We start from the raw sequence: 72,089 nt of genomic DNA, 5'->3' as shown, positions 1-72,089 counted from the left end.
AGGCTATGTATATTTCATGTTCTATGTTCTGCTTAATTAACACACCTACCTTGAGGTAAGGAGAGCCGCTTGTCCTGAATGGTTAACAAGGTGAAAGGAGACTGGGAGTAGAGGAAAGGGGCCATTCTAGGATAACTGAGGGAGAGATACATGTGCAGAACTTTAGTTTCAAACTCACATAAACAAGGAAATGACAAATATGAAAATGAGCATTTGGAGGGGAAGTTCATTAAATTATGTGGAATTCTTTAAATTAGGCAAGTTGTGGAGTAAAATGGCTGTACTTCAGAGAAAAAATATCACAATGAAATCCAAGTGAGAATAGAAACTTATTTACCCAGGTACAAGAGAAAAAAAAAAGTGCTCCATAATTAGCCACTTATTTTCTGTATGTGTAACTTTATTTATTGAAAATTTTCGGATGTAAGTTAAATTTTAGATTTTTTAAAATGTTATGAGGAATGTAATATGCTGGGGCAAAAATAACTCACTGATGATTTTATAATTGTTTTCTTTAAGTCTCATAGTGATAGAAAAATTTTACTTCAGGAAAATGTAGAGTAAAAGTTTGGTTAACTTGTCCTTATCAACCTCTCTTTCACTGAAGATGTCAGTCCTAAGCCTTAGATGTTACCAAATATTATGAGTTCTCTTTCTCTCTCTTCTCCTTAAATTGATGATTTGTTTTGGCGTTGAAGTAATAAGAATGTCTTTGCTCAACAACTATATTTTTTAAGGCACGATGTAAATATTTTTTATATGGTAACAGAAAAAGAATCCAGGCACCAGCCCATAAAAATGTTATATTCTTCTGTTATGAGTAATAATGTGCTCAGTCCTATGGAAAATGAGACGCTATGATTGTTAAGGACTCCAGTAATAGGGTAGAATGCATATTCGGCTCCACATCACCACTATCAGCAAAGAGGGAGAGCCATCTATAACTGGCCACTGGGGCATGCTTGCTTGGGTCACACAGGCCCACACTAGCACATGCTGAACACTGAGGAACAAGGCAGCCAGCTCCTGATAACTGGAGAGCAGTAAGGTCACATAGATACATCCTTACCCACCTAACTATTCTGGCATTTTAAAACCTATTTAATTCACCTGTCAAGGTTCTATTTATATAAGGTGATGTTTGGCATAATTTGTTCTCATAAATGATTTTTTTATAATAATGACTATTTCTCCTTTTATTCTCTTTTTCCCCTTCTGCTGATGTCTGCTGCTGGAAATACTGTCAGGCTTTGGGCTTGACTGACAATACAAACTTAATTTTGCTGTTCACCTAAAAGTCTCTGACAGTAGTAGACAGTAAGCGCATCAAGATGCTTTCAGGAACTGGCAACAGGAGCCCTAATCAAACTAAAGGGACTTTATTGCATCTCATATCTAGAAGGCCAGATGAAAAACACATTGCAGGAACAGTCCAATTAGGGATTCTGTTCCATTTCTCTGCAGTGCTATCAACTCTGCACTTTTCAAAGTGTCAGGCTTTTCTCTAGCTTGACTCCTTGAAAAGGTAAAATAGCTGCCACCAACAATTAGGGTGATGTGCTTCCTCATTCCCATTCTCCTTCAGAGGCTGACTTTCCATTGCCCTCCATTAAGCGTAAGGAAAACTTCCCAGAAACTCCTAGAAAATATACCCTTGTGTCTCCTTAACCAGAATATGAGGCTCATTCCCATGCTTAACAAGTCCCTGGTATAGGAAATAAACCCAGATCAATCAGTTCTACCTTTGAGCTGAGGTCAGTTATGTAAACCCTACTCTTCCTTAAGAACGGAGGGTAGTGAAATCATCGTCCTTGTCATCACTATCACCACTTAGGAGGGGCTTAGTTAATTAGCATGTTGGCCTTCATTTGTGAACATCCTTCTTCTGAGAGACATCCACTCCTTGCACTCCAATGATTTGTTTCTGCAGTATGGATCCTCAAGTAGACTTTTCTAAACTTCTTACATCCTACTATTTCCTTCTCATGTCCTCCTCCAGGCCTCTCCAAACCAAGGGCATTCCCTCTCCTTGGAGTCTGCTAAATAAAGATAAATAAATATCATGTATGTTGCTAATTTCTGTTGGTTGATATACACTGTAGATACCTTTGTGATGATTAATATACAGACATAATTCACAGCGTTAATTATAATAATTATCATTTTTGATTAATAATTTGTGGTGTCCATCTCTTCAGGAGTGTAATTCTCTTATGAAAACCATGTTTCTAGGGGAAAATAAGTTTATATTTCATCATTTCCACTGCCATCAATTCAATAATTATCTAAATTAGTAAATTGCTATTTGTTAAAATATCACTTTTTTTCTAAGTAATGTGTCCATTCTCTCAGTGGAAATGGTCTTGGGTAATATTATCCTGAAGGTAGAAAAATGGGCATCTCTGCTTTTGCAAAATGAAAGCTACATACAATTTTGTACATTCTGTAGATAGATTCAACAAACATTGTAATTGAAGGCACTCAGGACCTTTACATTTGTTGTTTGTTTTATCCTTACAACATTTTTTCAAGATAGATTTATAATCTCTATTTGATGGATACAGAAAAGGCTCAGAGAGGTGATTGCAAAGGTCACCCAGCTAGTAAAATGCCAAAGTTGTGATAAAACAGAGCCCAGTAATTCTGACTCCAGTTTCATTTCACTTATGAAATTTACAAGGTAAAACAACATATGAGTTTAAATAGCCATAATAACTAGATTCCAGCTAGAAAAAAAAGTCAAGGCAGCAGTGAATTTAATTTCAGAAACCATTTCTTAAAAATAATATATTTTGTCACATGTGGAACATATACCAACTACAGTGTAAGCCAGTAGACAGATGCATTGTGACCAGAAAAGTCTCAAAGAGGAAAAAAACTCACTACAGATTAATAGACAAACAGGGTTGCTATTCTCTGTTCTACAGTATTTATAGAATGTTAAAGTAATATCTCTACCACACAGACAATAATTTTCCAAAAATTCCCTAACATAGAAGCAGTAAGAAGCATAAAATTAAAATTCCAATTATAAATATGAACTTATTTAATAATGTGCATGCTTTAAAAAGTTGTCTGTAATTCTAACAATTTTAAACAGTTTAATTAAACCTTTTGATAATTTTAAATCAATATCATACAAAATAAATACTTGAATATTAGTATGTTGAACACCTCTGCAGAATCACAAAATGCTTATACCACCTTTGAAACACTTCAGAGGGAAGGGTAGCCAAATGGAAGAATATCTTGTAGAGCAGGAGGCTGCAAATCCACAAGGGGAGAAGGTGAGAGCACCCCACTTGGTGATGACTGAGTTGGAGACCAAAAGAATGAATTCACATCAGGTTAACATAGACAGAGATGGCTACATCTAGAAACGCTCATGGCCATGTGCATATGCACAGGTGAAACCACACACACTCTTTTCCTTGCTCTGACAGCTGACAGGGCCCAGAAGCAGCAATGTTCCAGTAGCCACCCAGACCTTGGATTCTTCCATACTCCAGTAAAAGGAAACAGGAATGGCTGATGAGACAATTGACACATAAGATGAGCCCAGAACATTTGTAGTGTTGCTCCTAAACTCCAAAGAAGTGGTTTGATTCACTGAATTGTCATACAGACAACATTTATGAAATGCTTACTCTCTGAAATCATGTTCTACTATAATAGGCTAAAGAGAGTCACAGGATTTTTTTTTAAACAAACTTTTAAATTTTAGAATAGTTTTAGATTTGCAGAAAAATTGAGGTCATAAAGAGAGCTTCTATATTCCCCATGCCTTACATCAAGTTTCCCCTATTTTAACATCTTATAATTAATGAATTAATATTGATACCTTGTTACTAATAAATGTTTCAATTCAGTTGTCCTTAGTTTTAACTTAATGTCCTTTCTGTTCTAGGATCCTATCCAGGATCTCATATTACATTTGGTTTTCATGTTTTGTTTTTACTGACCTTGAAGATTACCAGAAGTGCTGGTCAGGTAATTTGTAGAAAGTTCTCAATTGGAATTTGTCTGCTGTTTTTTCTCATGGCAAGTCTGGGGTCATCTATGGATTGTTGCCTTGTACTTTTTAAGACCAGTGTCAATAAAGTTCAAAACAAAACAAAAAGCATGTTGGAAATCTGTATTTCTGTTTTACTCTTCTCATATATAAAACTTTTCCCTATTTCCTGAAAAAGCTGACTGATTTTACCACCAATTTTATTTTATCTAAATGTCTTTTTATGTTTCACATAGCACACAATTAGATTATAATAATTTCAAATAGTGGGTTTTTTAAAATTTAAATAGATTGTACTGGCAAGGAACTAGAAAAATCATATTTTGATGATGATTAAAGACATTGACTATTAATAGAATTCTTTTTAAATTTTAATGGTTAAAATTAAAATTAAATCATTATCTGACTAACGACCAAGTTATAGAAGTAGGTGTGATGATGATATTATAAATGAATTAGTTAATGTTATTTTCCTACTGGGTTTCTATGATAATACCAAAACAGAATGCTTTTTTTTTGTTTTCTAAACTCAGTCTAAGAAAAATGTGTTCATTATATTATTGCTTTTTTGGCATAAGCTGTACCATAAATATTTTTAGCTTGTTTGTATGAGTATATGATACCTGACCTGAATATCTCAGCTCTTAATATATTATTAGATTTCAGTTTCCATTATGTTATAAAAATTTGTAAAATCTTATCTATTGAAAATGGCATTGGCTCAGCCATCCACAATAAGTAACAGTATATTCAAGAAATAACACAAAAGACAGTGGAATTAGATGGACATCATTACCATAAGTACATGTATGAAAGACACAAATGGATTGACTCTACTTTGTGTACAACCAGAGACATGAAAAATTGTGCTGTATATGTGTAATGTGAATTGAATTGCATTCTGCTATCATATATAGTAAATTAGAATAAATAAAGAAGAAAGAAAGAACACAAAGGCCAGGCATACTGGCACATACCTGTAAGCTCAGCAACTCTGGGGCTGAGGCAGGAGGATCACAAGTTTGAAGACAGCCTCAGCAACTTAGTAAGAACCTGTATCAAAATTTAAAAAAATAATAATAAAAGGGCTGGAGATTTAAGCTCAGTGGTAGAGCACCCCTGAGTTCAATCCCCAGTACCAAATACATAAATAAAATTAAAGAAAGAAAAGCTATGGTAAAAAATATTGCAAATGAAATACCTGACTAGTGCCATTCCCAAGTTGGCAGAACTGTGTCAGCATAACTATTTTGTGACCCATCTTCCACTGCCATGAGTTTTGTGCTCTAACGAATAACGCTCATTGAAATCAGTGTCATCTCGTGGCTATTCTTATTTCAGCGCTAATTCACAAACTAATAGAAAAAGGAAAAAAAAAAAAAAACCCAACTATATCAATCTTAAGAAATCTATCTTGTGCATCACGTTAGGAGACCCTAAGGAGACCCTAAAATGAGCGATCCCTTGAGTATCTATCTGTAGAGACCTATTTTTGAAATTTTTCTTGCATATTAAGAATTAAAAGTTAACCTGTAAGGAATTTAAATTTCAGTTCTAATTGCAGTCAGTTTAATTTCAATTTTGAAAGTAAAGACAGGGGCATTTAATTTCAGACAATCTTGGCCACTCTTTCTCCCACCATTTTCCTGAACACTAGGTCCAAGTTCTTGAGAGTATGCTAAAGATATTTAAAGAGAAGGAGAGTGTTAAATTACTGTGTCTGAAAGTTTTTTTTGTTTTGTTTTGTTTCCAAAGATCCATGCAGCTAACCACTGAAATGGTTATTTCCAGCCCCATAGGCCTCTTGAAACCTAATGGCTTTCTTATTTTCTACCAAAATTGGAGTTAGGGAAATCATTCTATTTCTGAATATTCTCATCACTTCTCATTTATCTCTCCTTCTCTAAGCCAAAGACATTCTCTAGACAGAAGTCCCATTGCTCTTGACATCTGCTTTTCTCTAATTAGACCCTACCTCCCAATAGTGTCACAGGCTGGAGACCAAGCCTTTAGTATATGGTATTTGGGGGACATATTAGATCCAAACCATATCAGATGAGTTTGGGAAGACACTGAAGACATATAGAAAATTTGGTGAATACACATTTATTTGGAGTTCTGGAAGACCTAGAGAAAAGTTTGGGAGTCAGGAAAAATTATGCCATGAAAATGAAGAAATAGAATATAATAATAGCCATGGTTCAGAATCCTGGGGTGTTAAAAATTTAAGTTCTAGATCTTACACTATAGTTTCTTATTCAATAGATCTGGGTGGCACCTAAAAAATCTACAGGTTAAGAGTTGCACAAATGATTTTTATGCACTCTGGACTTGAAATCCATTTGTTTTTCTTGGGAGGCAGGGGACTAATGATAATGCCTTTATTCACTAACTTGATGGAGGAGGAAGTGGCATCATTTTTCACAAGGTCAGATTTGTTGACTGAGAAACTCATTCACATTTTAAACCCTTCACCATATGGTTGAAATGTGCCATAGTACACAGATGGTCATCACAAAGATATGCGCCTATCTCTAGAAGGATTAGAACCAAAAAGTTTACATAGATTATGTATCAGTTACCTTATAACAGGAAGCCAGTATTCTGAATAAGAAAAGCACTGAAAGAAGTTCATAAAATAAAATTCATAGACATGTTTCATTCTGCATTTTAACTTTGACTTAATTTGCTGAAGATTTTCCCAAAATCTCTTTAAAACTAGAGATTCACTACTAAATTTCTTTCTTTCTTTTCTTTTCTTTCTTTTTTTTTTTTTTTTACCAGTATGATATCCACAGAAACCTTAAAGGAAGATCATCTGGAATGTGGTTCACACTTGGCTTTTACTGTACACGTTAAAAAGTCACTTATAAATTTACTAAATTTCAGAGATTTCCATCTGGGTTCAGCTGATTTCTTACTCTTGGGCTTATGGTGAGGCAGAACTTGGTGGCCAAGGAGCATGTGGTGGAGTAAAGCTGCTTATCTAATGTGGTTGTACATAAAGAGAAACAGGATGGGGCTGGAGGTCCAGTATCCCCTTCAAAGACATGCCTTCAGTGAACTAATTTCTTTCCTCTAAGCCTCACCTCCTAAAGATTCTCCCAATGCTTAATAAGTACCTGTATTCTCCACTGGTTTTCCCATCCTTTATGTGATATTTGTCATTGGTATTCATCTACATGAACCATAAACCCACAAACAACATTATAAAATTTACTTTAAACAGTTATATTCATTTTTAAATTAAGGGAAACAAAATAATTTTGCATATTTTCCCAAATATGTACCATTTCAAAAAATGAAAATTTTTTCTGGAAGATACAAATTGCCATCTGGTATTATTTTCCTTTGGTCTAAAGAAATAACTTTTAGCATTTATTCTAGACAGGGCTCCTGGCTATGAATTTGTTTTTCTCCAACAGCCTTTATTTGACCTTCATGCTTAGAAAATATTTTTGCTACATACAGAATTCTGACTTGACATTTGTTTATTTAGCATTTTCATTTTCTTCTAGACTTCACAGTTTTGATAAATCAAATATATTTCAAACTTTATATTTTTAGCTCTGTGGTATAATTTGAAATTGTTGTTCTCTCATGTGGCCTATATACGTATATTAATTTATTGACATAATTGTTACCTGGTATCTAATACATTTTGATAAGTATTTCATGGAAATTTGAAAAGAAACCTTTGGAAACTAGATTATATTTCCTGCCTCCTCAGTTCTTTCTTTCACATACATATAGATCATGTAAATATATTAAAATTATATTTATAATATTAGTTTTCTAAATTTTTTTTCTGAAATTTTTCTTTATTTTATTTTTAATGAAATATTTCATGCCTGAAAATTTTGAAGGATTTCAACTTTAATTGCTAAATATTAGTTTAATGTTTTCTCTTTTTATTCTATTTTGTAAGAAAATAATACCATGACTTGGATTTTTGTCATTATGGTTAGCAATATTTGATATATATGAAAATTAATCTCACTTTCAGTTTTTCAAATTTACTTATTGTAATGGTAATACAGTTATACAGCAATATTTTTTCCATTTTCCCAACCTTAAAAAAACATTTTACTTTGATTTTTTAAAAATTTAATTTAAAGACCCCACATTTTCTTCCCACAGTTGCAAAGTTTCTGATCTAATTCCTGGGTCTTTAATTAATTTTGAGTCAATATTTGTGCAGGATAAGAGGTATGGATCTTATTTCATTCATCTACATATGCATATCCAGTTTTCTCAGCAACATTGGTTAAAAAAATATATCTGCTCCAACATGTTTGGACACCTTTGTTAAGAATCAGATAATTGCATCTGTTAGTTTGTCACTTTGTCTTCTATTATATTTAATTGGTCTTTCTGTCTGTTTTTATGGCAGTACCATTACTGTGCTCGTTACTATAACTCTGTAGCATAATTTTCAGGTATTGTGATACCTCCAGCTTTGCTCTTATTGCTCAGAATTGCTTAGGCTATTCTGGGTCCTTTATTCTTCCATATAAATTATAGGACTAATTTTTCTAGTTCTGTGAAGAATGTCATTGTATTTTGATTGGAGGTGCATTGAATCTGTGTATTGCTTTTGGTAGTATGGCCATTTTGACAATATTAATTTTTACTTTTCAGAAGCAATAGAGGTCTTCCCATCTTCTAATGTCCTCTTCAAATTCTTTTTTTACCTATAGTTTTTATTGCAGAGGTCTTTCAGCTCCTTGGTTTTATTCATTCCCAGATATTTCTTTTTCTTTTCTTTTCTTTTTTTTTTGAGGTTATTATGAATGGAATTGTTTTACCAATTTCTTTTTCATTATTATACAGAAAATACATTGATTTTTATATGTTGATTTTGTATCCTGATACCTTGCTGAATTTGTTTATCAACTCTAGAAGTCTTCTGGTGAAATTTTTTGGGTCTTCTGTGAATAGGATCATATCATCTGCAAGTACAGATAATTTGACTTATTTTCCTATCTGAATCTGTTTAATTTCCATCTCTTGCCTAATTGCTCTAGCTAAAATTTCAAGAACTATATTGAGTAGGACTGGTGAAAGTAGACATCTTACTTCTTGTTTGAAGTAAGCTTTCATTATTTTCTCCATTCATCATGATGCTGGCTTTAGGTTTGTCATAATAACTTTTATGATTTTGAGATAAATTCCTTCTATTTTTAATTTTTTCAATGTTTTGACATGAATGGCTGCTGAATTTTGTTGAAGGGTGTTTTTTTGCATCTTTTGAGATGATCATGTGATTTTTTTCTTAATACTATTTATGTGATGAATTACATTTATTGTTTTGCATATGTTGAATCAGCCTTGCATGCCTTGGAATACAGCCAAATATATGTGCAGACTGACTTCCTTAATAAAACACCTAAAGCTCAAGAAATAAAACCAAGAATCAATGAGAGGGATAGCATCAAGATAAGAATGTTTCTGCACAGCAAAGTAAACAAGAGCATAAAAAAGAAACCTACAGAATGAGAGATAATCTTTGCCAGCTACTCACAGAGGATTGATATCCAGAATATATAAAGAACATGAAAAACCGAATACCAACACAACAAATAACCCAATTGATAAATGAGTAAATGAACTAAACAAACACTTCTCAAAAGAAGAAATGCAAATGACCAACAATGAAAAATATTCATCATTGCTAGCAATCAGGGAAATGAAAATCAAAACTACACTGAGATTCTTCTCACCCTGATTAGATAAATGATAAGTGCTGTTAAAAATGTGGGGAGAAATGAACACATACATTGTTAGTAGGACTGTAAATTAGCACAACTACTTTGGAAAACAGTATAGAGATTCCTCAAAATGTTAAAGCATAAAATCACCATATGACCCATTTATTTCACTCCTTGTTGTATATCCAAAATAACTAAAATAAGTATACCATGATGATACCTGCATTCCAACATTTATACCAATTCAAGTCACAACTGTCAAGTTATAGAACCAGCCAAGGTATTCCTCAATGGATGAATGGATAAAAAAATGTGGTGTATATATACACAATAGAGTTCTACTCAGCCAGAGAGAAAAAGGAAATTATATCATTTGCTGGTAAATGATAGATCCACAGGACATCACACTCAGTGAAATAAGCCAGATTCAGAAGGTCAAGAATCAAATGTTTTCTCTCATATGAGAAAACTAGAGAAAGATTAAGGATTAAAAAAAAAAGTGGGGGATCTCACAAAAATATAGGGGAGAACAATAGAGTAGAGGAAGGGGATCAATGGGAAGGGAAAGTGTTGGGAAAGGGGAAGAATTGAGGAATGAAATTAACTAACTTATACTATGTGCATGTTTAAATATATCAAAATAAACTCCACTATTATATATAACTATAATGTATGAATTTTAAAAAGCAATAAATAAATAGAAGGAAGACCAGTAAAGTAGAGGATGGAAATATGGGCAGGGGTGGAATGAAGGGCAAGGGATTAGATGAACTCTAGATAAGGCAAAGGGGAGGGAAGGGAAGGGAGAGGGCACAGGCATAGGAAAGATGGTGGAATGAGATGGAAATCTTTACCCTAAGTACATGTATGAAGACATGAATGATGTGACTCTACTTGTACAACCAAATATATGAAAAATTGTGCTCTGTATGTGTAATATAAATTGTAATGAATTCTGCTGTCATGTATAACGAATTAAAATTTGAAAATTAAATTTAAAAAAATGATGAAGATATTATAAAGCATCAGGGTGATGTTATAATTATATATGTAATTATATAATATGCTGTTACTTTAAGTTTATTTGGCTATTAAAAGTTTTAATCTGAAAAAAATGCTACAAAGGTATACGGTATAACAACTAAGCTCCTCTTTCATTTCCCACCATCTTCCCTCTATTTTAACAGCACCACACTTTTCCCAGCGTCAAAAATACAACTTTTCTCACTGGAACTGATCATTGTTTTTAGTGTAATATTTTTCAGACACTCTTGTATTTATACACATATGTACGCACAAAACAATTCAGTTTTGTATAACTTTTATATAAACTTATTGTACTGTACGCATTGTTCAGCAGTATTCACTTTTTTTTTTTAAATACACAACAGCAGTGGAAAGCATTACAATTCTTATTACACATATAGGACACAATTTTTCATATTTCTGTATATAAAGTATGTTCACGCCAATTTATGCCTTTATACATGTACTTTGTTGGGGTTTTTTTGCATTACAATTCTTAATACACATATACACCACAATTTTTTCATATCTCTGTTTGTATATAAAGTATGTTTACACCCAATTAAAGTCTTCATACATGTACTTTGGATAATGATGTCCATCACATTCCACCATCCTTGCTAATCCCCTGCCTCTTCCCTTGCCCTCCCATGCCTTTTCCCTATCCAAAATTCATCTATTCCCCCCATGCTCTCCCTCCCTACCCCCATTATGAGTCAGCCTCCTTATATCAGAGAAAACATTTGGCATTTGTTTTTTTGGGGAATTGGTTGACTTCATTTAGCAATATCTATAGGATTTTAGGCAAATGTATATGCAAATGTGTATGAGGTTTGGAGGTATTACATATTGTCTACAAGTAGAATGCCATGTGAGTAGTATATGCATATATATTTTAATAAATACTGCCATATTACTCTCCCTAGTAGCTACACTAATTTTTACTTAACTAGATTTATTGTAGAGTTATGAATTCCCCAGATCCAAGCTAACCAAACTGATTATTAATGTGTATAATTATTTCCTCATGGAAAAAAGTTGATTTTGTTAGTTAATTTTTATTTTATTTACCAGTGAAGCTGAATATATTTTTGTAGCATTTGTCACATTTGCAAGTCCAGATTTTATGTGGTTCAGTCTGTAGAACTGATTTTGCTCATCAGTGTATCCCTAGTACTTGTCATGTTATAGACATGCATATATAGAACACATCTATCTATCTATAAAATACCTATCTTTATGGGGGTATATTAAGTGGGCAAAATGAATTTTTAATTTTTGTATTATTATATTGCCTATTTTCATATTTTTCCATGAAATTATTTTGCCTTACTTTTTTTTTTTTTTTGTATTGGGGATTGAACCTAGAGGTACTTTACCATTGATGTACATCCTCATGATGTACCTGTATTAAAAATTTTGAGGCCAGTTCTCTCTAAAATGCCCAATGGCCTCAAACTTGCAATCCTCTTATCTCAGCCTCCCCCTAGTAGCTGGGATTATAGGCATATGCCACAGCACGAACCTTTAAGAGTTCTTTATATATTAAAAATGTGATAACTATTTCCCCTGGTATCTAGTTGTGTTTTTTTTTTTTTTATCTTCTTCTTTTTTTTTTTTTTTTGGTGGGTTTTTTTTTTTTTTTTTTTTTGTCTTTTTTGGAACTGGGGGTCGAACCCAGGGCTTTCCGAATGCAAGGCAGACGCTTTGCCACTGAGCTACATCCCAGCCCTCTAGTTGTTTTTCATCAGTCTACCTATTTGGAAACTTTAATCTTTATTTTCTTTTAAAAACTTTTAATTTCACTTTTGTTGTTTTATTTTACAACTCATGTTGTTTGCTAATAGAAGTTTTCAATAAACAGAGAAAAGGAAATGAAAGTCATGGCCTCAATTTACTGTAATTAAGTATCCTGATAATTACACACAGCCCCAAGTTGGTCATTATGTGTGTTTATTATGTGGTTGTGGTTGGCATTTCTTTTGCCTTTGAAGTTATTTTCAGCTGCCTGTTTTGATGCTTTATTCTCTCTCCCTTCCTCCACTTCCTCATTTGTATTTTTTATTTTCCAGTGATTTCACACAATGTTTCATTCAATTATGACAGACTCCCTGCTATACCTCTCACATACTCCTAATATACATTTTTAAAATGTACGGTTCTTTTCAAAACATTTTGCCTTTAATTGTAATGGATTTGGAAGAAGTAGTGGTAAAGGGTTGATATGTGCATGTCCAGTTTACAATCATGAACCAAGTTTTTAAAGATCTAGAAATAAATAGAAATACAGTAGCTCATTACTAATAACTAAAGAACACCTAGAAACTAAAAAAAAACCAAAAGACAAAACAACTTCTTATGGAATAGGTCAAATCACTAATACGAAAATCAAATTATCAACTTATACCTTTACTTAATATATTTTAAGAAATGAGTATATTCTAATTTGTATTATGGGAATATGGGTATATTATTGGCACATAGGAATAGTTAGATTTCCTGTATGTTTAAATTTTATTTTATTTATTATTATTATTATTATTATTATTATTATTATTATTTTAGTTGTAGTAGGACACAATGTCTTTATTTATTTTCAAGTGGTACTGAAGATCGAACCCAGTGCCTCAAACATGCGAGGCAGGCGCTCTACCACTGAGCTACAGCCCCAGCCCATGTTTAAATTTTATTTATGATAGTGTTTGTAGCTCCACATTTAAGATTCCTAATTTTGGTAAAATTAATTGTATTTTCCAATATTTCTTCATTCTAAAGTTGTACATTCTACTTATATGCTACTTGTAGTTAAAATTTGCATTTAAAACTTTTAAATGTTATAACATGCTTCCCAAGCAAAGATAAAAATGAACTCCCTACAACTTTGGTTCCAAACAAAGTAAGGCTTTAAGCATGTAGGAAACAATGTGAAGTAAGGAAAACTTTTCTTTTGGTTGTACAGGGAGCTAGTATTTGGGATACAGGGGGTTTTGCTAGGTATTATTGCATTTCTCAGTCCAGCTCCACAATGCCCTTTGTCTTTGTGCCAATGCATTTGTAGCTATAACAAAAACTTAATGCTGTGTACTTGTAAATAATTTTATTTAGCTCAATCTGATGACTGTAATGCCAAGATTAGGAGGCTCCACCTATTTAGCCTCTAATGAGGACTGCATCACAACATGGCAAAGTGGTGGGAAGGGAAAGGGTTTTATGCAGAAGCCAAGAGCATGGGGTGAGCTCTTTCAACAACCAGCTATTGCAAGAACTAACCCCATGACAATTACATTAATCCCTTCTGAGGAAGGTCCCCCCCACTGACCACCTCCACACTGCCCCACTAGGAACCAACCTCCTAGCAAGCAAACTTCTGAAGGACAAATCAAACCACAACTGCACTCATTACACTGCACTTTCGATGGACTTTCCATTTAATTACTAGCAAACCTGCTCAGACTTGCAGCCCTTTCTGTCTATGATCTTGTTGATACCCCCAGGGTTCTATTCTGGTCTCTTCTTTCCCTGTATTATTAGTAGTTCCTAAAGCTCTGTTGGAATTTATTGTTAAATTGATTCCATTTATGTACTTTCAGAAAAAATTCTAAATGTTTAGGCTTACCAGTGTTAGAAATATCGAGGTGTGGCAAGAAATCAAACTTGTGCTTGAAAGTGGGTGGGCAAGGCACTCCTTTACTTCTGGCAAAAGGTCGGGCTATGGGAACTGTGTTAGAAAGTCTGCCTGGGCTGGCAGTCCACCAGCTTGTATCTCTAACCTAAGGTAGAGTGCCCTTCACCCTGATTGGAGGACACAGGGGTACAATTTATGAGATTGGCTAATTTTAAAATTAGGGTGGGCCGAGCTACAATTGGATCCAGTTAAGACTGTATACCATATTCTGAAAATGGACCACCAGACTTTATATTTCTCATATCAGCTTTCCTGATCTGTTGTTTTGTATTTTTACTTTTCTTCTATAATGTTCATGGATTTTAAGATAAAAGAGACATGAGTTTCCTTTAACTTAAAGTTTACAATTAATACTAAAACAAAGACTCAAAACACATATTAATGAAGATGGTTTTATTGAGCAATAGGATAGGACACATAAAAATAAAATATTTGAATAAAATTTAAACATTTATTAAAAACTAGAAATTTCACATTACAAAATACTTTTCAATGATTGTCTAAATGATTAGCTGCTTGTTTATTATTTAAAATATTTAATATTGTGACAATTATTTAGTTATACATTGAATCCCCAAATAGGTAAAAATCAGCTAAAGTTAATTAAAGTAAAACAAAACTTACTAAATTAAATTACCTTGCATATTAAGGAAACAAAGCATGTGCTTAATGTTAGTTCCTTTTAACCAGAAAGATTCACATATACACAGTTTCCAGCCAATGTTTGATAGGTTAAATGTATTAAATGTATTTTTATTTATTTCCAATTTATGATGGATTTATCAGAACAAATTCCCATTGTAAGTCAAGAAGCATCTGTACTCTCCTCTCGGTCTTCCTAGGAAAGCACATGAAAATCCCATGCATACAAAAGCTTAAAGTTTTATCTCCCCTAATATTATCTGATCATAAAGTTCTTTGGTCAAAGGAACATAAGATTTTTTCAAGTTATCCATAAAGTAAAGTGGATCAGAAATTTTCATAGGATTAAATCCTTCTTCTACCAACTGAAACTTCTGTAGTTTGAATGTCCCCGTGGTTTCCATTTTTTCCTATAAAATAATTGTCAGGATGAGTGGGAATATTTATTACTATTTATAATAGGTATTATAGGCAAAAAATATTTATCACCATAGACTACAATATTTAATTATAACATTTTATATCTAATATCTTCTGTATATTTACTACTAATTTAATGTTAAAATTCTTAAATGCTTTAATATTTAAAACTTTAGTTTCATATACATGTAAACTTTATTCAATTGTTAACTCATTCAATATATAAAAATCATGAACATAACCAATAAGCTTTTCACAAGTATGTTTAAAAACACATAGCTTAGAATTTAATTCAATGCCAGTACAATATTATGTACAAAGAAGACTTTCAGAAGAGAAAATTTAAAAGCAATTTCTGATACAAATACACAAAATATGTTACAGGAGGCAGAATACTGTAAGAACCAGCCTGATCCTGTCTAGTCCAATCTAAGTTTAAAGAGTTGTGTAGTGCCCAACTTACATCTTAATGAGTAATTGTGGTTTTTTGGAAATAATGTGAAAGGGTTTTTTTTTTTTTCCTGTTTAATTTAATGTGCATTATGTTTTAAATGACTACAAATTTGTTAAACCTAAATACTTGTAAGTTTATTTTGACCTAATTAGTCAATAAATGAGTGTTTAGGCATCTTTTCTTTTTTTCTTTTTTGACCCAAGAATGCCTAATAAAATTATACTGAGACATCCCAGGTGCCACGAATGTAGAAAGTTTTAAGAATCTCTCCTTAAAAGTTCTAAAGGATATGAGTGCATCCTTTATGGAGAGTTGCCAATATGGAAAACAACCCTGCTTAAATGAGATGATCTGTCAAGATTCATATAACCCATGCAGTATTCTATGAGCAATTTGGTCATTTTATCCATCCATAAGGACTAACTCAAGAGTCAACTGCACTTCAAGCCTTCTTCTTGCATCCCTCTCTCTGCCCCTGACCAAAAACTATCTTCCCAGAATTAGATGCATCTATAGAAACACATGTCATTTTTTCTTTTTTTTTTTTTAAATAGAACATCATCATAATTATACAATTAAGGATTCTGCCTTGCAAAAATATTTAATATTATACAAGTTATATTTTCCTAGGCTATATAATTTTCTTCAAATTAATACTTTAAAAATTGGCTTTTAAGACACTGTAATAGGGAAGAATGATTTGAACAATACTGCAAAAGCAGAGGAAACAAAAGCAAAAATAGACAAATAGGATTACATTGAAAAAAGTTCCCGAGAAACCAAGGATACAACCAACAGAGAGAAGAGACTTGGCTGTGAGTATTTCTTGGCAAATGTTTAAAATGAATATGAGCTGGGTGTGGTGGCTCACTCCTATAATCCCAGCAGCTCAGGAGGCTGAGGCAAGAGGATCGTGAGTTCAAGGCCCCATCTCGGCAACTTAGTGAGATCCTAAGCAACTTAGCAAAACCGTGTCTCTAAATAAAATATAAAAAAGGGCTGGGAATATGTTTCAGTGGTTAAGCACCCTGTGTTCAATATCAATACAACAAAATAAAAAAGAAAGAAAGAAAAGCAGAATATAATATACCCACTTCTCTGTTATTCACTAATATGGATGTAATATAGATATAATAAATATAGTTAAAAAAGTCTGTGTGACTGCATGTACTAACTTTGGGAAATTGTATTTGAGGTATAATATTAAATAAATAAATGCTTGAGTTAATGATAAGTGAAGTTACCTGTAGCCTGGTAAATTACTTTTCTTTATACTGGTAGCCCAATAAAAAACACACTCATCCTAAAACAAATGAACTCAGAATTCTCCAAAAGACAAGGGAGTTGGGGTTCTGAACAGAATAATAGAACTAAAAGCAGGATTGCGTCAAGCCAATTTCCTTCAGGTTCTGTGCACATTCTGCCGACACTTTGATGTCAGCTTGGTGAAAACTAATTCTAGGTAAATGACACTGAATGCATTCATAAGATATATTCAAGGTGTGGTTTCTGCTTGTCACCTTTGCTGGGACCTTCACTTGGCTCTCAGGTCCCAACTGAAGAGGAAGAGAACAATTCTATAATCAGGATAAAGACATATACATCCTAGCATTTCACCATGTTTCCTTCTTTCTCAGGCTTCAAATATCACATTGATTAGCATCAATTCTGTATCCCTAAGCTTTTCATTGAAACTTTGTAATATAAAAGTGCACATATTATCTAAAGGCTACAATATGATTTTTGCTCTTCAACTATCTCTTGGTTTCCTGGTCTCAAATTTGATAGTAAATTTAGCTTGTAAAATTACCTGAATTCTTAAAAATCGTGGGCAGGCGTAAGCTGGTAGAGATGTTACAACTTGTTCATAAATTTTTTCTAAGTCTAAAGAATTATTTGGTTTTAAAATAATAGAAGACATTCCAGCTTTTCCTTCATAACCTGAAAAAAAGTTTGAACTATAATCAATTATATAAATATTAGATGAATTGTTAAAAATAGACCTGTTATATATTCATCCATATGAAGAGACATTAAATCTATTGTAGAGATAACAATGCAATAGTAGCATGAATGAGGCTATGTCCTTCTCTGAGAGTAGGCTCAATCTCTAGAAATAAATGAAGAATAGGAAAGTCTAGAATTCATCCTGAATTATCCACACTACAGGAATAAAATAGATGGAATATGAGTGGCGAATGCCTGTAATCTCAGAGGCTGGGGGTGGGGGGCGCGGCTGAGGCAGGAGGATCTTGAGTTCAAAGACAGCTTCAGCATCAGCGAGACACTAAGCAACTCAGGGAGACCCTGTCTCTAAATAAAATACAAAAAAGGGCTGGAGATGTGGCTTGGTGGTTAATCGGCCCTGGATTCAATCCCTGGTATCCCCCTCCTCCCAAAAAAGAAAGAATGGAAAATACCATAAAATATCTATAATTTGCATCCTACCAACAATAACACAAATATTAAGAAAGAATTTTCCTTTGTACACATATGAATACACCACAGTGAATCTCCACATCACATACATCCACAAGACTAGGAACCTAATTATAATAAGATGTACTCCATGTTGGTATAAATTGTGAAAATTGACTATGCTGTCATGTATCACTAACACACACCCACTAACCAGTTTGTCATAGGTGGCCCCATTTGGCACTGTATGGTTTTATGTCATCTTTGTTGATGTGACATTTCCAGTCAACTCAAAAATATATTTATACCTTTTTTTCAAAAAAAGAAAAAGAAAGACTCATTTGAAGGTGAAAGTATTCTGGCAGAAATATACATTTTAAGTATTAACTCAAAAAAACTAAGGGCACATTTTTAACTTAAGAAAACAGAAACTGGTATTTTTATAATTAATTCTATATACCGTATACTGCTTATCAAACCATCTACAGATCTTTATAAGGGGTCAAAATGTGCCACAGCCTTTCTTCAATACCCAATGGCCATTTATTAAATAAACACTCCCCTCCACTGCTCCGCCAGCCAAACACTCCCACTCCTGGTATCCTCTCTACCACAAGTGTTATCCAGAAGTCATTGTCATTTATAAGAAAAAAGAATTAAAAGACTGAAGGTGGATGTTTGTTCTATGACTCCAAATCCTGTCATTTTTCTGTGCCATTTTCACCACCATAAAAAGATCCTCATACACATACTTATAAAGACAATGAGGCCACACAAATTTTAAAATAATTCTTACAGAGGCCCTCCTTAAATACAAGTCATAGTAAGCATTTCACTAGAACATTTCTGTTCAGTGGTATGTACAATTCACAATCATTAAGAGAAAAATAAGACTATTGAGAAGCTTCAATTATATTCAAGCAGGGAGTCACTAACCAGAACATTCAAACTCTGTTTAAAAATGCACACAGACATCAAAATTCACTTGGTAACTTTCCCCTGATGTGTCAGTGGAATTTGTTAGCTTAATCAAGGGTATCACTTGCTAGGACAAAGGATATTTATTTTAGCATATGAAAATCAGATTAGTAAAATAATTTCAAAACTAAAGAACAGTTGTACACACTATTGAAGGTCCTTCCAAACTTGACATACTCATACCTGACACAGTCACACCATAGACATTTGTTTCCTGTATGAAATCCAACATCCCAATAACATCAGCAACCTCTGTGGTTGCAACATTTTCTCCTTTCCATCTAAATGAAACACAAATTTCAATTAGTGCATCATATTTGAAAAACTAGGTGCCCAGTTTTAATTTTAATGCCTTGTATTTGGCTCCATGCAAGCACCTAGGAACCAAAATTGCTGTACTTTTCAAAACTAAAAGCACTTCTGAGGAAGCACTTTGATCATAATTCAACAAAGTCAGCATCTGTGTGTTGGTTAAAGTTACTTTAGGTCTTTTTGGTATAAGTTGATCAATATTCAATGTTTTATAATATGTCATCAAAACAAAAAACATAATAACAAAGATTATCAATACAAAAATCTTATTTGGTAAAATAACAAGCATAAAATCTTCCCTATCTCTAACGTCAATTATAAAAAGAATTGACAGAAAAGTTATAGCTGTCTTTAGTATACTAACTTTAATTTCTAAGTACTAACTCCTTAATTTCCTTTAATTCATATAAATAAATATTTTATTTTAATGCAACTAATTTTATGTAAAGTGAGTTCATAACATGGCACATGAAGGTAAGGAAATAATATTAAATATAACTATATTTGTTAAATACTCACTATATGCCTTCACTATTCAAGCATTTGTTAAATACTCACTATATGCCTTCACTATTCTATAGTCATTGTTTAATAAAGCAAACTAATGTTATAGGCCTAAAATGATTTTAGGGAATTAAAAAAAGGAAAACAAAATAGAAGAAATGGAAATTTCTCTTTCAATATTTTATCATCAGATCAGAGTTAGACCATATTTGACTAAATTGGTTTTCTGTTTTAATCCTGCCACTTAGATATCACATCTGTCAGTTTTCTATTCCAAAAGAGAGCTCATGGATTTGGACTTAACGGATTCATTAAAATAATTACAAAATTTTATATCAAAATTGAACTTACAGTTTAGTCTAGAAACAGATAACTCATAAAGTTTTAAATGGGAAGGCATTATGCATTATGAAAATGAAAGGGCTCTGTCTTCCCTGAAAGCTGCAAGCATGTGGTCTCTGATATTTCCAAAGAAGCATGCTTCACAATTATAGAACAAGCAGGGCATCTAAAGGTAGTTCATACCTGAAAGTGTCTCCAATACGGTCCCAAAAATAAAGGAAATTCTCCTGATCTTGGACCATTAAGTCTCCTGTGTTAAAGTAAACATCTCCCCTCTTAAAAACATCAAAGAGTAATTTGTTTTTTGTATGCCTGTAAGACCCAGCATAACCAAAGAAGGGATTCTTTGTATTCACAGGAGAAATTAGAAGTCCAGGTTCTCCTGCAAGAGAAAAGGGCAATTTTGCAGCCATCTAATTAAAACTATTGTTACATACACTATGCACATATCTAAATCACATCTGGCTAACACAATCAGTGTTGCACATCTGGCTTTCCTTTGAACTGTATTCTACTTGATATCACTCTCTTGGCATCTGCATCTTATACATCCTTTCAGATTACCACAAACACGCCACTTTAGAAAAAACAATGAAAAGGGAATTAAATACAAAGGAAAGATGCTTAAAACTTCTTTACATTCTGGGTTGACAGAAGACTATTGTTTGGATTACATAGCTTTCAATACAGATAATATTAACAATATAAATAAAACTCTACTAATCATCTTAATAAAATGATGATAGCAATATTTATTGTACTCTTACCATGACCTTTTTGCAATGGTCAACTAATGTATTTTTTACAGAAACCTTTTGAAATAATGTCATAATTTCTATTTCAGATGGAAGGCACTAGAGCCCAGAGGAATGAGGTTATCAAAATCAAAGAAAGAAATAGATCTAGAACTCAAACTAAAGTTTTTGTGTAAATTGCTGTCTCTAATCTTAATACTATGCTATTATAAATTTAAGAGAATGGCTTATTCCTCTGGGATGTTATTATGGAAATCCTTGGTAGAAAAGAAATGAAAGATCAAAAATATTTTCCATCCCATGACATGTTTAGTTCTACTTGTATTTAGACACATTATTTGAAATAATTTTTCAAATAAAAATTATTTAAATGAATCAAGATTTTGCTCAGCAATCTACAAGGTAAAAGCCACTTCTAAAAGAGTTTGGTAAGAAGATAAGATGCAAGTATCAATCACTGCCCAGAAGTCTTCAAGGATATTGCCCCCTTGCTCTGCCTGCTATAAATCAATGCAGGGTCACCTGATATTAGAAAGGGTTATCTTCTGGCAAAGTTTAGAGAAATTTCTTGCATTATATCACTTTCATTGCTGTTACCCCTCTACTCTGCTCCAATAGCAGCTGTTTCATTCTCATTCACAACTTCATTGTTAACCCTAACATCATCAAATTAAAATCATTACCATGGTTATACCTACTGAGCACACTCTGAGTACCAGCTACCATTCTGATAGTGTTACATACCCCATTTAATCCTCATCATAAACTTGCAAGAAAGGCCTTCATTTTAAAGGTGAATAAACTGAGGCAAAAAAGGTAAATTGCCTGAAGTCATACAGCTTTCAAATGTAGGCATTGGAGGATTTTTGTTTGCTTTTAAAACCAGGTCCCTCATACTGTAAAGCTTCATCTCCATCCTCTATTCTGTTAGTCTCTGTGCCCTATATTTCTGGCTTTTACAAGACTCTTATATTTACCTTAAAACTTATGTCCTTTTTTTTGTCTTCTTTAGGACACAGGTGTCAGTTTCTTCTCTGAAAAACTAATTATTGCATGTTCTTACATAGATTACAGTGTATTTATATCTTCCCTGTTTAGGAATGATTTGCATTGTGAAGACATACTGCCTTAATGAAAAATATATCAAGCACCTCTTCATGAGAATTCCAAAAGAGTGAAGTAGACATTTGGGGCCAATTGGCTTTTTAAGTTCCAATGCCTGATATTGTACTAATTGTAATAAAACATAATAAAGAAAGCTATTTAAGTTCTTCATAATCTCTTCAGAAATTCAATTTTTTTTTTCTAAAATGGACTATGTCTATAAGAGTTAAATTAGAGAAACTTACTGATAAATACCCCTCAGGCTTGAAATTTATAGATTTTCCAGGTTTTGTTTTTAATAAGTAAATCTTATTTTTTCAATCTGTCAATTAACAGAAATATGGGGAGGGAGATAAATAGGGGAGGTTTGTTACCTTTCTCTCCACATTTGAAGTGAACATTTAGAAAGTTATCTCTGAAATGTAGTTTGAGGCAGAAAATAGTAATATTGGACTGAGTTATTTAGATCACTAAACAATTCTGAGTATACATTTATACATTATTTTCTAGCTTGATTCTGTTCAGTTAATTGGGGCATTTGCTTTCATTAAAATTTCTAACCTAAAATTATAAGAAACTCTATCTTGGGAGAGGAGGGAAGCAAGAGAGGAGAGAAAAGAAGGGGAAGGGGAGATGAGGAGAAGAGAGAAGGAGAGGAGAGGGAAAGGGAGGGAAAAGGCAGAAGGTAACAACCACAGGGATTTACACTTCCATCTCATTTAGTTGACAAAAAACAGCTTCATGCAATAGACATTGCTACCTGTAGTTCACATAGGAAGAAACAGACTCAGCTTTATTAACCTGCCCACAGTTACAGTTTCCAAGTGTAAGAATCCAATTTTGAATCCAAGCCGGTCTGACTTTTCAGTATGTCCAGAAAGATAAATCCGTCAATTTTTATATTATTGGGTGGTTTAGGACATTAGACATATGCCAATATTACAAACTAGAGGTGACAGATTAAGAAAAATATGATCCAAATAGTAGCCAAATAGTAACCACTTTTCAATTTTAACAATTTTTCATCTGAGTGACCCAGTGAGGGCTCTTAATATCTAATCACTGAACCATTCCACCTGTCTTGAATTTGCAAATAAGTAAAACTACTCATTAGAACTAATGATTTTTCCCTAACTTCAATAATCATTACACAGAATGTTAAAAGCTCTCCTTCATGAGACTTCTTCAAATGAGTTTTACCTTTTTTCACTTGGCTACACCAGTCCTTTTCATTTCTCAAAGGTTCATCTTTCTGAAAATCATACTTTATCAAGTGGAAATTGAAAAAAAGCTGCAAAAACAAAATTAAGCAAACAGAAAATATTTATTCACTGGTAGTAGATCTCATCCTCAGTTGAAATAAATAATTAGAATGTGAATTTATCAAATAGACCATTTTATTGATGAAAATTAAATTAATATTTGAACATCACAACTGGAGGTATTAGTAAATAGCATGTCTTCGCTGGCTTGGACTTTCATTTCCTTTGAGTTTCACTTTGCCTTAGAAACTACTACTATATTTTAAGTATGAATTGGTGATGTCAAGAGACAGAAGCAGTCCGTGCATTTAATTACATACTCTTATGCAGGCGAAGGGATCATTTGTGTGATTATTTGAAATACCTTTTGAAATTTAAAAAAAAGATTCAACAGCACTCAAATATGAACTATGTGTATTCCAGGATTTTGTTGCTTGTTTTTTCTTCATAGTCTCTAGACAGGTGACCAAATGCCTAAAATGTATAGCCACTTGATAATTGCATTGGACTTTCCCAAAGGCCTTCCACACTACTACCCCTAAACTAACATTGGGTACATAGGTATACCATTTGGGTCTGAGATGACCAATTTGTTAGAACATAGTCATCACACTGGTGTCTCCCCTCATTTCCAATATTTCTACCTACTCTGATCCTGCAATGTCCGTTACCATGCTATACAGACACACACATCCACTAAATATGACCTGGGAGAGAACTACAGGTTGGTTCAGTTCAATCCCTCATTTTATATATAAGAACTGAGGTTTCACTCACCAGTAAAGCAAGTAATTTTTTATACTGAATTAGCTAATAGTCAACTAACATAGAAGAAATAAAATGAAGTAAGAGAAAGTAGTAAGAAAAAATAGATAGGAATAGCGGGGAGGTAGGAGGAGAAGAGAAACTAATAAATAGAAAATGAGTGTGAAAAGATGAATAATAATATTACAGAGATAAATGTAACAGTATCATTTAGTATTAATGATAAAACACATCATCTCTGGTTTTTAAGCTTGGTAAAATCAGGGTGTGACAAGAATCATAATTTGCTATTTGAATTAAAATATAAGACAGAGCAACTAATATCAATTGATCAAAACACTATGCTAAGAGCTGTATTTAATTCATGTATCAAAATACTCTATGAGGTAGAAATTAGTCTTATACTTTTCTAAGATTAGAGCCAATGGAAGAGGCAACAGAGCAAATATTACAGTTGTTCTTGACATAAAGATGATTAAAATGCGAGTTTGCATCTTGTTGGTCTTTCTCTGTAATTGGGATAATAGGATATTGGCCACTTGCCTAATTGCTAGTAGAAAGACTGCAGAAGTTCTGGAACTGCCATTATCATCTTGGTCAAATAAGAATAGAGCTCTGTTCATTACTCATTCTTTTCTCTCCTGTTTCAGCATGCTTTATATTTTGGATCATTTCCCTAACACCTTGTGATGTCAGCTTTAGTGTTATTTCTTTTAGATTCACTTGGCAATAATGTGCATGGGTGAGATTCACTCTACAACAAATCACTGTTCAATGAGACTGCTATCAGATATAGAGAACTTGATGGTTAAACACTGGGTTATTTTATAATTCAAGTGAAATTAAACATATTACAGCATCTTCTAGAGGTGGCCTAGGCCCATCATTAATGTTCAGCTAGAAGCATCTCCATTTTTTTTTTGTCTTGCCTTCAACAGGTCACCATGAGATTACAATGACTATATTATTATAACAGAAATAATCGTCTGTACACGTCCAGATACAGTGGCAGGGACTCCTGTTCATAGCAGCTCTGTAAATGGCTCCCCCAGAACCACTGAGTCCACACACACATATCTACAATGGCCCTGGGAGTTCTCCCACATCCCTATATGTCTGGACATATTCAGATTTGTAAATGTATAAATTGGAAAAGGTAAACAAAAATCATTTCGTTTATGAATACACAAGGAGACTCTGAGCCCAGAGAAAAGTAACTTGTTAAAGTCACAAAGTCAAATAGGTGACGCAGAGCTGAGATAGAACTGGGATATGGGCTTCTGTGTAGGAAAGAACCCTAAAAGGGGTCTGGCCTTCCCTCTCAGCTTCTGGAAGGTAATCTCTAAGTCCTTGCAATGGTATTTTTGATAGAAAAGTTTTCATTTGTCTAAGACACTTAAGCCAACTAGATAGTAACAAAATGGTTTATGATGGGGTCTCTAAGCCACACCAACAAGATAATGTGGAGCTGGGACTTTGCATGGTTCAGCTTCAACTCCTGAGAAGCAGGAAATGGAGGACAGTTATGTGAACAGTGAACCAGATGAATATGATCAAGCCCCCAGAGGATCTGGACACCAGGCTCAGGTGAGCTTCCTAGTTGACAGTGCTCCGGGCACACTGTCACACATCACTTCCAGGAGGGAAATGTGATTCCATCTCCATGAGACAGGACTTCTACAAGCTTTGCCCTTAGGGCTCTCCAGGGTCTGCTCTACGAACTTCCTCCTTGGCTGATTTTAATCTGTATCTTTTAGTTATAATAAGCTATAACCATGAGATACTAACCTTCGGTGAGTTTTACAAGTCCTTTAGCAAATTATCAAATCTAGGTATGGTTTTAGGGAGTCCAGAATTGCAGTTGATATCAAAGTGAAAGTGGTCTTGAGTGAAATGTTCCCTAATTTTACAGTGGGTTAAGGTTCCTTGTCCCTAAAGGATATCTATTTTCATTTTCTGCATGTGTATATGCATAGTATAGGGCCTAGTGCATTCTAAACAAGTACTTTTCCTGGCCTTTTTTAAATTTTATTTTTTCTGAGATAGTCTCACTAAGTTTTTCAGACGGACCTAACTAAGCAAATTGGTTACCCTTCTGCATCAGGCTTCTAAGCCGCTTTTAAGATGCCTACTTTTAAGACAACAAAAAAGCTTAATGAAAATACGAAGGAAATGAGCCTTTTCATAATTCCCATATTTTATCTTTATATTGTGTCTATGGAGTTAGCACTATAAAAGATGAGAAAATTGCCACTATGCTTCCTACTCTCATCTCGCCTAACCTAATGTCAGCATTAGAATTATTTTATATTGTCAGGTTTTACATATTTCCATTCCATTGGTAGACATAATTTGGAGCTGTTCAATTCTTTGAATATAAAGAATTGAATATAAATAGATAAAAAGCTGACTATCCAACCATTTAATGGAAGGTAATTCTTTCTAAGTTCACTTTTCTATTCTGGTTGACCAGAATGTTTTTCATTCAATGAATTCCCACAGAAGTATTGCATTTCTGCAAACACATGAGTATTGCATTCTTTGATTTCTTAAAACTTTGCAAAAACCTCTGCTACCTTTACACTTAAAGAACAACTTGGCAGTACTACAACCCTTAGGTGAAGACATGACTTTTTATCGGGCTTTGAGGACTTCGCTCTTGTTTTCACGTGAGACACCTGAGCTAAAACTGTTAACACTTTGTACAGCCTTATTTTTTGTACTTCAGCATCTCCCTCTGTTTAATTTTTGTTCAATAATTTTACTGAGATATCCTTGTCTGATAATCATTCTGTACCATGTTTATTTCCCTATACATGCAAGTCTTTAAGAAAGTTTTCTTATGACTCAATTATTTTCCCTTTGATCTTTTCTGCAAGAACATTAACTAAGCACATGTCAGACTCTTGTTTATGTTTATAAAATCTTTCTTTTTGCTTTATGTTATTTGCTTCCTTTTTATTATTTATGTGTGTGGCCAACTCTAATCCAATCCATCTTGCTTCCTAACATTGTTTACAGTCCATATTGTTTTTAATGCTTTTAATGTGGTGTTCACTTTTGTAATATTTTCAGTTTCTTCTATTTTTTCTTTGAACTGAGTATATTTGCTTTTCTGCCTCTTTTGTTGATTTCTGTTTTCCATAAAACTTCCTCTCTTTGGAGCTTTTATTTTTTAAGGAGAATGTTATTGTTATTTTTTTGAGCCTATGGAAAAAATGTTTTCCTAAATATTTCTTGGCCATTTTGAATTACTTGCTATTTTGATGTGCATTCATATTTTTCAGTTGCCTTTTATTTAGATTTATTCTCTCCATCTTTTCAAGATTAGACCCTGTATGGATTTTATATTTATCCCTTTCTGATTATTATTGGTTGTTAGGAATGTAAATAAATAATAAACATTTATTATTTCCTATTTCATAAATTTCTGTTATTTATTATTTCTTTCCTTTTATATTCTTTCAGTTTATTTTGTTTTTTATTAACATAGAGATAGATATTTAGCTCCCTCCAACTAATTTTCAACTGTTCTTAAATGAGTCTGTGAGTTTTTAAATTGATATTTTCATTATAATTTGTTTCATAACATTTTATATTTTCTATGATATTTTCTTCGACCCAAGGCAATTTAGAACCATTGTATTTCCAAATACCTAGATTATTTAGTTGTCCCATTAAAAGTTTATTTCTAACTTAAGCTGTTGCCAGAGTACTTTTTGAGATTTGTTGGGATTTCCTAGGTGGCCCTATAATTTTTATTAAAGTCTCATAAGTGCTTGAAAACAAGGGGTATTTTATAGTTTTTAGATTCCTGGTCCTTCATATGTTGCTTTCCAGTAGTTTGCTTATTGTATTATCCAAATATTCTACATGATTGAAGATTTATTTATTTCCCCTTGAGGTCTTACCAATTTTGGTGTTATGAATTTTGATACTGATTTCTTTATTTTTACCTTTATTCTTAAAAAATACTATTATTGAGTATAAATTCTAGTTTAGTTTGATAGTTATTTTCTCCAGGCCAGTTGAAACTATGCCACTATCTTGTGTTTCATTATTGATATTGAGCAATCATCATTGACATTGATTGCCTTTAAGTTTTAGTGGCATCTTAATATAAATTTTTATTTTTGTATATTAAAAGGCTACACATAATTTTTAAGAAGCATAAGCAATTAAAGATAAGTAGAACTGGTAGAATAAAAATACTTAAGGAAAACGTAAAGAGTAAAATTAGTTATTTCACAACCTATGTTTACTACTTAGACATTATATCATTAAACTTAAAAGTGAACAAAAAATTTGCTAGCATTAACCTCATATTATAGGGTGAAAATACAGGCTATGACTGAGGTTTCCATAATCTGGAACATCATAGTTCACCTACAGCCACCATTTATTTACAGAATCTCCCAACTTAAAAGAGATGATAATATTTACCATAATTTACAAGCACAGACTCTAGAAAAGAACAGACTTCAATATATCTCTTTTATAAAGAAAATGCTGTACTTACTTTGTAAAAGAAATTTGTTCTTCCAACAGATCCAATTTTCCCAGTGTGGTTCATAAAACAAATGTTCCCTTCAGTTGCTCCATAAAGTTCACACATCTTAATATTGCCAAACCTGTCTAAAAATTGTCTCCATACATCACTCCGTATACCATTTCCAACTGCCAGACGCACCTGATGATCCTTTTCTCCTTCTCTCTGTTAGAAGAAAAGGTTTTACTTATAGTCAATTCCAGTTACCAAATTTTCTTTCATTATCATTATTAGGTAAATGGCAAATATTCCAGCAATAAGCTGTATCTGAGCAACAGTGGAAGAGAAGTGAAAATAAAATCATGTAAGTCTCTTGCAGAATGGTGTCCAACAGCTAAAGAAAACAACATTGGCAAAGAGTAATATAGCTTGTATTTCCCCATAGCTGGGAAAAGCTCTTTCTAATTTCCAGGTTGCTGAAGGCTATTTTTTCTTTTGATAAGTATCTGATAAGAAAGCAAGGATGTTTCAGAAAAAAAGCATTTCTTTTACAATATTATAAACATATGAAATATACTTGAGTTTATTCTCCCAGTTGTACATTTATCAGCTGCATAATATTGAATAAGACATTGACTCCTATTCTGATTCTCATATTTATGTGTAAAACAAAATAAATAGTAATACCTTTCTTACTCATATACTGCAGCCTAGAATGGAGTAAATAATAAATCGAGGCCACAGAATCAATGTAATATTTGGCTTGCAAATATTATGGCAACTACATGCAATTATTACTTTAGAATGTTCAATAGTCTCAAATTGTATATTTAGTTCCTATTTTAGAAATAAAGGGGAAAAATAGACTATATTTTGTCCTGATTCAATAAATCCTGTTGATTACCATGAATTATACACTGTCCTAAAATTAAAGTACTAATATCTTATCATGGTAGCCATAGTAAATCCACAGTTTGCTCAGAGCCACTCCATCATCACCAAAAGTAATACAACATAATCAGAAGTAATGATAATCAGCATCTATAGTAAAATAGAGAAATCATGTTCCTGGTGTTTATAATTTAAAATGATAAATTAATCACATTATTTGTCTCAATTTATTTTTTGACCACACTAACCCTACTTTAAAAGAAAGATTTTAATCTATGAACTCTCAAGAACAAATAAGCAAGTAAGAGGTAATTTGCAGGAATAAAAAGTGAACAGATAAAAGGCACATAACTAAGCAGAATGCATTCTGCTATAAGATTGACATATAAATCTAGAGGTGAGTCATCAACAAGTGATCCTGAAAAATGTTAAGCAAACATCAGAAAAGAATGAGGAAAGCAAACAGCCTGGAATTTGTTTCAGAACCACAAGGCATCCTAATTCAGACAAAGCATCTGAGTCTGCATGTGAGTATTCGCCAAATACTAAAGAATTAATCTCTGGAGAAAAGCAATCAGACACACACCAGTTCCTGCTGAGGGACCTTCAGAAAACAGAAGAGTAAAAAGAAGTCTGCACCAAAGGATTAGATAACTAAAGGTTTTTTTTTTTTTTTTTTCCTGCTCTGACCTCAGAACTCTTGTACTCAGAATTATAAACCAGAGCAGGAAACTGATGAGCTGTTATCACAAACCAATCATTCCAAGAAAGTGACTCGTGGGAAGTACCTTAGTACAATGGTTTGATGTTACCTCAGTCATCTCAGAACCTAACCCTTCTGTCAACAAATAGCATTCAGGAGCAGTCAGGTTCCAAGGCATAGATTTTTTTTTTTTAAAGGGTAAAAATCCATAAAAGGACTTAAAAGATATGTGCATAACAATAAAATTTTAAAAATCCATACAAGTAGAGTCTTAAAAAACAGTAAGAAAGATGAAGAAAAAAAATCTCAAAATATTTTTACATAATTTTTCAAAATGATGATAAAACATCAAGCTATAATTTCAAGATCTAAAACCTCAGATAGAATAAATGCCAGGAGAATACACTTGGACATTTTCTGATAAAATTTCTAAGAAGAAAAAAAATGCAAAAATGAGAGAAAGAGGGAGGTCAGAGGATTTTAAAAGCAGGTAGAGATTTTTCAATTTCAAAGGGGACATCCTGATGATTTAGGTTGACCTTTCAACAATAACTACAAAACCTAGAAGAAAATAAGATAGTGTCTTTAAGATACTGAAGGAAATAATTGTCAAGCTAGCATTTTATAGTCAGTGAAAGTATCATTCAAAACTAAAGACAAAGACATGTTTTCATATAAATAAAAACTAAAATTTAGGATAGAGATATAGCTTAGTTGTAGAGTGCTTACCTAGCATATCTGAGGCTCTAAAAATTAGGTTAGGTATGTAGCTCATTAGTAGTATCACCAACTAACCACCAAAACACAGCACTAAAAATTACGTTTTTTAGTAGAGGGGTACTAGATGGAATGCTAACATAAATTTTTAGCACAAAAGAAAATTAAATAATATTATACAGAATCAAGCAAACAAACATGCTTTTAAAAAGTGGGAAGGCATGAGGAAGATCAGAAAAGGCAAATATGGTACATGTGAATGAATGTTGATATTTTAATGTTAATATTACTCCTGCAATTTTGAATATGTAGAAATAGAATAGGTGGTAACCAAAAAAAATTTAAAGATTAAAGGTAAGTAAATGAAATTAAAGTGTTATAAAATCTTTGCAATGTCAAATAAATAGAGAAATGCTATTTTAAGATAGAATGTAATAAGCAAATGCTGTATGTACCCTTTAAAGTAATAAAAGTACTCAAGGAGAAATAAAGAAATAAAAGAAAAATGTAAGAACATGTATCTAAAGAGTTGATGAGAAAAATTTAACAATAAAAATATAGTTTTAAAAGGAAATAAGAAAAGTGTGAGCAAGGACAAATGATGGATAAAAACAAGTAGAAAGACATGATAGAAGATTTAAGCTGATATATATCAGTAAATAGATAAACATAATTGGGCTAAATACTGTATATAAAAGATGTTCCAAATACGTAAAAATATAAAACTTACCTATTTGCTACTTATAAGAAACACATCTTAAGTATCAGATGTTAGAAAAATTAAGAATAAATGGATGGAAAAAAACATTTAGTACCTTCAGAACCCAAGAGCAAGCTATTATGACTATACTAATGCCAAACATGGTAGACTACAAATAAGACAAATTTCTGCAGATAAAGAAGGATATTTAATAATGATAAAAGGTCCAATTCATCAGAAAGATAACAACTCTGTATTTCTAGTCACCTAACAGTCAAAATATAGAAAGCAAGGTTTAAGCACTAAAAGGAGAAATAGATAAATCTGTTTTTAACTTATCTCTTTAAGTACCAATAAAATAAACAGGAAAAGAATCATAAGAAAAGAGAAATGTGAAGAAAATTCATCAGCTTCATCTAATTTATGTGGACAGATAGTATGATAAACCACTAAAGAATACACATTCTTTTCAGGTGCCCAAAAAACATTTAGTAAAATAGATCAATCATATGTTGGTTCCTATCATGAATCTTAACCAAATTAAAAGCTCTAATATTTATTCAGAGTAGTTATGTATTTATGTACTCTGACAACAAAATGAAGTAAGAAATCAATTACAAAAAGACAACTAGAAAATCTCCAAATGTTTGGATGATAATCCACATTATTTTAAACAACCTATGGCTAAAGAAAATGTTGCTCTTTAGATACACGTTCTTACATTTTTCTTTTATTTCTCTATTTCTCCTTGAGTACTTTCACTATGTTAAAGGGTACAGTATTTGCATATATATATATATATATGCAATATATATATATTATATATATATATACTAATATATATATATATTATATATATACTAATATATATATATATTAGTACTGGAGATTGAACACAGGGGTGCTTAAACACTTAGCTTCATTCCCAGTCCTTTTTAGTTTTTATAAGTCAGGGTCGCTATACATTGCTAAGGGTTTTGCTAAGTTGCTGAAGCTGGACTGGACTTTGCAAACCTCCTACTCCATAGTACCAAGTTGCTGGTATTACAGGAGTGTGTGACCAAACCTGGCAGAAATTAGGAAAATACGACAATAAAAATAAAAGGAAAATGTATTGTGTTAAAAAATAAATATTTGAAAAAATATGACTGGGCTTCCTCCCTCTCCTGTCTCTCTCTCTCTCCCCTGATGCACACATTTCTCAAATTAAATTAAAAAAAAAACATAAATACCACACAGAAAAATAAATGAAATTCTACTGAGACAATCCCTCATGACATATATAAATAAATGTATGTGTGTGTATGTGTATGTGAGTGTTTATGATCTGATATATAGCCTGAAATTTATAGACTATCTTTTCAAGGACATTTATAGAGCAAATAGCATATATGATACTAAAAATCACAGTACACATATAAACAATCAAATATAGGTTTCTATGTTCATATATAAATGCATATTTTATTATAAGTACATTAAATTATTAATATTATATTTATAATTATTTATATGTGCATATACATATCTGTATATGTGCACACACACACCAGATTATCATTTCAAGAATGCTTGAATAACAAATAGCCTGGAAGTTGCATAGCTTTTGGGTCACAGTGAAACTTTTTTTATATTTTATGATAATAATGTTTCCCTTCTCTTCTGGAAGTAGGAAGTAAAAGAAGGGCAGGGGTCACCAGAACTCCCTTAGGTGACTGGAACATTCATAAGGGTTGTATTTCTTAGCTGAGGCATAGATCTATGCCACAAACATTGCATGCACCTGGATGCACCTCTGCATTGTTCCCATGGGACTTGGCGGGGGGTGGGAGACTGTGGCAGATATGAGATGTGAAGAGAAGCTTCTAATACCTTCTGAGCTATAAGTAGTTAACTGCATAAATTCATCTGGGCTCACTGTTTCCTTACAGTCAGTTTTACCAAAGTGTGATGAGCAGTGCTGCTGCTACAGCTTGATAAAATATTGAGCACCCATTCTTCAAAGAAAATATTCAAGTATCCAGTAAGTATGTGAAAAAAGTCATTAGTCATCAGAGAAATATAAATCAAAATGTCATATGATGGCAATAAACACAAAAAAATGGCCTTTTCTTTTTCAGCATTATAAATCTTCCAACAAGTTGGCAAGGATTCGGAGAAATTGGAACTCTCACAGAGGGTAAAGACTGTATATTATTAGTACCCCTACTTTGATAAAATGTTTGGCAATAGCTACTAACACTGAACATATACATATAATATAATTTACAAACTCTATTCTTGATTAATTATCATGAGAAACATGTACATATATTTGCCAAAAGACATATATAAGAATATACGCAGCATCATTAATCATATAAGGCCTCAAATGGAAATAATCCAAATCCATCAATAGTAAAATAGATTTTTAAAATGTTGCTTTATAGCAATAGAATATGCTTGCATTAGTTTTCTATTGCTGCCATATAAGTTGCTACCTCAAATTTAGCAACTTAAAACAGCAAATGTATGGGCTGGGTTTGTGGCTCAGTGGTAGAACACTTGCCTTGCATGTGTGAGGCACTGAGTTTGATTCTCAGCACCACATATACATAAATAAATAAAGGTCCATCAACAAGTAAAGAAATATTTATAAAACCTGCAAATTTATTATCTCACAATTCTTGTAGGTTAGAAGTCCACGATGCTCAACTGATGTATGTAATCCTGTACTCAACAAAGCTGAAATGAAAGTGTGAACTGGATGGGCTCTTATCAGGACCTCTTGAACTCTACATTTCCCAACTAATTCAGGTTCTCAACAGTCTAGTTTCTTGAGGTTGTAGGACTCTTTTTTTTTTTTGCTAGCTGTGGGTTGGAGGATGCCTTGAGCTAGGACATCATTATACTCCTTTTATATGTTCCTCTATATATAAGAACCAGAAAGACACAATGCCTCAAAACTTATGCTTCGGAAATTTTGACCTTCTTCTATTTTACATATCCGTTGGTTACAGTCAAAGAAAATTCTGTTTTAAAAGCTAATGAGATTAGATTACATCCAACAGGTTAATCCGCATATTTTAAGGTCCAGAACTATAATAACATCTCCAAAGTCCCCTTTGCAACTGTCCCTAATGCCCACATATTCACATGTTCCAGGAATTAAGGGATGAGCATCTTCAGGGAGACCCTTTTTCTGTCTCCTACAACTCTAAAACACCAAGAGAGAATGAACTATTACTGTACACAAAAACAAAGACAAAGCTCACAGATAGTGTTGAGTGAAAGAAGCAAGAACAGCAAAAGCATATGAAGGATTCTATTTCTATTTAGATTTAGTTTTGTAAAGGCAGGCAAAACAAATTTATGGTGATAGAAATCAGAATATTGTTCACACTTAAGATGCAATGACTGATAACAACTCTGGGGGTTGTGCTGAAGAAAAAGCAAAATAAAATTTACTAAAAATACTTAGTGTTGTGAAATTTCATTGAGAAATTTCAACTATAATAGAGAGTTTGAGATGAATTAGTGACAGGCATGAAAAATCTAAATTAAAAAAATAAAAACATGCTAATTATTACTTACAAAGAAATAACAAGTTGAAAAAACAAATTGTAATAATATTAAAAATTATCTTAGCTACAAACAAAATTTATATATTTGTATATTGATAATGTTTTAAAAGTGGTTATCAACGTATTTAAAAATTATTGTAATTGTATTGGTACCATAGAGAGGAAAGACATGTGTATGTGAGTATAAAGTCAGGTAGAAGAAAGTTAAAACTGAAACATCAGTGTGCTATTATACAATACGGTAACTGCAGGTAACAATAGTGCAACGTACATCTCAAAAACCTAGAAGAAAGAATTTTGTAAATTTTCTCCATAAATAAATAGTATTTTCTTTTTTTACTGTGCTAGGGATTGAGCCTGGGTCCTTGCATATACCAAGCAAATACTCTACTACTGAGCTATACCCTCAACCCTAGAAATAGCAAATGTTTGAAGAGAGAAATACATTTAATCTGATGTAAGCATTATGCAATGTATACCTATCAAAACATTACATAGTAGCCCACTAATGTGTACAATTTTATGTTTTTATGTATCTATTAAAAGGACTTTTTTAAAAACCTGAAAAGTCAAGAAATAGTAGCATACATATTTTATTGAGGAATAGAGGGATAAATAATAACCAAAAATACTCTAAAAGAATTAAAGGTGGGGCTGGGGATGTGGCTCAAGCGGTAGTGCGCTTGCCCGGCATGCGTGCGGCCCAGGTTCGATCCTCAGCACCACATACAAACAAAGATGTTGTGTCCGCTGAAAACTAAAAAATAAATATTAAAAATTCCCTCTCTCTCTCTCTCTCTCTCTCTCTCCCCCCTCTCTTTTTTTTTTTAAAAAAAGAATTAAAGGTGCTTTCTTCTAGAGATCAAGTGTTGATAGTGTAGAATATTCCTGAGACTACTGTTTTTTAGTGCATAAAAGTACACTTTGATATAAATAAATTCAATTAAAAAAATAAGAACCAAGATGGTAGAATCGTCTGAAATAACACTTCCACCTGTTAATGTATTTGAGTCAGTGACAAAGGGGTTGAAGGAAAACTATCATGAGGATAGAGAAACTCACTCACTATGAGAGCGGCTCCTCCCAAGACAGACTTGGTTGTTTTCTACTACCAAACAGCACACAGTAGTGCTGTCCTGGATCCCAACTGTATGTTCGGTATAGTTTATCTGACATGGAATTAGCTCTTGGGTTATATATTGCTATTTTTCCACAAAAAGAACTGTTGTGTTGCAATTCTTGTGATTTATTTTGATTGAACAGAAAACAATCTTTTATGTGGCATAACTTTTAGATGCTTTTCAGGTCAGAGATGAGTTTTGGCAAGTTTTATTGATGAAAAGTATCGGTGTGTTCCACAGACCAATATGAAGTCTTCATAAACCAAATTGCACTGCTTTAAGTTGTGTGGGCTGCAGCTATACCAGTTTACTAAGTAACAATAAATAATTGCCCTAAACTATTCCATTGATCTAGAAAATCAAATGATCAAAATAAAATCAAGGCTTCTGTCCAAAACTATCAAATTAATTTCTATCTCAAAATGTCTTTATTCTATTTTCTTCTTTTAAATAAAGATCAAGATTTAAAAGATACTTTGAGGAATGTGAGGAAAGATCAATCAACACATTATATAGTGTTGAGGGGGTAAAGAAAATGTATATTTCTTTTGATAGTCAATTATGCACAAATCAGAGAAAACATAATAAAGAAAAATAAAATATCTATATCACTATAACAGTATTGTGAATATTTTACATATTCATATATGTATATATGTTAAAAGTTAAAATCATACTGAATATTGTTAGTCTACTTTATAAATATGTTCTGAAGATTCTTAAACTATTAGATATTATTCTTCAAAAGTATAATTTCCATGGTTTAATTATTATCATATAATTTTACCGACATTTATTTCCTCATCTATTTTTGGATTTCAACATGGTTTTCAAATGTCCACCACTATGAATAATACTGAATTAACATCTTGTCTATGAATCTTTATATCACATTAGGATAGATTCCTGGAAGAAGTTAATAGTTGTAAATATTTTTATTACTTAGTTACCTAACATCTAAAGATTCCTGTTTATATATAACTGAGAGGGTGAGGTAGCTACCTCTTTAATGAACTAACACTAAGGGATTTTCAATTAATTTAAAACATCAGTTTAATAAGAAATACAGTTTTTCTTATTTAAATAACTTTGTTTTTAACTAATAGAATGCTTGTCATTTAATAATATATTCAGAAGATTAAACTTTGTTTAATAATTTACAAATATTTTCTGCTCTGTAATTTATTTTAGTATTATATTCAGTGTTTATTTCTATAGTTAAATATATGTTAATCTGATGCTAATATTTCTACTTAATTTGTGATTAAAAATATACTTTCCCATCCCATAAGCAAAAATAGCAAGAATAATAACCTAAAAATTATTTTCTTCTTTTCTTCTTTATATTTAACTATTATTTTCATCTAGAATAAACTTTATGAAAAAGATGAACTTCTTACATTTCACATGAGGATTCACCTCATTTATGGTCAATTTATATTCCATGAAAGTTTTACTTTACTTCTAATTTGTTCAAGTACATTTATCCAAAGACTTGCAAATAGAAGGTCATCAATTAATTAAAGTCTAAATGTTCACAAGCATCTCTATGTTGACTCATTAGGCACACAAACACAAAGTACTTTTAACCAATTCTCTAAAATCTTTCTTTGAAATGTCACTGAGAATCCAAACACAAGCACTTCAAAGTGTTAAGCATAGTAAATTAATCTGCATAAATGATTAAATTATAATTATTGTACAAATTATTGTACAAATATTATTACAAATTATCGAGAAAATTATCAAATGTTGCCAGTAACAGTATTCAGATATTTGTTTCCTCGAGTCAAGGATGAACATGGAAAGATATATAAATGAAGATACTATTATTCATTTACTTACAATAATAATATAGAAATCAGGGCTGGGGTTGTAGCTCAGTGGTAGAGTGCTTGCCTAGCACATGTGACAGACTGGGTTTGATTCTCAGCACCACAAAAAAAATAAATAAAATAAAGGTCCATTGACAAAAATTAAATTTAAAATAATAATGATAACATAGAAATCATATAAAGCCCTATAGCAAGCCCAGAGGGTATCCTTATTTGGGGCATATGTATATACACATATATGTTCTCACACATGCATATGTGGAGGAAGGGAAAAATAGAAGAAGCAGTTTTAAGAAACTAGTTTACACAGGAATAGAAATTTTATTTTAAGGAATGTATAATATTCATATGTTGTCTAAATTAAGACTTGACAAACCATGGCCTACGACAGTCAAATCTGACTTACCCCTATTTTAATAAATAAAGTCTCCTTAAAGCACAGCTATGCCCAATTATTTGCAGATCATCTGTTGCTGCTTTTGAAACACACAGACAGAAAAAAGCACATGTGAGAGACACTATGACCTACAAAGCCCAAAATTTTTAATAATCTAGTGCTTTGCAGAAAAAGCTTACTGACACCTATTCTAATATAAATCCCAATAGTGAAAGCTTATTATTATTATTAGAACACATTAAATGTTATCTGGTCAATTGGACCACACACTGATGCTATAAATTTTGGCTCTCTTAATTTTCTCATCCATAGTCCTATGTATCTTTATTTTATGTCTCCTCTGCACAAAGTGTTTTATTGCCTTGGAAATTACTGGGAGTTGGCTTTATTTTTAAAATGGGATGAATAGCCTGATTGTAGTATTCAGTGACTTAGATTCCTATGCACATTGGACAAACTATTAGGTGTGCAAAGCACTAATCAGATGAGTCTTTAAAAGAATGACCCAGTTATTTATGTTGTGAACCTCTACTGATGGCTCCTGGAAGACAACTGGAAGTCAGGGGAGCTATCAAGTAAAGACTGATGCAATAAAATTAACCTGGCATCAAGTGGATAATGGATTGGGAGGTTGGTGGGGTCAAAGGTCAGTAGGTGATATGGCTTAGAGAATAGACACAGAGGGTAAAAACACAGGTATGGTCACAGAAATGCAAAAAGCAGGGTCAGAGGAATGACAAATATGAGGAAGAAAAAAAAGTCATCAGAATGGACAAAGGGAGCCTTAAGTGTGAGCCCAGAATATCCAGATATTGAGGGAAGAGTCTATTGTTGCTATTTAGATTTGGTTTATATGTGTCAGTTTTGAGACACTATGAAACTAATGATGTTACCTAAAATGCAACTAAATCTTGGTAACATCCATCTATAATTTTTAAAAAATATCTACTTTATTCATAAGTCCTTTCTTCATAAGTCTCTTCTTAAGGCTTCTTTAAAATAAATTCCTATTCCTTTTTATCCTTCCTGAATATGAGGGTGCTACTAAATATTGCTGAGTATCTAAACTATGCTGGGAATGGAATGAAGTGAGTATGCATAATCATAATGAATATAATTAAATGAATAACATATATACATACACAAGTGAAAAGCTTGGGTGAGAGAGAAAGCATGAGAGACAGAGACAGCAGAAAATACAGAGTAAGAGTGAAAGAAAATGAGAGAAGAAAGGAAGGAAGAAAGGAAGGGAGGGAGGGAGGAAGAAGGAAAACAAAAAAGTGAGAGGGGGCAGATTGAGAGTGAGCTAGGGAAAGAGAAAAGGAGAGAGTATGAAGGAGAAAGAAAGGGATAGGGAGATGTAGAGGGAGGGGGATAGAGAGAAAAAAGGTAGAGAGAAAGAGAAATGAACAAAGAAGAAATAGTGAAATAGATAGACACAGAAATATAGACACAGAATTACATACACAGTTAGACCCATAGGGAGAGATACAGACACACACAAGCATATGCAGGTACAAAATAAGACACCTTCACACAGGTACAGAGCCACACAGAGGGATAAAGACAGAGATGCATGCACAGAGAAATTCTCTGTCATATTCATGGACACACACACACACACACACACACACACACAAAGTGAGACATAGACACAGAGAAAACAAAAAAGGGACAAACTAGACCCAGAAACATACACAAAGAAGATATAGAGGTGCACACACACAGGGACACACAAATAAGGAGACACTTAAGAGTTGCACACAGAAGCAAAAGTACGAGATACACAGAAAAGACACATGCAGAGAGACATGAGAGAGAGAGAGAGAGAGAGAGATAGAGAGAGAGAGAGAGAGAGAGAGAGAGAGAGGGCGCGCACAGGGCAGGAACAAAAGCTGTTTGCAGCATATTAGGAAAAGCAAAGGTGGCAGACATGTATGAGCCCCCAAATCCAGGTTATTGTGTTAGTTCATTTCAATCATCAGAGTCACTGTATAAAATAACGTTATTTCCATTTGGCAAATTGGGATAATGAAGTTCAGGTTCAAGGGCACATATCATAAAGAGAGAGAATTTGAACTACATAAGCATACACTCTATGAGGGCAGGGATGGATGCCTGTTCTGTGCTTGGCTGCACTGCAGTGCCTATGATAGTGCCCACCGTAATGTCTGCAATAGGGCCTGGTGCAAGAGGGGTTCACAGCACATACGTGGAAAAAAGGAAAGGAGGGAAAAAGGAAGGAAACTAATTCTAAAATGCTTCAAAACCCATGTTCTATTTTTCTAACCCTGTCCTCATGGTTTCAGTAATAGAAAGCCATCAATACTAGTAGTATTGCCCTTAGTGAATCTCAAAAAGCAAATTGAATCTTTCAGCAGTTTTAATGTTGAATACAGTTTGCACATCCACGTATTGTAAGCCACTCCCAAAAAACAGATAATAGTCATTTCACCTTCACCCATTTACAATTCCTTTTAAAATGTAAAAAAGAATTTCCTGAAAGGGTCAGAGCATTTAATACAGAGAAATTCTAAGGTCTTGGATTTCAATAGACATTTGTTTCCTTCTGGCTTTCAGTACCATGTCTCAGCTTGATATGATGATACCAGCAAAGGAGTCACATATACCAAACCAAGGCCTGCTTTCTTCAAAAGACTCTTTGGGAGATTTTTACTCTCAGAAGTACAAGCAGAACTGCAATGCAATGAGACAGGGACTGAATAGAAGTTTCTTCCTACCAGATCAACATCTCCATCCTAGAAACAAAGCCTCTTTCTTCCAACACATGGGCTGGATTCCTGAGAATCCCAAATACACACAGGCTGAATAGCCTCTTTTGATGCCCAAGAAAAGTGACCTTCCAAGTAGTACACACCTGTGTTCCCAGAGACCTAGGTAGCTGAGGCAGCAGAATCACAAGTTCAAGGGCAGCCTCAGCAACTTAGCCAGACCTTCAGTAATTTAGCAAGACACTAACTCAAAATTTTTTTAAAAAAAGATTGTAGCTGAATCACCTGTACAGACACAAAAACAAAACAAAATAGGTTTAAATAAAGGCAATTTTGTATCAACCTTAAGTTTTTAGAATGTTTGAGAAGAGAATACTAACAGATGCAGGGATGGAAAAGAAACACAAATTCATCATGAAAGCAAAAAGGTAAATTATTAGACCATCTCTGCATAACCAAGAAGAATCGGTTCCTTTGGCTTTTTGTACACCTACTGCTGCTGCAAACCATTGTAAAGAGGCATCTAATGTTAATACTGAAGGAACTTTGGTAACTGCAATTTTGAATTAAAAAAAAAAAATGGGGGTAGATAAAGGCTGCCTGTCAGGGAAAGCCAGTCTTAAGAAGCTTTAATGGAAATCCATGTAAACACTCAATTCAGACTGAGACTTTTGACTGCAGGTAAATCTCTTTTAGAATCTACTATTTATGTGGATATTGTCAACAAAACTGGATTTATTTTGAAAAACCCTGGTGCTGCTTTCTTTTATTTAAAGATTCCTTTGAAATAAGTGCATGTGAGGTTTCAAACAATGGCTTATGAGATGCTTAGTTTTAGTTCTCTGAGGTGAGTCCCTACCTAGTTATTCACTCTGGCCCTACCAGAATACACTGCTGAGCTGGCTACACAGTAGATACTCCCTTCACCTCGAGAAATGCTCATTGAAAGGAACAGTGGACAGCAAAAAAGCAAGATCTCCTTGAATGGATGTGTCAGAACAAATGACTTTCTCCTTTTTCTAATCTTTAATGCCAAGAACTGCCTGTACTTGTTTTTGTGTGGAATCAACAAAAGCAGTTTAGGTAATGCAAAGCTTCTTTCCTTAAAAAAAAAAAAAATGATCAAGTTTTCCTTTGGGCAAAGCTATATTTATCTCCATTTTCTCCTCTTTCATGAAAATTATCTTTTATGCAAAAAAAGATTTACTAAGAATTAAAATTAGAAATTAAAATAAAATCGATTAAAGACAACCAGGAATTCTTTTTCAGTTCTTAATTCCCTTAAATTATCTGCAGCTGAAATATTTTCCTAAAACTAGTGCAATACAAATTCAGAGAGATTAAAAAGATGTATCATTTCATTAAAAATTCAAAGGAAAGCACCCTGAGAAAAGATTTTTAGCCAATATGACACACTATTAATACCTTTATTATGTAAAGTGAAACTTCAAACAGATATAAAACATTCTGTGCCCAAAAGATAAGTGGGTAAAAGACTCAGAAGAGACTTTTAGTAAAGATAACAGAGATAGAAAGCCATCTGCTTTGTAAGTTAAACAGAGAAAAATAATACATTCTTCTTTTTAGTCTAAAAAACATAAATGACATTAATTAATCATTTTCCCAATTAAAACAAAACTTAAATGTCCTTTGAGAAGCCTGAAGAAACTGGGTTTCATCTACAATATTTGAAAGTGTCGGCATGGAGATTGGCCTGCTTGCGCTCCTCTGCTCTGCTTTTCAGAGACATTTCAGGGGGCTTCAGGGACTTCTAGTTCTCCATGAAGCACAAGAGAAAGCCCACTGATTTTAATAGCACCCAGTACTCACAAAGAACTGTGTAATAGGCGTACTCCCATGTGGTGAATGGGATTCTAAATCACTTTGCCCACCTTGAACAGAAATCTTGGAATACTCCAGAAAAATCAGAAAAATTATCCATACCCTTTAACTATTTACTTTCATTCCTGAGGCTCTGTACTGGCTAAATTGCACAATGACACTACCTACAGCAATAGGTTGGTAAAATTTTAGAAAAAAATTAAATTTATTAATTATTTATTAATACTTAGCTCAACAAATTACTTTAGAAGAGCTGATGTTGCTATTAAGAGGTTAGAGAGGCAATCAGAATGGCTGGGTGATGATTAAGAAAGAAGATAAAAGAGTGTCATCAGTTAGAACTTATGTCATGTACTATTTATAGTAATGAAACACCATTGAAAGTGGCTTTAATCTTACTGGAAGGCATTGATATCCTAAAGTAACCTAGCAGATTTCACATTACCAAAGAATACACTGAAAACTAGGAGGGAAAATACATGAAGCTAGGGTATTATTGCTCTAGTGGTTGGGACACTTCGGGTAAGAACACATCCTTATCTAAAGCAAAGTCTTCTTGAAGAGAGAAAAGTTCAAAAACCACAAAAATTTTCTCTGGAACTTCATGACGTAGCTATGGATATGTGGTGTCTATAGTAATTTATAAAATTTCTAACCAAGATAAAGAAAGAAAGAAGAAGATAGAAAAGAAAGAAGAAGATGGCTTCTCCTGCCCCAAAGAGGAGGTCAGGAGATAGACTGGAGGTCTCTTCGTGGGAAACTGCAAGCTCAAAATGAAAAGCATTTTCTTAAATCAGATTAACTAGCCAATTTCATGGTCTTCTCGGTATTTGTCTCCTCTGAGTAACCCCATATCTTTAATAAAGCCTTGCTTAAATGCCTCCAATATAATCTCAGCTATGTTGTGAATAATTAGTGAAAGAATTATGTGTCCATATTTTAACCAGAGGAAATGAGAAAAGATATCCCAGTCCACCAACTCTGCAGGAAGCAGGTGTGATGGTGGCAAAGATGGTGACAGCCCCAACCTAGAAAGGTATATCTCAAAGGCCAAGATCCTGCTGTCCTGCCCCACCTATGGAATGGTGGGGGGCATCCTCCACTGCCATTCTTGAAGACAATAACGTCAATTTGATAAAGGAGGACAGTTGGTTGTAGCCTTGGGAATGTTTAGAAAAACAGAAAGTTAAAAAGTAAGTATTTGGAAAGATAAATGAGACTAGAAAAAGGAAAATATCTTCCTAGGGCAAAAAAAGCAAACAAACCAATAAAGACAAACTTCAAGCTCTTGCAGCACTCTGTGTGTGTCTATTTTTCAGGTGGTGGTGATTGATCAAAAGAATATGGAAATGACTGCCTTAGGTGGAGAAAAAAGCAAGAATCAGAGCAAAATTTATCTGTAAAGTAAAGCAAAACTAAAATATATTCTAATATAATCATGTAGTCTAAAGAAAAAAGTAGAAAAAGCAAACATAATCAGTGCCATTAGTTTTTTTTTTTTTTAAGAACAACATTTAAAAGATTTATCTATTTTATACTTGGAATAGCTGATTTCTGTAAACATATCATGCATCTAATTTTATAATAGAAACTTGAACTAGCCTAAATTCCAGTGCACTGAATTATGGATGTGTTCTGTTTTGCTATAATATAGGCACATTAGTATTTTTCTGGATATATCTCTTATTACTTTCTCTATTTTATATTTATTTTATCTTGGTATATTGCACGCATTTTTCTATTTCAGCTAAACTACCTCTGGAAGAATGTGGAGTATAAACAAAAAATACAAATTACCTTTTCTATATATATACTTGTTCTTTCTGAAATAACTTAAGTTCTCTAATAATAAGTTGTCTTACCTTAGGTTGTTTGCAAAGATAGCGACATAGTTCTCCAATATATTGAAACACAGTCACATTATACTTCTTGCAATCATTCCAAAATTGACTTGCTGAGAATTTCTTCTTTAACACACAAGTGGCACCTATGAGAAAAGGTAAAAATAGGCACTGGGGAAAAACTTCTAGGATATAATTAATATAAAAACAAATGGCATTTCTCTGTCTAAAAACATGTTTGTTCACTTCTGAGGCTTTTACAATTCATCTCTAATCATTTATATCAGGCTCATTTTAAAAACATTGATTTTATAGTTCAGTGACTCTTTTTAATATATCCATACTGTGGTTATATATTTGATGGCAAATATGCTTTTATATTTATATATGATATATATATATATCTTTTGAAAATCATATTTATATACATATACATATTGAAAGATATATATATATATATATATATACACATATATACATCCTACCTACCTACCTACCTACACACACACACACACACACACACACACACACACACACACGATGAAAGCAACAGTCAAAATAAGTAGAACAGCTACAAGAATTAAAGCATAATTGTATGTATGTCTTTTTTTTTTTTTTAAAGAGAGAGAGAGAGAGAATTTTTAATATTTCTTTTTTGTTTTTAGTTTTCGGCAGACACAACATCTTTGTATGAGGTGCTGAGGATCGAATCTGGGCCACACGCATGCCAGGCGAGCGCGCTACCGCTTGAGCCACATCCCCAGCCCAAGTATATATGTCTTTATAGAAACAGAGAATATTCACTTATGTTTGGCCTTGATTACATACCAACTTTTATTTTTAAAAACTTAATGCAGATTCAATGTATCTTGAGGTCACGATGTAATAAGGTAGAGTGAATAAAATGGCACCAACAAAAAAGTTCACTAATCAATAAAGAACCCAATATTAACAGCCTGATTTTTAACAAAAAGCCTTAATTTTTAAATTGGGATATAATTCACATTCCATATAATTCACATTTGAAAGTGTATAATTCAGGTTTTCTTTTTTTTTTTTTAGTATGGTCAGAAAGTTGTAACCATCACCACTAATTCCAAAACACCTTCATCACTCCCCCAAATATTTCACACCCATTAGTAGTCATTCCGTTGTCCCAATTTCCCTCACTCTAGACAACAATTTATATATTTTATGACTCTAATTTTGGACATTTCAGATATGTGAAATAATATAAAATTTGACATTTTGTGTCAAATTCCTTTTTTCTGAACATAATATTTTTGAGGTTTATCTATATTGTAGCATGTTTCAGTACTTTATTTTTTCTTTATGTCTGCCTTTAATTCTCTGAGAGTTCTCTCATACTGATTACTGATAGTAATTTGGGAAGTTTCTGGCACCTCATTTTGATTGCTATGTGAAGTCATGTTGTTTTTTTTTTTCAATTTTTTTTAGTTGTAGATGGACACAATACCTTTATTTTATTTGTTTATTTTTATGTGGTACCAGGAATCAAACCCAGTGCCTCACACAAGCTAGGCAAGTGCTCTACCACTGAGCCACAACCCCAGCCCGAAGTTGTTGGGCTTTAGTTATTTGTTCCATTCTTCCTAATTTGGCTTTATATGTAACCATCCAAACTCTAAGCAGGCTACTTATTTTCTCTAAATTTTTTACTTCTGTTATTTCAGCATATCTAGGCTTATCAAAAATCTGCTATTGGTGTGTTGTCACTATTACAGCACTAAAGGGTGATCCAAGCCCAAGTTTGTTCCAAATCCACACATGATACATTTTTCAGAAAAAAAAAAAAAAATAGGGGGTACCTAGAAGGTGAGGTAAATCCCAACAAGCCTGTTTCTGGGGCCAGAATAGGCCCAGTCACATGTGGTCAGGCAGTGTAGAATTCTGCTCATCTCGGGGCAGATAAAACCATGGATGGACTAGCCCCATGTTCCTATGCCATGCATGTGGCTACAAAGGCCACCAAGATTTGTCACATTCTGAGCCCACAGTCCAAGACCAGCACTTCAAGAAGAAAGGGCCATGGTCCATACTGCTATGGGATGTCTGTTGCTGGAGTGAACTCACAGACCAAGACCTCAGTGATCAGTCACAGATGACTCTGAGTGGAATCCAGTAAACCAGAGCAGCATGACTGGCATGTATACTGTTCCAGGAGCTCTATCCACAGGCAGGCCATGGGTGGAGACTGTTAGAATCTGCCCATACTGTTAGGTTTCATCAGTCTGTTACGCATCTTTTTCTTTTTGTTATATTAAAAACTGGCACTATGATCTGTCAATGGGTTTCCTTAGCTCTTGTGAAGATAGGTTGTTGTGTGTTTAGCTGTTCAATTTGGTGTGTCTGTGGGGAAACAATCACCAGAGAATTTTACTCAGCTGCTATCTTGTTCTAGCTCCAACAACCCAGTTTTGACCACAATGCATGTCACACATAAATATTCATACATATACAGAAAAATTTAATGTATTTAATCTTTATTTATGGAAAGTATTGATTATATTCTAAATATTCTATTTTAAATGATTATTTTTATAGTATTTTAGACATATGCAAGTAGTAATGAATGATCAGTACGTATTATTTTAGGGCTAGTAAAGAACACATAATCTTGTATGTTTATGAATGGGAGCTACTCAGTCTCAAGCTCGACTGGCTGACTTCCTGGGTGTTTAGTATGGAGTGTTTGCAAAAATGATCTCAACAATTCCTTCTTCACCCTTACCTTTGTAATGTGAATTTGTTTTTTTATCCTTGAAGAGGTGGGCTCTATCTTTCCTACACCTTGAATATTGAATTGGGGCTTTCTTTGATCAATAGAATGTGAATAAAATAATCTCTTTGACTCCTACATCCCCCACCCCTTGAAATACTAGCACCACCATTTAAGGAATCTGGGGGAAGACCATTAGGGAACGAGCAATCATAATGAGAAAGAAGCCCAATCAAGAGCTAGCTCCAACCACATGGACAAATCCCCCAGGACTTTGATTTTTCTACTTCAGGAATTACTCTATGTCATAATACATGTTATGTATTATAATAAATATTATGTTATAAAAATATTATGGTTATTTAATTATATTTTTATAATTATATAACAGACATGTAATGACTCTGAATTCTATTGAGAACTTTAAATTTTAGTGAACACAAGTTCTAACTATTAGATATTTTGAAAACTTATTTTAAAAAATAAAAAAACTTACCCAACTCAACACATCCACAAATTCCCAGGAGAGATCCTGAGCTATGATACAAAGGAAGGGTTATATAAACAATGTCATCAGCTGTACAACCGAAAGCCCACAATCCAGCAGAACCCTTTAAAGCCTGCAAGTGACTAATCACAGCTGCTTTTGGTAGACCTAGAAGACAAGAAAAAAAAGGATATGTATATAATTTGCTTTCTTTTTCTACAAGTTAACCGACTCTGGACTTTGGACATAAATAGAATCATATAATATTTGACTATCTTAGTTCATTTGGGCTACTATAATAAAATAACATAAACTGTGGAACTTATAAACAACAGACATTCATATCTGGTATACACACACACACACACACACACACACACACACACACATTGTGAAGCTGAAGCACTCTAAAGAAGCCACTTCTACATTAAAGATAATGCAGACTGCTGGACCTCTGCTAAGTAAAATATCATGGTTATATAGAGATGCAATATTGAAGATAGATAGCCAAAATCATCTTAGGCTCTTTAGAAAAATAGCCATTGATGTTTAGTGTTTACTTGTGACTTAACATTATCATGTCTATTAGGTAAAATCTTGGGATATCATGTTAAATTTAACTGATCTCCAGCCTTCACTAACCCTATAGCTAAGAATGTTATGAGATAACATCTGAAACCTACAGAAGAGATTTTCACACCTTGTAGTAGCCTGCCTACGTAATGCCTCCTCCAATGTATCTGTTGAATGCATTTATTTATAATTTTTATCCATAAATGTTCATGTAACCTTTGAACTCAGGGACACTTAACCACTGAGCCACATCCTTAGCCCTTTTTTAGTATTTTATTTGGAGACCGGGTCTTGCTGATTTGCTTAGGGCCTCACTGAGTTGCTTAGGACCTCACTAAGTTGTTGAGGCTGGCTTTAAACCTATGATCCTCCTGCCTCAGCTTCCCAAGCTGCTGGGATTACAGACATGCATCACCACATCCAGCCACGTAATCTTCTTTATGGCAGAATTTGTCACGTAGGGTAACTTGAATCTGTGTTCCCAGGCCATGGTCACCATATTTGACTCAGAATAAAGTGTTTTTTATTCCTTATTAAAGCTGAGTTGTTATTTAATGTCATATGCACACACATATTAATGTAATATATACACATACATAACTGACATAAAATAACAACTCTGATATATACCTATATGTGAAAGAATATATATGTATTTGTGTGTATATATGAAAGAATATGTGTGTGTATATATATGTGTATATATATATATATATATGTGTAGTGTGTGTGTATATATATATGTGTGTAGTGTGTGTGTGTGTGTGTGTGTGTGTGTGTGTGTATATATATATATGAAAGAAGTCCTATGCCATGAAAGAAGTCCTATGCCATGAAAGAAGTCCTATGCCAGTGTGAACTATATAAAAAATTGAGACAAAATACATCAAAGTGTTCTATAAGTTTTATAAAAGGGGCCAGGAAAGTGTGAGTTATTCCATAATTAATTTCTAGAATCTTATAGAATCTTATATCTTATATAGTTTGAGATACTGTAATTTTCAAGGACCCATATCTGCTATAAAAACTAAAAAAAAAAAAAAAACTCGAAAGATGAGGCAAATCACAATACAAATCTAAATTATACATGAGGTAGAAGTTTTCTAGAGAACAATTCAGCTCCAAGTAGGAGTCTTTCATTCTGTCACATTTAACCCATCCTACAACGTGATCATCATAGCATATCAGATTCCATTGTAAACAATGGTGAAGCTTTTCCATACATTCATTAACCAAACATAGCTTTCCTTTCCTCTCTAGTTTTCTTCCCTGGATCCCATGGCAACTCAACTTTTAAAATAATAACTTTTCACTTGGAAGCAGGTCAAGAAAAGAAGGACGTTCAATCCAGCTTTCTCCCACATGCTTATGTTACCTCATTAAAGCACTTTAGTAAATTTATTAGGCACGTTTCTTTTTGATTAAAATAAACTAAATTAGGTTGCTTAATTTTAAATGAATAATGATAACGATAATTTGTTACAAATTATACAAGGTATTTGATAGATTTTTTTGATAGAAACAATGGACATGAGCTTATGCAACATGTGGAAGTGATCAAAAGTTGATAGAGTTTAGAGCTTTAAAGGAAAAAAAAATACCAGAAGAATAAATTAAGTTTGATAAAACTACATCTTACTTAAAACTACATCTTACTTAAAATATTTAGAAAGCATATTAACAATAAAGATCTCAAGAAGTCAAGCAGTACAGAAACATCAGTATTTATATCAATGTCCTTTCAAACTTGCATGTCCATTAAACCCTTTTAAAACTTTTATTGCATTTCTTTGAAAAAAAAATTCCTTGAGAAATAGTACATTGAATGGTCTCCAGAGTCTTTGGTTCTTCTAACTTTGATGGTTTCATGATGTTGGAACTCTTAACATGTCCCTTAATTTGAATGGAGCATTGAGATGGGGCCAGGGAGAAAAGTGGGAATAGGGATGTGTCCAGTGATGGGGGAATTAGAGGTAGATTAGGAAGGATAGAAAATGCCAAGACAAATTCAATTCAGAAGCAGAGATATTTTCTGCATTAATTTTGGAAATTGGAGAACAATAGTTAAAGAAAGAAGGAATCCATAGGAAGGAGAGGAGAAATGAAAGGAAATCTTTTGATGGTGATGGTTAACTGGTTCCAGGCATAGCACAACAGGTGTAAGCCTCATTTTCCTCCTGCTACTTATGGCAGTGGTTGAATGTATGATTGCTCTGTCCAGGCTTAGCCTCTCTTATAGGTTCTTGAGGCCACCTAATCAAGTCACCTAGTAAGACAGGACTAGGTGCTGATGGACATCAGGACAACCAGGATGGGATTGGAGGGGACAACAAGCTGTATTAAGGGTGATAGATCATTGTGGTGAGTGACAACACATTCAAGCTGAACTTAGGTGAAGCCTTGAAGACAGTTGAATTGCCCTCATGGAACCTCAGAAAAGCTCAGAGATATGGGAACCAGGTTCCTCAAGACTAAGAGACCAACATGGAACTATAAAAGGTAGCTTTATGAGAAGTAATACATAAGAAACAATTCTTCCTCCATCCTGGTAAAATACTAAGGTTTATTCTCTGGAGAAAAAAAAAATATGGACCTCAGGAAGCATCAGGAAGAACAGAGGTTGATAGACAGGGGGATAAGAAAAGCATATAAATACTTCCAACTCCTTTTCAACACTCAATTGGCTCTAGTCTTCAAGATTCCTACCTGAGGAATCTGAACATGTAAAAACTGAAAGACAGTGATAATCATGGATCGTTCCAAAAATGTCCTTGACAATGAAACTAATTAGCAGATAAGTCCCACTCAGGCTCATGCAGAGTCTAGTCATAATTTTGTTTGTTTTGTGTGTGTTTGTGTGTGTGTGTGTGTGTGTGTGTGTGTGTGTGTTTTACTGTCTGTATTTTAAAATATACATGGAAATTCTCTAGCATATAAGATAGAGGCTAATCAAAAGATAAAAAAGATATTGGAGAAAGCAAATAAGGTAGAGAGGAGAAATTTTTAGAAAAGTATTTTTATTAATACTCTAAAAGAAATGATACAATAAAGTATTTAAAATACAAACATACAGTTCTAAAAGAGAAATCTTCAGAGAACACAAGGAATTGGAAGATAAACCTCACAAAAAAATACCAAAAAGGTAAGGAAAGGGAAAAAGATACAAAAGATTAAGAAATTAATGAATTATTCCAGGAAGATCAATCTTCAAAAATGTAAGAGTTCCAAAGATAAACAAGTGAAAAAATTAAACAAATATAAAAGAATAAGAAAATGGACAGAAAGAATAGAAGTAGAAAGAAAGAAAAGGAAATGTAGAATATTCATTTTTCAATTAAAAAGTTCCTAGAACTGGGCTGGGGATGTGGCTCAAGTGGTAGCGCGCTTGCCTAGCATGCGTGAGGCACTGGGTTCGATTCTCAGCACCACATAAATGTAAAATAAAGATACTGTGTCTACCTAAAACTAAAGAAATAAATATTAAAAAAAAAGTTCCTAGAACTGCAGGACATGACTTCCTAGATTAAAATAGACATACTAATTTCCAGAAAAAAATGGATAAATAAGACCAGCATATGTCAGTGTGGAGTTAAAGACCCATGAAGATTCAAAAAAGATTCTAAAAATTACAAGAAAGGAAAACAAAAACTAAGATAAGTTACATAAGGATAAGAAAGCAGAAAGACTTCTTCAATATATAGAGTGGAAGTCTAAAAATAATAGAGCATGCCTTCGAGAGCCCACTAAGAATAAATTCCAACCTAGAATTCGATACGAACTATCATTCCTGTGTAAGGATAGAAAAAGGATAATTTGGACATGTGAGCAATTAAAAGAAAACATACTTCCCAAATACTCTTTATCAGATAACAACTGAAAGCAGCACACTGAAAAAAGAAAAGTAAAGCAACTTTAAGTATCCCTGAATTGGAGGATCAAAACAAGAGAAGGACTGAGTGAAATTTCCAAGACGATGGTGAGAGCAAGAGGACCAAGACCAAGAGGTCAAGACCAAAAGAATAGAGAGCGTGTCTTTGATAAAGAGAAGGCCAAGAAGATAGATTAGGCCAAATATGCACTACCTTTCCTATATCTAAAGGTAAGTTATCTCTTAGAGACAAGGTGAGTACCATGAATTTGTTTAATAGAGTCGCTATCTCAGTGTCAATATTTAGGCCTTGTCATAAGTTATTTGAAACCCAGTTGTATCCTGTCAGATTTAATGAACACTTTCCCCCTGCCTGTGATTGTGAAATAAGACACTTGTTGTCCCTCATCTCACTGACTCAACACCCCAGGGTTACTGACCATGAAAAACTTAATGGTCAGCCCTGGAGTTATGTAAGAAAGTCCCCACCAAAAGGCAGCATAGGTATGTCTATGGACCATAGAAAGGACTAGTCCCATGGTGCCCTCTCACTCCCTACCTTCTGGCTGAGTTCCCTGCTGCCTCTGGACCTTCCACTGGCACCCCTAACCTCTGAAGGACCTGAGAATAATAAATTTCTTTTCTTTCATACAATTTGTTTTCACCACTTCATTGTGTTTCACACACCTAAAACATCCCCCAGTCAGGATCCCATAGAGTGTAAACTATCTTGGCCTGCAGCCAATCTCAAAAAAGAGACTTTAAGCCCCAAATATAAGAAAAGCATAGTCATAGTCATATAGCAAGCTAAGCAATCAAACAGACAAAAACAGTAATTATTTCCAGATTGAGGAGAGTTTCGTAATTTTGTCAACAGGCACAATACACCATAGTATATTGAATTCTTGAAGAACAAAGCTGTTATGATCTGTCTGTGTTCTGTGGGGTGGAGAAGTAAGAACTGTTTTGAAGACCAGACTCATTTTTGACTTTTCACAAGAAAATAAGTATAAAGACAAACTGGCTAGTACTTCTGGAAGTTTTTAAAGAACATCATTTCAACAATTTTATTCTCTCTTTCAAAGTACAAAATCAGACTGAATTTATGCTGACAGTCTAATACACATTAGCATTTTCCAGTTAATTTATCAAAGCTGTTCTAATCACAGTCAAGAAAGAGACTGCATTTAGGCATCAAATAGGTCATTAAAATAAAGAAAAACTTTTCTTATGCAATAGTGGTACTTACAGTACTACCTTTACATAAGAAATTAGCAACAGAATATTTTAATATATGTATATTAAATTTTAAATTATATATGTATATATACATATATGTATATATGTGTATATATATATAAATATATAAGTTGTATGTATTTATATGTGTATATTTATTTATTTACTTATATTTAGGGTGGGGGTACCAGTGATTGAATTCAGGGGCACTCAACCACTGAGCCACATTCCTAGCCCTATTTTGTATTTTATTTAAATACAGGGTCTCACTGAGTTGCGTAATGCTTCACTTTAGCTAAGACTGGCTTTTAACTCAAAATCCTCCTGCCTCAGCCTCCCGAACTTCTGGGATTATAGACATGCACCACCATGCCCTGCCTAAATCATCTTTAAATTAATCACAAAAGCTTATTTCACTTGTAATCAATAATACTATTTATATTTCCTAAAAAATCAAAATTAAGCATTTTTAAATTCTCAAGCAATTTATTATTCTTTTTTTCCTTCTTATCATTATTGCTTACTGCTCCCAGCCCCTGAAAAAAAAAAGCTTAAAAATTTGAGATTTTTGGTTTTTTTTGATTATTTATCTTTTCCTAAACCTGGGATACCCTCCAAATCTTGTTAGTTACATTATATTTATTCTAGGAAAATTAGGAGAGCAGCTACTTGTGCTTAAATTGCAATTACAACTGGACTATGCTTAGGATTTAAGTTTTTCACAGAAATAGAACTGTTTTCAATTTAGTTAATGACTGCTTCAATACATGAATAATTAGGAACTATTTAAACTAATCTCTTCATATTAGAGACCAGGAATCTGAGGATCAGAGAAGCTGGCAAAGGTCTTGCCATAAAAGCTAGCCAAGTATCTGACACTGAGCAACAGGCTAAGGAAGGTCTTCAGACATTCCAGTGCTTTTCATTCTATGAAACTAAGAAAATCTTTTCAAATTAGACCAAGGTCAATGAACATGTGATTTTCCAAAGTCAAAACAATGAACTTTTTGAAAGCCAAAGCAATTAATTTTTCATTCCTGTTTGCAAGTTCTGAGTTCCGAGAACTTTAGGTCTTCTTGCATGCATGCTTTCTCAGATGCTTAGACCTATACATGGCTGAAAATACATTGTAATCCTCTTTAGCCTTAAAAATAATTGGAACATACCTGTTGTTCCGGAGGTAAAAATATATAGGCACGTGGACTTGAGGCTTGAGGCAACACGATGGCTACGTGCCACAGGCTCCTCAGATGATGTGCTCAGTTTTTGTATGAGTGAAATCATCCCTTGGGGAACAGAATCTTTCATGCCCCAAACACTGACATTTTGGGGGATGTTGGGAAGGATCTCTTCTATAATGCCAAGCAAATCTAAAAAAACACAAAGGATTAAAATAAATAAACAAAACTTAAACCTCAAACCATTCACTGTGAGTTTACTTTTTTGTGTTGAAACAAAGATATAAAATGCTGACTTTCTTCTCATTTGGGATGAGTAATATCACTGCCATGTTATGGTTCTGTGTCAACAGGACTACCTTAAAGGGAGATCTGATTACCACTTGACTGAACAATGCAAAGTAGACCAATTCAGATTGACTTCTGGAGATGTCATTATCAAAATTATGAATATTTTTCAATTTTTAAATAGAATTTAATACTCTGAATTCAGAATACTACACTAAACTTTTTTTTTTTTAATGCAACTTAGTAGATGATTATTCCAAAAAAAGTCATCTGTCTGTCACTGTGAAGTTCTACTATGGTGAAATATACTTGGGAAAAAATCCCCTGGCAGATCTGGAATCATAAGCTCAATGTGGTTTTGGAGTCAAAAGCTAAGTGACAAGATTTAGAGATTCCTTTTTTCTCTATGTAGCTAGAACTAAAGATAAGAGCCTTTGAAAGCCAAGGAGAAAAAGAATGCCTTCCAGGTAAAGCCATAAGATCCTCCATGCAGAGGAGGATGTGACAGTGGCAGGTGAGAGTGAGCTGAGAATAGAGTCTCCAAAAGCAGCCCTGGGCAGAAAGAAAACAAGAAGAAAGAAGGAAGAATAGAAAATTCCCCAAAAAAGACTTTGGACTCTGGTAAGATAAGGGTGTAGTTAATAGCCAATGTTTAGGAAAGAAGAACAATACTTTTCTCAGTTAGAACCTGCTGCTAAGATAAATAAAACAGCAACCATTAAGGTAGGAATACATTGAGTTATTCAGAGAGATAAACCAGAGTTCATTAATTTGGCCATTAATGAAGGACAAGATGTCATCTACTCAGAAAGAAGGTATTGATGGGAAAGCAGGAAGACAGAAGGTGGGAGTGGGTCCCTAAGGAGGAAATATTACATATCAAGGTAACCTGATGGGATAAAGAAACAAAAAGCCATCATTCTTGCATAGTCCTTTATATAACTGAGTAGAATATTGTCCCCTGCCCCCTAGGGTAGAGAGATCTACAACTACTTACATTCTTTATATTTCTTTTGTATTTAACAGTGCCTGACTTTAAAATGGACCTCTGATAGTAGAGTTCAACTGCTATATTCAACCTGGGCACTTCAATTATATTTCCGTATTCCTATAATATGTTATAATTTTCTAAAGTATACAGGACTTCTGAGTGACATATTACTTATCTTAAAAATCTACATTAATATCCTTGGGGTTATTAAAACATAATACCCACTGGCTTTTTAGAGTTAATGCAAGGAATGTCAAGCACTGTCAGCAATCCCCAGAAGAGCATTATGAGAGAGCATGGCCCTGTTCACACTTTTATTTTGAACATCCAGTCTCTAGAACTGTGAAAGTACATTTCCCTTGTTTTAAGCCACCCAGATTGGGGTACTTCATTTTAGCTGCTCTAGGAGATAGCTACACCAAGGTCACAAGTTGACAGACAGTAGAATTGGTAATTTAACTCCTCTATTAACTCAAACCTATATTTATAGACCTCATAAAACCAGCAGTCATTAAAAAATAACACTATTAAATGTACAAGAGACTTCTATCAGAATGTTCAATACCTGCAAATATAGTTACATCTAAAGCATTATATTTTTTCTAAATTTTAAAATAAAACTAAAAATAATCATAATCTACATTTGGTTTTGAATTTGAATTTGGAGTTCTGCATTACACATTTTTCTAGAACCATAAATCAGTACCTTGTTATGTGATGAAGTCATTTGCCATTTACCACTTAGATCTATTATAATGCAATGCATTTGGGATTTACTCTTTCTAAATCTATAACTCAGATTGGTCATAAAGAAGCAGCAAGAGAAATGTGACTAAGAGGTTCTCAAAACCTCTAAGAAGCCAGATAAAGCATAGAAGTGCTAAGGAATTTATATGTTGTTGGGGAAATTAGAAATTTAAAATGTTTTTTAAATGTTTATTTCTAGAACAAATCCAAATAAAACAAAACGTAAAACTCTAGAGAAAATACTTAGTTCTTTACAGACCGGGGATACTGCTGTATACAGATTGTTTGGCAAGGAGAAAGGAAAATCCACAAGGAAGCCTGGGAGGAAAGACAAGTCATAAACAAATGGAAAAGCAGGACAAAGGATTGAAATCTTTTTTTAAATGTTAATTCTAGATTTTGTCTGTTCAATCTTTCTGGCATTTTATACTCATAAATCTCTGAACTGACCCATTTTGCTCATCATAATTTCAAATCTTTCACTCGGAATTATAAATTCATAGTGTACTTTTATATGTTCTTTTTAAAATTTTTCTCTTCTTTTTAAAAATATTTTTTAGTTGTAGTTGACACAATACCTTTATTTTATTTATATGTGGTGCTGAGGATCGAATCCAGGGCCTCGCATATGTTAGAAGAGCACTCTACCGCTGAGCCGCAAGCCCAGCCCCTATATGTTCTTAAAGATACAAATGTCCAGGGCTGAGGATGTAGCTCAGTGATAGAGGGCTTGTGTGGATATACAAGGCCCTGGGTTCAATCTCCAATATCTCACACACACACACACACACACACACACACACACCACATCAAACACATACACATACACAAATAATAATAACATATAAAAGGAGGAATGTCTAAAATTGGAAAATAAGTACAACAAAAGTTATAGTATGATTAATTTTTACCCCCAATTTTGATTGAAATCACAGGGTATAACAAACAGTGATGATGGTTGCAAGAAAAAAGAAAATGGCTGAGTATATAGCTCAGTTGGTAGAGGGTTGTTCACATGCAAAAGGCCCTGGGTTCAATCCCTAGCACCACACACACACACACACACACACACACACACACACACACAAAATCAATCTTAAAAGCAAATTCTGAAAAGACCATGAATAAGAGGAAATAGAATTCTTTTTTTTTTTTTAATTAAATTGATTTGGCTGAGGTAGAAAAAGGTAGAATTCTGAAATGGAATTTTTTCTAACCAAATTATTTCTTCAACAGTGGTAGAAAATATGGACGCAGATGATGAAAACTGAAACAAAAATGTGAAAAGCCACATAAAGGAAAAAGTGTCACCAGATACTTATCACTGCCAATTTTTCTTAACAAGATGAAAAAGGTTTTATCACTTTGAAAGTAAATTCTGAAAAAAAAAAAAAAGGAAAATTCTGAAAAAGTTCTGACACAAAGTAGTGATGGGGACAGACAGGTGCAAGTGATAGGAACACAAGTTAAGGGAATGATTCTACAAAATGGGCCCACTCTGATGACCCCCACATGCTTTCTTTTCCAAGAAGCAATATGCCTGCAGCCCTGCATGGCTTGCCTGGACAGGATATGTCACATTCCTTAGCAAACAACCTATTATCTGCAGGAAAAATGAAGGCCTGAAATAATGCCAATAAGGGGAATCCAAGTTACCATGAAGAGGGATACATTTGTGACCCTTTTCACAGATCAGATCTCCAAACTCAGAGAGATAAGGATAATTCCTCCTAACCATAAAATCTGTAAGAATTTATTGTTAAGAATCCAGTCAGAACTGTTCATCCTGGGCCAAAGTGACCTGGAATTGTCATGGCAGTGGGGTCTTGAAAATCTGATGTCAACAGTTGTCAGTCAAAGTCAAGAGGTGGACCTTGGCAGGACTCTCTGGAAATATTTCTGGGATCCCCAATAAAACTAGAGTGTAAGAGGGAGCACACTGTCCCTCTCCTCTCTGACAGGACCCACTTTCCCCTTGAAGATGTCCCCTTTCCTTTTTCCTATCCCTTCAATAGACTCACGACCCTTACTCTGAGCATTGATAAGTCTGAAATCTTTCTGACTTGATTATAAGAATCAGGGTTTAAAAAGGGGTGGGAGGTCCTCACTCTGCCTCAGTTTCCCAGAGGGCGCAGCCCTGTAACAGTAGCAATTTTTAAATACTTCAAGGAAATTTGATTTTGTTTCATGAAGATTTACTCTTCAGTGAAATGCACTATCTTTGACACCTATAGAACTGGAAGCACCTCCTAAGATGGACATGTGCCTCCTCCTTCCTTCTGCTGACTGCACCTGAGCACACACTGTATGTGTAGGTAGAAATCTGGTAAAAGGAACTGAACTTTGCACCATGGGATCCAGGATAGATTCAGGTCCTGATAGTAATCTACTATTGGAAAATGAGACATCTGGATTTCCTATGATCCTTAATAGTTTACACTGCAAGGCTCACTGTCTTTTTAAAAGCAACATGCTCTTTTTAGAAGCACATATTTTCTCCCATATGCAAGGCACTATGTTAAATGGGATCATAAGAACAAAAACGTGAATTATGATACCTACTTAAGATACTTTAGCACTTTTTACACAATTTGATTTCTTGTTTCTATATTAGTATTATATTTCCTATTCACATTTCAGGGACTATAAAATTAATGGATAAAAGTTTCATCTATTTCTGTAATATGTCATTGGTTATGAATTATGTTCTTTGTGCTGCATTAAAAGCTTTATATTATCTTATTCTACATGGAACAGACTAATATTTTCAAAGGTATAGGACGGCAATCAATCAATTATAGCTTTTATGCACTGGTAAATATTTCAATTTTAAACTTTTCAAATTTTATGTAGGGATGGGGGTGTAGCTTAGTAGTATGGCTTGTGTTTAGTATGGGTGAGGCCCTGGGCTCTATCCCTATTACCAAAATACAAACAAAAAACAAAATGTTATGCATTAATAAGCCTAATATGAAAATCAACTATAAATGGTTCACTTGAACTTTCCATACTGATACAAAATGAAATTATAGATCTTACCAGATGCTTATAACTATCAACAGGCATGTCAGAGAACGCAAGACAAGGCTATAGTTTCTAAGAAAATTAATGTTTAAGCAGCAATGTTCTAAAGCAATTCATACTGAGATATATTTATACTTAAAATCAGGCCCCCAAACCCATTTCATCATCAATAATGTAACAGCTATTTTGGCAAGTATTAAATAATTGTCATGTTAACACTAGGAAATGTGTATTACCTCTACTTTTAAAGATCAAATATAGGAATTTGAAGGAAAATGAAGGTTAGAAAAATTAACTGACCTGCCTAAATTAATAAACGTGCAACTTGTGCTTTAATACAGGTGTACTAAGCTCCAAAATTCATTCCCTAATATTTCAGACTATAACACATTACTATTCATTATAATTAATTTTAAAATCAGTTGTTCTCAATATGATTTATCAAATAATTCTTCTCCATCCACACGATTTTCTGTTTAATTTTGTGATTATACTGTAGTAACCAGTAAAATCAATTATAACCAGTGAAATCAATTGTTTCCTTTGAAGTGGAGATAATACTTGACCTAGCTTAGTCTAAGATGGGATATATATATACTGTCATTGTACTAAATATATATAAAAATTCTTAAATGTCCTGAAAACTGAAATAGCATGTAAAGATCATAATACACTGGTAATAAAGTTTGCAAGAGCCAGTTATTTTATCTATCTCAATATATAAATCTCAAATTCTATAAATCTTGAAAAGTCTTATTTCCCCTCTAACTCTTACTCTTGATCTTTATAAGGCAATTGCCTTTATGACTGAAAGCCCTTTAGGGAATCACAATGGCCTATTGTTAGCCATTTGCCCTGCTCAGTCTGAGTGCAACAGCTCATGAAAACTCACAGTGGACAGCTGTATGCACTCCTGTGTGTATAGAAAAGATCCGAACTTTCTTCTTGAGAAGATAAACCCAAAATTCTTTAAAATAGGTTGAGATGTAAAATATTATCAATTCTAAAGTAAATAAGCTGAGGGAAATATGAATTTTTAAATTATTCTTTTATAATAATGATTTAACATGTCATTCTTTAAGAAAAGAGAGAAAGCAAGATAAAAATATTCACACGAACCTGAAATCTTGTGGATGCCTAGGGTATCTAAAGTACTTTTTACCTCTTGGGCATAGTGATTCTAATGATTAGCAACACAAATACCAAACAACACAGAAAAGGAATCCCCAACACATCTCTATCTTCAAAGCCAGTTATCAAATTGAGAGCGAAGTGGACTATTTATTGGCAATTGTATAAAAGTCAATTAAAAGTTACTAAGTATATAAATAACTCAAAAAGCTTAACACCAAAAAACAACCCAATCAATAAATGAGCTAAGGAACTGAAGAAGAAATATAATCAATCAAAAAATATATGAAAAATGTTCAACATCTCTAGCAATAGAGAAATGCAAATCAAAACTACACTGAGATTCCATCTCATTCCAGTCAGAATAGCAATGATCAAGAAAATACAAGTAATAATAAATGATGGCGAGGATATGGGGGAAAAGCTACACTTATCCATTACTGGTGGGATTGCAAATTGGTGCAACCACTAGGGAAAGCAGTATGGAGATTTTTCAGAAAACTTGGAATGGTACTCCATTTGATCCAGCTACCCCTCTCCTCAGTTTATACCCAAAGGACTTAAAATCAGCATACTACAGTGATGCAGCCACAGCAATGTTTATAGCAGCTCAATTTACAATAACTAAACTATGAAACCAGCCTAAATGCCCTTCAACAGATGAATATAAAGAAGTTGTGGTATATATACACGATGGAATATTACTCAGCCTTAAAGGAGAATGAAATTATTGTAAATGGATTGAACTGGAGAATATCATGGTAAGTGAAATAAGCCAATCCCAAAGAACCAAAGGTCAAATGTTTTCTCTGATAAGTGGAGCTAATTCACAATAGTGGAGAGCAGTTAGGGGAGAATAGAGGTACTTTGGATTAGGCACAGGGGAATGAGAGGAGAGGAGAGAGTATGGGGCTAGAAGTGACAGTAAAATGAATCTCACATTGTTACTCTATGTGCATACATGACTACCTGACTGTGTAACTTTACATCATGTACAACTGGAAGAATGAGAATTTATACTCCATTTATGTATGATGTGTCAAAATGCATTCTACTGTCATGTCTAACTAATTAGAACAAAAATAAATAAATAAATAAAAACAAAGAATTACTAAGTGCTCAAATGTACTTGTTGTTTTTATTCAATCATTTATCCACATATTCATCCAAGCCATAAATATCTATTGAATATCTTCTTTGTACTCAGTCCTGAGAATTTGGTAGAAACCAAAATAAACTTGCTCAGATCAAAGATCTTACAATCTAGTTCTTAAACTATTCTTCAAGGTTACACCAATGTGTTTGGCAGTTGGCTAAGGAAACGTCATGAGTTACGGGGGTCACTGTAAATAGCCACAGCGCACCTGAGGTGGGAGGGAAAGTTCAGTGGAAAAGGTACTGAGAGAAGGTGGGTGGATAAATAGAAGGTGAGAAAGAAAAGGAAAGAAAAGGGTAGGGAGAAAGAAGATGGTGAAAAGGCAATAAATCGAGCTAGAAGGAAGACAAACACTGCAGGATATCCTGATTAACATAAGAAAATCAATCAGGACAAATCTGGACTCCAGTTCCCATGTGGCACTGCTTAGACCCATGAGCATCACTAGGTGACTTACCCAGGGGAATCTTGCTGCCCTCATCCTTAAAATAAAGCTAGTATCTAACTCTTGTGGCCACAGTGAAAAAGAAAAAAAGATATATAAAAACACTTTGTAATCTATAAATTTCTTTAAAATGGAAGGGATTATTATTATTATATATTAACATATTGTATTATATATTACATGACATGTTATATATTAACATATAATTTATAATAATAATTAATTACACATTATAATTATATATTATTTTATGTTATATATTTAATATGATAAAGGACATAGATTACATATAATATATAAATGATATATAAGCATCCTAACATTTTCCTATTCATTCTAAGTAAAGAGAAAAGGACAGATCAGTAGATAAACAGATATCAGTAGATATCAGAGGTAAAAAAAATCAGGGATAAGAGACTAGAAGACTTCTTTGTTATTACTTTTGAGTCTTCAGACAATGTGGGAAAGCAATGATAACTTTTTAAGTATTTTGATTTTTTTTCTAATTATCTGTGTATAGAAAAATCTCATTTCATAATATTGATAAATTTATTTTAAAATTTTGTGTAACCTGAATGCATATTTTTCATAATTATATTAAAATAAATTGGCAGTCCCAGAAACAAGTGGACCGTGTAGTACAGCAGAGTCTTAAATTAGAAGCCAGGTTTTCAGTCCTGGTTCTGCAACCTCCTAAGCTGTTGTACTTTACACAAGTTACTTAATTTCTTTTCATCTCAGATTCCAAACTACAGAACTGCTCTAGCTTCTCAGCATTATTGGTAGTGCCATACCCATGGTCAGTCTTGAGTAAGTGGCAACTGTGGATAGTTTTGTTTATTTGTTTTTAATTTTTTAGTTGTAGGTAGACACAATAACTTTATTTATTTATTTTTATGTGTTGCTGAGGATCAAACCCAATGCCTCACATGTGCTAGGTAAGTGCTGTACCTCTAAGCCATGACTCTAGCCCTTGTGGAGAGTTTGATAATAACAGTAGCATTTGCCTGGGGACTTTGCTGCTATGTTTCCTTTGGTTTAGTCTAGAAGACAGTGATCTATCACCAAGGTTTTTATCTGGTCTGGCCTATAAAACCTGTTTAAAACTGATTTTATATGACCTATGAAAAATATAATTTTTCTAAAACATAATGTGTTCAAGGTCCTATTTCAAACAAACTTTATACTAATCTTTCATATTGCTAGCACCAAATTAGGTTGTAGAGCAAAGTCCAAATGATATTACTTATTAAAAGTTCCAGAATGACTTTACAATCATAATAGCAATTATTTTAATTCACTAAGTATCTAGTTAGTACATATCAGGCATTCAGTCACTTTGCAAAAGCTGCTATTAAATAGATAGTATTATTTATACTTTGCAACTTGGTAAAGTGACACAGATAAAGCATCAGCTATGAAGTGGAAAAGCACATATGAAATTCAGACCTGTTTGGCTTAACACTGTCTAACCTACTTGATTTGTCTTTCCACTTCAATATACTTTCCCTAGGGACATAATGATTTACTAGTATATCTCCATCAGAAATACTCAAAAAGAATCTAAAAACTCTAAAATATATAGTCTTTAAAACTATGTACATATTTTATTAACTGATGCAACTCAAAATTTCAAGAATATGGTATTCAAGGTATAAGCTTTAATTACAGAGAAGTGAATATGATCTAAGCCAAAACAAAAACAAACAAACAAACAAAATTTTAATCAAAAAAGAAGTGGTCTTATCTTTGAAAAATACATGTAATTTATGTCTTGGAGATATGCTAGAAAGAATGGTTCATAGATGTAAGTTAGAGGTTCCAGCTATCTATTTATCCAGCAAACTATCTAAGTAGTCTTGACTTGAAACTCTAGTACCCCAAATTATCTTTTTCTATATTGAAAACAAACAAACACACAAACAAAAAGAAAAGAAAAACCAACAACTAGCTGTTGGTGTTAAAAACAAAAACAAGGGAATAATACAGTTATTGACTGGCAAGTGAAGCAAAAACTAACATAAATAAAACTGCAAAATTAGAGTTAATTAAGCAAGGATTCAGTCAACAGCAAAGTCTGAACACTCTTATTTTGGGAGGTAACCAGCCTAATACACTTCAAGATAAATCATGTTTCAGACAACCTGTTTGGGGATGCTTCTCAGACTGGCCTCAACATCATGGACACATGAATCTTTTCAGGGATACTGTGACCTTTCAATTTGCTCTTATGAAGGAAACTATGCCTTTATCATTTGGGGCATAACTTGGGGTTTACATTGGCTGTGGGAATTCCACAATATAATCAGGTTGAGCAATGTGACAGATATGACAAAATGTCAATGTATCCATCAATAAACTAGGTCATTTTTCCTGCAGCACTCAGATGTTCGCTCATCCTGCTACATTCATATTTGCATTCTGTAATAGATGTTGTTTTACCACTTTGTCAACATTCTGTATGACCACTTGTTCTACTTATTGCTACAGATCACTGAAACTTAAACATGCTGGTTAACCTCTTTCCAAGATAAGAGGTTAATCTTGGAAGATAGGAGTAAAGAACAAAATGAACAAACAATACCCAAAGGACACTCTTTGGCTTCTCAGCTCCTGCAGCCTTAAAAATGAAACAACATTGAAAGTAAACATTTTACCACTGTATCAGGCCTTGTGCTGAGCTGGAAGGACAATGATAACTAGGAAGAATTTTTAAAGGGTTGACCTTTTTCATATTGCCTAGCTCAGTTTTCTGTTATATACAAAAATTATATAATACAGTTATATACTTTAGAGATATGTAGGTTATTATAAGTTAGATTATTTTTCCACATTGCTATGTGAATTTAAAAATTATCTATAAGGTTTAAGTATATATCTATTAATCTAAAACATGTAACTATTTGCACCAAGGTACTTACCACCAATCCTCCCACTCTTCCTACTCCCTCACTTTCCTAGCCCATGCAAGAAGAATCTGCATAAATAATTTAAATTGTATCAAATAAGTATCATTTTTCATACTTCAATTCCATTTTGTTAAGCTATCCATCTTCCTAGATTCTTGGTTAATTAATAACTACTCCAAAGATTTTTCTTCACAGCTCAGTGTAAGTATCTGTAGCCAAACCCATCTTAACACCAACATAGGGAGAAAAGGAAGGGTAGAACTTCCTCAGAGAAAATAATAATGATGCACACATGGGAAGCAGTGTTAGAGAGGAAGAGACTTAGAGTCTGCCAAAAGTCTGCCCACTGGCTGGCAGGTAGGAGCCCAACCTTGCTCTGGCAAATCCTATCTTGCAGACAGTATAAAATAAGAGCAGGCATGAAGATAAGAATTCATGAAATTCAGAGTAAACAAATCTGTTTTGCAAATGCAATCATCCTTGATAAATTTGCCATTAGAAGCAAATAGGTATTCCACAATGAAGTCAACATAACTTTCTTATTCATCAAACTTTTTTTTCTAGATCTGATAAGACTTACAACCAAACAAGTTCTTTGTCTCTCTATTCTTGCACAGACAGAAGGTACCAAGAGCAGTAAAATTGTCCCCTCCCAAAATGTGGGTGCCTGAATCAATTTCTTGTAATATCCTGAGACTTTCTGCTCTGGGAGTCAGCCTTCCAGCCCAGCCCAGTGCCCTTGCCTTCTACCCTCAAAGGTGGCCCACAGCCTGCTGAGTTGTACTGTACTTTTCAGCTCTCTCCCACACCCCTCCTGGCCTCTGTGACCCTAAGCAAACTCCACCCTAAGCAATATCCTAAGCAGAGATTTCATAAAAGCTTTCTGAAGCTGTCTTGATATTTACTAATCTACAAAAGAGTGGATGATTAAAGGGGCATGGGTGGCTTTAAACCTCCTGCCATAGAATTCTAAAACTATTTTATTCCCTTGGCATGCACACATTTTCACACATCTAAAATTATTAATTATGAACTGTTCTAAAGGAAAAGGAAGGCACGAAAACAGGTTCCCAAAAACAAAGACCAAATGTTCTCACTGATATGTGGATGCTAACACACAATTAGGGAGGAGGAGGGAAGAACAGAAGTTCATTGGATTAGACAAAGGGGAATAAATAGAAGGAAGGGGAATGGGAATTGGAAAGACAGTAGAATGAATCTGACATAACTTTCCTATGATCATATATGAATACACAACCAATGAAACTACATCATATACAACCACAAAAATGGGATCCTAATTAGAATAAGTTATACTTATTTCGTGTGTGTATGTATGTGTATGTGTGTGTGTGTGTGTGTGTGTGGTCATCGGAAAACTGACCTTTAGGTAACTGACCTTTAGGCGTCAGCCTCCTGTCTTAGGTTGATACCATTGCAATTGGATCATACCCGTCACTGACTGCCGGTCCAGCATATAGCCATTGGCTATATATATATATATATATATATATATATATATATATACACACACACACACACACACACACACTATTATATACTATGTATATATGTATACTCCAGGTATGTATAATGTGTCAAAATACACTCTATTGTCATGTACATCTAAAAAGAACAAATGAAAAACTTTTTAAGAAAAAGGAAAATAGATCTGTTTACATTCTGCCTAAGCAGATCACACCCCATACTCTACCTGGGCCCACCACTAGGGCTTTGGGCTCGCAGGTGCGGATGCAATGCAGAAGGGAGTTGGAGCGAATGTTGCAGTTGAGGAAGGCCACCACGCAGCCCAGTTTAGCCAGGCCGAACCACACGTGAACGAAGTCGGGCTCATTGCTCATCAGCAAAGCCACAATGTCCCCCTTTTCCAGTGAGGAATGGTTCAGGAAGACACGCGCCACTTTGTTACTCCTTTTATCCACATCCTGATAAGTGTAGATGTCTCCTTCATAAATGATGAAAGGTTTCTGGGGTTGCCTCTTGGCATGGCTCAGGAATGTATCCAGCACAGTGACCTGCTCGCCTCTCCATTTGCACTTTGTGATCTGAATTCCAAAGCGCACCACCTTCAGCAGGAACCAGAAATCATCCCAGAAATAAGGGAACAGAAGTCTCTGCATGCAGTGCAGAAAGATCATGCCAGCCCCTATTCCTGTTAGCCATGACAAGAGCATCGGGGCACGGGTCAGAGGCAGTTCTTGTCCCAACCCTACCAGAGTCCTCTTTCAGGATCCGTGGCTCCCTCCGCGAAGATCTCCAGTCCTCACTGCTCAAGGAGGGAAACTGCAGTTCGTGTCACCCTTTCTGGAGGGATCCTGTGAAACACAACCAGAGATTTGCACCCAGAAGGTTGCCTCAACGAATTCTGGGGTAAAGCTTGGGAAAACCGGGTGGGTGTAGAGCAGAATATTACAAGAAATCAACGCAGGCACCCGGAGGAGCTGGGAGTCTGCCTTCCAGCCCAGCCCAGCGCCCTCGCCTCCCACCCTCAATGGTAGCCCGCGCCCTGCGGACTTGTACTGTACTTTCCAGCCCTCTCCCACGCTCCCCGGCCTCTGTGACCCTAAGCAAACTCCACTACCCTCAGGAGAAGTAGTTCCAGAAGCGGATGCTCTTTCCTCTTGTGGTAGTTTCTCTGGAGGCTGAGATCCAGAGGCTGAATTCGAACCCGGAGAAGCAGAGGTGGGGAAGACTGGAATGCAATGGCTTCCCGTCTCCACCAGCCAGCAACCAGGCTGGTTATGGAAGCCCCGCCTCTGCTCGCGCCCCCAAGCTTGCCGGGGGCCCCAGGGCTCCGCAGCGCCACCTTGCCCAGCCCAGTGCCCAGTAGCTCCGCTGGGACGCACCGGCTCCACCCAACTGTTCCCAGGTGACCACAGAGTCAACTGGAAGAAGTTGTCCCCCACTCCAGCCGCAGCTCGGGATCTGAGAGTCCTTGGGGCTGTGTATCTCTCCTCCCAACAGCAGCGGGAGAGTCACCCGCCTGCCTCCTGCCTCCAGGCTCCAGGCCAACTCCTCCTAACTCCTCTGCCCCGCAGCTGCAACAGCCTGGGCGTTCTGTCCTGCTCCTTCTGGATGCGCTTACAGTCACTGGGATTCCAGTGGGGCGCTGGCCAGCTCCCACTCCACAGACCGTGCCCGGGATCAGACTTCTGGCGGGAAACAGGACAGTTCCACGCAGGGACAGCCAGGGATCAGAAAAGCGTGGTTTGAAGTCACAGGGGAACTGGGCTGCTGGAATTTGGGTCCCAGAGGCACGGGGAAGAAGAGTAGTTCATTCATAAAATCAGCAATTAATGGGAACAAAACTAGAGGCTGCAAACAAATAAAAACAAAAAAGAAAAAAAGAACTGAGCAGGAGAGGTGTGTGTGTGTGTGTGTGTGTGTGTGTGTGTGTGTGTATACATATATTTGCAACACACATTTTTGAAAACAGGTTGTTGTTTGTATTTATATTGAAACTAATGTCGTTAGAGTGCCTCCACAGTGCTTTTTACAAAAGTTTCCCAATTTTTGATTGATTTAACAACTTAAAGTGATAGTTACATCCACGTTAAAAAATAAAAACAAAGTATAAAATTCTGCCTATTATCTGTCTTTAAAAATCAATTTAAGATCTTCAAAATTTTGAACTGAGAATTCTGAAGAGAACTCCCAGTAAAAAGGAAGCAGGCAAATGAAAAGAATGATAAAATGTTGCACAAAGTTGATTATTACTAAAGATAAAACACTAAGGAATACTTAATTACACTTTTCCCCCCTAGCAGACGTTATCATTCCAGCTCTTAACTTTAAAGTGTGTATGAGTGGTTAATTGTATGTATTGATATAAGTAAGCATGGCCTCATGCTGTCTGGCTTTTCTCCCCTTCATCCTGTGATCAGTAGCTGGTTTCTGGCTAACTTCAGATTCCCCAACAAAAGAAAAACCTGACAATTCCAAAGACAGACTATGGTTTATTAGCCTGATTACTTTGAAGTCACAACGGAGAACCCTAAATGAACATCAACTCTTAAAATTTGTTCATGTAGATGAAGAAAGAGCTTTCTCATTTTCCTCAGAAGTTCTAGGATTTTTTTTTAATTCAAAAATATCTTTAGTTAAAACCAAAACTACTAGTATCAAGTATTTTACAACTTGAAAAGTGTCTTTGAAGTTAAATTGTTTTATCACCCATCTCTGGTATAATTAAGTTGCTTCCTAGAAAAAAAAAAAAAAAACAACATTTAAGTCAGAATAGAATATGGAGCAGTTAGTCTCAGATGTTTGGATTTCTAATATGAGGAAAATTTGTCCTCATACAGTGAAAAAATGGGGAAAAATATTGGCTTGCCATCTTTTTATTTTGCTAAATTAAAAACATTAAGGATACAATGTGACAATTACCACCTACTGCCACCATTGTTTTATAAAGGGAAGAATTTATTTCAACATTAAAAGAAGAATGGAAGTATAGTACCATTGTAATAAAGGACAGTCTTTTAAAATGAAGAAAACAGATTTCATGAAAAACTCATTATGTGACACCAATTTTCTTTTCTTATCATCAACCTTGCAACAGAATCCCAAGGAATGGAATTAAATTTTTAGCAACTACTGATATAAATGAATGCAGGTTATATTTGGCACCATAAGTCCAAGAGTTTCATTGATTAAGAAGAACTACAAACATATGTTACAAAACTGCATATTAGCCGAAACCAATTTCATGCCTCCTTATGGAAGAGACAATCAATGAAAATCCCGAGACAATACCTCATGCATTCCTATTTCAGCCCATGAGTGTTTTGTTTTGTTTTGTTTTGTTTTGTTTTGTTTTGTTTACAAAAGACCATGAAGTAAAATGGATATGATTTTTAGTTAACATAAGGAAAGGCAGCAATAGCTGCAAGTGAATAAATACATCATTTAACTAAAATAAAGAGAAATAAACACATTCAAATAGTCTATATAATTGTGTTAACATTACTTTCGATCAGGAACAGTGCACTATTTCTCAGGTTTCCTTTTAGGTGGTTACAGACATTTTATATTTTTCATTAATATAATTTGGAAATAAAAATGTTGTGACTAAATTGATGCAAAAAGGAAGTTTATTTCAATCTATATATGCCCTCTTCAACCCCTTTCTCATTTTTTACTTCCCTTTCTGCTCTAACCCACTTTGCACACTCATTTCTGTTGAGGATGAGTTATTTGGTGAGTAGATCAAAGTAGTATAGAAAATATAGCATCATACAACAGACTTGAACTCACATTCACAGGATTTTGCCCCTGTGTTCTAAGAATTCTGATTTTGTGCTGTCAAATCACTTGCCTCTAGTAGTCTCCTGATACAATTCTGCAGCAATTACCATTTTGATTATGGGAAGCTTATGTAGGAAGTAAGAGATTCAGAATGATCTCAAATAATGCTATGTTGCAAAACATCTCAATGTGTGCTTGCAATGGGCCAAGAGTTTCTGATTCCCTTGACAATAGCTATAGCTTGGGAAAAGGAATGGAGGAGGAGTGGAATATGTGAAGGAGCCAGATGACTTTAAAAATGGGATCTTTTGAGTTTCCTCTTGAATAAAAGGGCCCTCAGGAACTATGGAAGAGTTACCCCCTAAACCTTTGTGGAGAAGTTAACAGTATGGTCTGTGGAGGCATGAGAATGTTCTGCTCTACTCTTCTAACCTGGTATCCTAATTGACTACTGACTTTCTATTTCCACAACTATGTTTGGACCATGGCCACACTTTCTAGAAGTTCTATGACAGAATGGCAGGAGTACCAAGACTCATTCCAGAGAAAAAGAAGCATGATTCCTCCTACATACAACCTTTGCAGGGGATTACAGGCCATATATGTTCAGTAATGAGTCTTCACCAAAGGAACATTGAAATTTATCCTATTCCCTGGCAGGGAGTAGTTTTACAATCTAGAGCAAAGCACTCACCAGGAAAGATAGGTTCTTTCTTGCCACAGACACCAGGAGATAGGTACTATCTTTCTTTATCTTCATCTTTCCATTTCAAAGGGGAAAAAATAGGGATGAGAATGTTGAATATAATTCTACTCAGGAATAG

The 72,089-nt window shown here is 34.0% G+C and overlaps 1 protein-coding gene across 1 annotated transcript; it reads right to left on the bottom strand.

The window, feature by feature from the left end:
* Positions 1 to 15,309: 15,309 nt before the first annotated feature.
* Slc27a6 (solute carrier family 27 member 6) lies at positions 15,310 to 68,192 on the bottom strand. Its single transcript, XM_076855915.2, has 10 exons — positions 67,712 to 68,192; positions 55,295 to 55,498; positions 48,458 to 48,616; positions 45,243 to 45,367; positions 28,910 to 29,104; positions 23,564 to 23,654; positions 20,688 to 20,886; positions 19,530 to 19,627; positions 17,761 to 17,891; positions 15,310 to 15,486 (listed from the first exon to the last, which is right to left on the bottom strand). The coding sequence occupies exons 1-10, from the start codon at positions 68,190 to 68,192 to the stop codon at positions 15,310 to 15,312; spliced, it is 1,860 nt and encodes a 619-aa protein (XP_076712030.2).
* Positions 68,193 to 72,089: the final 3,897 nt, after the last annotated feature.

The sequence above is a fragment of the Callospermophilus lateralis genome, chromosome 5 (genome assembly GCF_048772815.1).
Source record: "Callospermophilus lateralis isolate mCalLat2 chromosome 5, mCalLat2.hap1, whole genome shotgun sequence".
NCBI classification, from domain to species: Eukaryota; Metazoa; Chordata; class Mammalia; order Rodentia; family Sciuridae; genus Callospermophilus; species Callospermophilus lateralis.
This window is presented reverse-complemented; position numbering and strand designations above follow the sequence as displayed.

What these genes read in the sequence shown, in the direction of transcription:
- Slc27a6 (XM_076855915.2), bottom strand. Translation starts at nt 68,192, where the DNA reads ATGCTCTTGTCATGGCTAACAGGAATAGGGGCTGGCATGATCTTTCTG. An exon ending in CGTATTGGAGACACTTTCAG is followed by an intron (nt 19,628 to 20,687) that starts GTATGAACTACC and finishes TGTTTCATTTAG; the next exon opens with ATGGAAAGGAGAAAATGTTG. An exon ending in CACGATTTTTAAGAATTCAG is followed by an intron (nt 15,487 to 17,760) that starts GTAATTTTACAA and finishes ATTATTTTATAG; the next exon opens with GAAAAAATGGAAACCACGGG.